We start from the raw sequence: 72,089 nt of genomic DNA, 5'->3' as shown, positions 1-72,089 counted from the left end.
GTAAGGAGCCTCAGCTGAAGTCTTTAAGAGCTCTTTATAAAATGGACAGAAAATAAGAACACAATATATTATTTCCTCTTTGTTTCCATCTTTAAGGCCTATCGTACCAAACAGAAAGCCTGGTTAACAAAGCATTAGCATCAATTTCTGAAAGTCTTCTCCCACTTTTTACCCCACCCAATCGGAGTTCATATTTTTGTTTTGGTAGAATCATTTGTTTTCAGTTTGTCTCGACTTCAGAAGCGTCTCCTTGTTTTGAGGATTAAATTATATCTAGTCTAGAACTAATCCTAAAGAGACCCTGACAGCTCAGGTACTAATTCAAGTTATCATCTTGTCACAACAGCAAATGTCCTGTATTTGAAACAGATTAAGAGATATTTCAGGTGTTCACTTATCCCTAATAATTTACTTCTTCATAGATTTAATGGACCAATATTTCAGCAGTATTTTCCCCTCAACATTGCAAGATACATGCATTTAAATTATACTGCTTGGTTCTCTCATCAGTGTAGTGCATGTCATTAACTTGGGTTTATCTTTCATAGCTTTGTGATGTGATAAAACTGTTCTGTTAAGTCATTTTATACACTGAAACCAGTCAGCTCACCTCTAATTTTCTTCCAGTCAAGCATTCTAATGACACTATGTCTGGTTTCTTTTCATTAGAAATCACAGGTTTAGCATCATTAAGCATTAATGTGATTTGACTACTACCACAGTACTAGTCTAATTAAGACAAATCATGTAATCTTGCCTCAGATTTACTGTTGAGGATCTCTGATATGCAGAACCAAAACCAATAGACCAAACTACATCTTTCAATATTTTGAGTGTACACTAATTTCAATAGCCTCTCAAACTACTACAGTTAAGAAAATGTACAATAGTACCACCCTATTTGCCTAAAACAGATAATAGCAGCATGGAGAAAGGAAGGTAGCTGAGCTTTGCTTTACCAGCCTTATCTCCACGCCAGTCAGGAGCTGCACTAAGTTCTCAAGAATTCAGTTCAACCTTCCCAGCTGGTGAGTAATTAAGAGAACATGAGGACTATATGTAGGGGTGTGTTACTATATCTTCCACTTAATCAGTGTATACTGCTTAATTTAATTCCATTTTATTTTTTCTGAGTGTGGGGAAATCCTATTTTTAAAAGTAATTTTTAATCCAATTTATCAATGGACAGCTCTATTACTGGCTAGAGAGAAAGAGGACACAGGAAGAACCAAAATCCTCAAAGAGCTAGAGAAGAAACTGCTACAACTAAAGGCTGAATTAAAAGGCCAACAACGAAGTCTAAATAACTACTACCATGTACTTAGACTGTTACCCTTAGTGTTCAGATCATCAACCAAGTAGAGCTGATCAAAGTGGGAAGAAAAAGGGTTTCCAGAAGGCACTGGAGTGAACCAGATATCAAGGTTAGGTAAGGCTCTTCAAGGCAGAGACCATCTTTAAGTTATGTATTTGCACAGTGCAAAGGAAACTGGGGTTAGGGCCCCATGGCACTACAACAGTACAAAGAAAAATGAAAAGTTTAGGGTGTTTGTTCCATAGGCCTAGTATCAGATAGCAGAATGAGGCTGGCACAGGTATATACCGCCGTTAACAATAAAATCACCTCCCTATGCCATTATCCTGAAAAGAATAAAGGCTTGACTTACCAGCTTGACTGCATCATCCGCTGCACTGGAGGCCACTGCCAAAATTTCTGTGGTGGGATTGAAGGTCAAAGATGTAGCAGCTGTAACCAAGTTCATTATGGCTTTAACTGGTTTAGGATTGGTTTCTCTGAGGCAAACATCGTGGGTATACACATTCACAACTCCCGAACAGGAGCTAGAGAGGAAAATAATTGAGAGTCTCTTCAAAAAGACCACGTGGAAAAGAAACGTTTTCTCAGTTTGTGACAATTTTAGAGATTATATCAGAAGCAGTTTCATATCTACATAAACCATTCAAGTAAACCTAAGCCATTTTTCCTCCTAACCGAATATTTACTAATATCCACAGTAATAGCTAAACAAAGCATTAACTCTCAGATGTGAGCCTGGGTCCTTAGTTCAAGCTGAAGAGACTAATGCTTTCAGCTCTGGAGGTCCCTAGTTCAATTCCAGGTTCTGAGGTCAGACTACATGATGATAATGGTCCCTTCTGGCCTGGTTATCTATGGAAGACGCTGCACACAGTGTGTAATATCTTTTATAAAAAGGCTAAGTATTGTAACCAAGAAGTAATACCAGTAAAGATGAAGTATTCTAAATTCAAGCCTATATTAAATAACTAAACATTCTGAACTACTAGTTTCCAAAGGGTTACTCACTTTACATGTCACAATTCTGGACACTTCTGTTTAGAAAGTCTCATCTGGAGCAGGCTACCAAAGGTGTGTCATACAACTGACAAATATTAAAAATTATTTTCTAGTTACTCATTTAAAGGATGTATGTTGAGATTTAGATCACATCTGGAGAAGTAAAATGTACCCTTAAATAAGAATGGCCATACTGAGTCAGACCAAAGGTCCATCTAGCTAAGTACTCTGTTTTCCAAAAGTGGCCAATACCAGGTGCTTCAAAGAGAATCAACAGAACAGGTAATCATCAAGTCATCCATCCTCCTGCCCATTCTCAGCTTCTGGTAAACAGAGGCTAGGGACACCATCCGTGCCCATCCTGGCTAATAGCCATTGATGGATCTATCCTCCATGAACTTATCTAGTTTTTTTTGAACCCTGCAATTCTAATGGTCCCTTTCTGTGAATACTGTATTCAGATCTAACCCACAATAGTTCCATACATAATACAAAACTGTTACCAGTATTCCAGCTACTGAAACCCATCTATAGATTTCCACCTCATGAAAAGTCACCTTGTTCAACCTACATTTACTGAAATAATCTTATCACTGAGCCAGTGAGTCTCTTCAAGATGAATCAAACCAAGGTCAAATAATATCAATTGGTAATTACTTCTACAGTATAAACTGGTTTAAAAAGGGTTTTAGGTAAAGAATCATATCCTGCTCCAGATGCTTTAGTAAGTGCCAAATATTATGTTTGCTCAAATGCAGCTGACGCTTCCCAATCCTGAGTCTTTAACACTGCAGCTGTATGTAACAAAGCCATAAACAGTCTGAAGGTTACATCAATTAAAAAAACAAAACAAATTCCGTTTTTGGATTCTGTCTGGTATTAGAATTAAGCCCTCTGAACAGTTATAAAAAGATGCAAGAAAAACTTATAGAAGTTGTGTTAAAGAGTGCACTCCACCTAAAATGGATATAGTAAGGAACAAATTATTAAAACCCAAATTACATCTATTAAAAAACTCAGTATTTCAAATGGTATATAAAGGAGACAAATTGAATCATTTGTAGTTTCAGAAACTTATGCACAGACAAGATGTAGAGTATTTTCACCTTACTAAATATAGGGAGCCAGAAACTTTCAATTTCTTTAAAAACCAACGAAAAGTAAGTTCTCAGCAACAAAGAAAGACCCTAGTTGCTGGGTTGGGGATTAAGAGAATACAGGAACGTTTTTATAAAAACAAAAAAACAAAAAACCACACCTTTAAACTTTGAAATCATTATTTCAATAAGATTCCAGTTTGATGTACCAGGCTTTAAATGTATGTCTTTTTCATATTCCTTTAAAAATATTTTATAATGTTTTTTTTGCTCCCCTGTTGAAATTTTACTTAAGGATCTTTTTAAAGCAAGGGTAGACTGATCAGGGAAGCAGTGAAACTGACTGCACAAGAAGTGCCAGCAAATGCACCAAGCAAGCAAACATTTTTCCATCAGCTTTTTTCAACTGAATTATCTTAAAAATTGAGTATTTGCTATTAGTGCATTTTCAAATTGTGTCTCCTTACAAATCAGTGCTATATTTTTAAAAAGAGTCCAAACAATGAACTAACTATTAGAGAAAGGGAAGAACTGGGAAGAGATTGAGGAGGAAAAAAAAAAAAAAAAAAAAAACCCTTGAGCTGACATTTATTAACGTGAAGTGGTCACAGAAATCCAGTTTGCATTTTAACAGTTCTGTAGTTAGACCACGTTAACAGTGGCTGCACTAGTAAACATATGCAGGAAAGAGTCAAATGTTCCTGGCATTTAGAAAAAATCCCTATACTAGAATCTTTGTTAACAGATCACAATTCACCTACAGCTACCTGACTTGAATGGAAGGAAAAATTGAGAGCTTTGGTAATATTACAGTACGATAGATACCTATGGAACACAATGGTTAGCTGTTCATGAGAAAGAACTGTAAGTCGATGCAGCTCTCCACCTAATAAACTCAGGCTATGTCTACCCTGGCCCTTTTGTCAGTAAAACTTTTGTTGGTCGGGGGTGTGAAAAAAAAACCAAAACACACACCCCTGACTGACAAAAAGTTTCACAGACAAAAACACCTATGTGGATAGTGCTATGTCGGCAAGAGATGCTCTCCCGCCGACATAGTTATCGCCACTCGTTGGGGTGGTTTAATTATGCTAGCAGGAGAGCTCTCTCCTGCAAGCGTAGAGTGGCTACACGGGAGACCTTACAGCGGGGTCTGCAGTGTACACAGTCTAAATCTAGTCTTACCTCCTTCTCTTTTACTTACCACATTGTGAACAGTTTACCCAAGAGTACCAAGATGACAGAGGGGAAAAAAATAGGACATTCAAAAACTTTAAAATGCTTAGTTTATTATCACTTACCCACATGCCACGTACTGGCCATTTTTTGATACAGCAAGACATGTTCCACGCAAACATCCTTCATCAGTGAACCTGTTTAGACAGCGCCTACTCTTCACATCCCAAATGAAAACTTCACCCTCATCTAATTATGAGCAAAAGAAAAGTAACTGTTAATGAATTCTAGTGTATAAAACCTAGTAGCAATTAAATAACTATGAAAAAATTGGGCAAGATCAAAATTTACTTTTAAGATCTACTTTAGGAGAAATCTGAACCATGCATGTCCAGATATATCTATGGTCTCCAAGTTTGTCAGAATAGTAGGAAAAGGCTTGGTAAAAAACAAACAAAAAACACACACAGACACACCCACCCACCCCCCTGGGAAAAAACAAACCAACTGGGGCTGACTTTCAAATTTCATACTTGCAAATCAATTGTTTGAACATTCTTAGGTTAAAGATAAAGGAGTTAACACATAAAACTAACTTAGCCTAATATGGCAATTCACTTCTATTGACACTACTTATGTGCCATAACTTCTACCTTCGGAATAGCAAAGAAGTTTCGTGGTGGTCAAAACTGTATTAGCAAGTGTGTCAATTTAGGCCAGTAAAGCATTTCCACCTATAATTTTTTAAAAAGCAACTTCAACAGGATATGAAAAATCTAGTTTCAATAAACTATAAGCAGTACACGACTGTCAAACATACTGGACATAATTCTTGTCATCCTTCTATTCTGCTCACCATCAAACAAACTTCCTTTCATTTCCCTTCTTGTTATTTTACCCTGTATTCAACAATCCCTTAATCTTGTCTGGACACCAGTGGCAGATGACAGTATATGCCCGAAAGTAAATTAGGGTTTATATACATACTTGGGAGGTACGTGGAGTCTGAAGTTTAAGGGTATCATTTCCAAATGCCATTCTTTAATAGCCTAATCAACGACAAATAAAATCCATAAATCTGAAATTAATGTTCTTTAAGAAAACTCAAATGACTTACTAGAATTTGTGTAAACTTTGCTGCTATCTGGAGAGAATGCTGATGCAACAGCCTTTCCATTTATTTTCATACTGCCAATCAGCTCCTTTGTCTAGGAGAACAAAGAGTAACATTTATTAAAACAATTATTCAGAAGACCAAGAAAAATCAGATCTTTGTCACTTGTGGAAGTCAGATACATCCCTGTTTTATTGCCTGAACTCCCACCTACCAAACCTAATATTTAATTATCAGAATAAGTATATCAAGGAATATCTGATTCCTGCTGCATCTAGCAGGACTTCAGTTTTACAAGCTAAGGCTCCAATCCCGCTCTTGCTCTTCACAGGCATAAGGGTCCCTCTGCACAGAAACAGTTGCACATCAGGGTCACGGGGAATGTTAATAAGAGTAGTTTATTTTATGCTATTGCATCTAACCAAGGATTCCAGATTTTCTTTTAGGCAAATCTCTATAAATCTTTTCCTTACAGGCGATATATGAATGATATTTAGGACCTTTTCTGAGTCCCATTATAATGCACTACATACAATTATAGAAGAATACAACAAAACTGTTTGTAAGTAGTCAACTGGGGAGTACAACTGGGTCTACTGCATATTGTGAATTAGAAGTAAGTTTATTTTAAAAGGTAGCTTCCAATCCATTAGAAAACATTCCCTCCTGAAATGGGTAACTTTAAATGCTTTTAGATAAGTTCAAGACAATTGTTCTCTGCTGCTCTCTCTCCCAAAACTTGCTCCCACAAAAGGGCAAAGTAATCACTCTTGAGAAAGGACTGTCTGATATTCAAGGGCAGGGAGGATACCTATAAAAAGGAAAAGGACAATCTCTTTTCTTCAGTTTTGTGATACCATAAAGAAAAAGTATTAATATTTCTTAAAACATTAATACATTAACTTATATTAAGTATTCAAACCAATGTACGGCCTACTCATTTTTTCACCCTCATTTTTGACAGGGTATTTCATCTCCTTTGTGTGTTTTTGGCTGGCTCCAAATACAGTATGAAGTCTGTAGTTTAATATATAGTATTCTATGCAAGATAGATTTTCACTTCACTAAGTAAAAATGTATCAGGACAATTATGAACACAACAGTAAGACATTAAAATCCATGAGCTACTGAAATAGCTCATCCACACTCCCATTTTTCTGACACCAACATATTGTTATTTACAAGCTTTTAGGTGGGTATTTTTTGTGCTTCTCTCCAAAAAGAGTGCATTGGTGTTTTTAATGTGAATGAAAGAGCTGGACTGAGAATGAAAACTTCTAAAAATCTACAGAGCGAAACAGCAGTGCAAGTTTATCCATAGCCCCACTAATGTGCCTCATATAGTACAGGTTACACTGCAATGGACAGTATAGTTCAGTCTTCATTACGTGCTCACTTTTAGGTACCTCTGCCAAAAGTAGTGCTAATTAGGGCCATTGGGGTAGCGATTTTTGGCATGAATACTGTTTTCCACTAAGAAATTGCAAATCAGTCTATCACTACCAGATGGATGGGACTTCAAACAGAGCTGAAAAATTCCATATCCATCACCAGTGTCATGTGTTATCCAGTTCCACTACCAACCATGCACAAAATTGTTTTAAGAAAAAAAAAAAAAAAAAAAAAAAACTCTGCCACATACAACCCTTTTTTTAAAGCAAAAGTTATATCATAAAAATGGTACACCTTATTTAGTGTGTGTCATGGTAAAGCCCCTTCATTTAAAGTACAGAAGTATTTTCAAATTCAGCAGATGCAAGAGTTAATGGTTCCGTGACAGCATACCCAGGGGGTTGAGAGCCACTATTAATGACAAACAAGACAGCTACCTTCATTGTCAACAAATGAAGATAACCTGAGGTCCCAGTAAGCAGCAGGAACGATCCATCTGGAGATACTTCAAACTTTCTGATAAATTTCTCTCGCATTCCTCGGAAGAAGGTAAAAAAAACTTTCAGAACTGTAATTTACACCAATGAGTTCACCACTTTGTGCATCATACATTTGATTTGGGGGGAGGAAAAGGAAATATAGACAGTTACTGTGACTGTTCAGACCTAGCTGTATCAAGCAGTAGACACTGTTAATTGTCCCCAATGAACATGCTTTACTCACCACCTGAGTGCAGAATTTAACATGAGGTAATGAAAACCAGAGTACAATAAACTGGTGTGGGACCACTCAGACCACTAATATTTATGTTTTGTGTCAGACTTAATGCTATAAAATACATGCAATGCAACATATATTTTGAGACATTTGCTAAATATAGATTTTGAAAGTTTTCCCTTCATGAGGGGACCCAGAAATTTCAACACAAGCGTAACAATCACATTACTAGAAGGAAAAGGATACAGATTCACTGTGAGAAGTCTGTATCTCATAAAGGCACCTGTTTAACACTCTTTTCTTATATGGATGAGCTGTCTCTTCAACTAACAACATCTGGCTGGCAGAGAAGCTTTAAGTATTTTGACAAGTTTCATATTGTATCTGGCCTAAGCATGACACAGCTGACAGCTAACCTTATAAGAGTTCAGACTGGGTTATTTTAGAGACTAGAGGGATTTGTGTTCAAGTTTTATTTTAACAGAATATTCTCTAAAAGAGTTCAGGCTTAAAAATAAGATTTTGGCAGAGAGCTTCCTTAGAATATTTACATATCAGAGTGTCAATTAGATTTTTAAGAGTATTGCAACATGTGTATATACTTACTATATACTACATTCAGAAGTGACCGAGATCTATAGTAAATCTGGATTGGTGCCATTAAGCATTTTACTTTTTCTTTCAAAAGGTTTATAATTGTAGACCGTAAAAAGCATTGAACATCGCAATAAAACCTCACCTCTTATTTGGTTTACAGGAATAATATTTCCACTCATCATGTCATACACATAGAACAGTTTACTGCGTGTACCAGTAGCTATAACTTGTTCTCCATCAGCACTGAAATGAGCCTTATAGACCGGAAAGCTTTCCAGATGTATGCTCTGTATCTTTGGATTAGTTTTACCATCCACCTTCAAGAAAACAGAAAAAAGTTGTTTTTGTTCCTCATACATTCATTTGTAATGTGCCTTTCAGATATATTTCTGTATGCAAGTACAAGAATCAAGAGTGTGTAGTCAATACCAGCTTAAAAAAAATAGATCGCTCCATTCAATCCCAAAGAAACCTTCAGATTAAGCAGCCTGATGAAAACCAATTTCACATATTTCAGATGTGGCCAAAGTACAATAGATCACAGGTGAGAACAGTTTCCAGATAGAGGCCCTCAATTAAGAATATTCCACCCCAGCTCCAGCCAAGCAACTCAGCCAACCATAATTCCTATGGTGACATATGGAGAGGTGATCCCAGCAACAATCCTATCTAAAGCTATTTTTGGCATAATAACTTATTTTATATTTAATATAGCCAACACTTTAGAAGCACATTAAAAGTGATCCACAACCTCATTGTTCATTTCACATTTTATAAATTGAACACAAGCTGCTCACCTGAAACAGTGATATAGACTGATCTAGTCCAGCAGTCATAACTACTTGTGCAGAAGGATGGAACTGCACTGTTCTCAGTTTAGCATCAGAAGGACGTTCATTATTAGCATCCAAGCAATTTTTCATCTAGAAAAAGACCAGACCAATGTGGTTGAAACACAGGCATCAGTTCCCTATCCAACTGCATGTCCCTCCCCCACTCTACTCATGGAAACAGGGCTTAATGGGATTTCAGCTTCACTGATCTTGTAGAGCACAGAAGTGCAGGAGGGACCTTGGGTTAACCTTGTAAACATTCTGCATAACTGTAGAATATCACCTAGTTCACACATTAGAATAAAGGTATTCTGAAGTTAGTTTTCAGATCTCTGTGCATTAAAGAGTGTCATCCACAGCACACTATGGAGTAGCTGTAAATAAGGTTTCAGCTGACCTTCCATTTTAAGTCTAATTTTGCGTTTCCTCCACCTCAACTTTTGAAAGAAACAAAGGAATGTCAATCTTAAATGTAGCACAGCAACAACAGTGAACAATAGCCTCAGTGGTAGAGGTGAGTTCTTATATTAATACAATAGCAAAATGCAGCACTTTTTTTTTTTTTTTTTTAAATAATCAAGAAATAGTTTACCCAATTTCTACAATTTAAAAATTGGCAGTCAGCTAATCTGGAACAATATAATAACCTGAAGCAGACTACTTGTTTCAGTAAGAGGGTGTTTCCCAACATGGAGTGGACCACACAGGGGGCCTCAGAGGACCAGCTGGGGGGTACAGAAATCTCTCTGAATTGTTCTGCGGCAGCTCAATTTCAATGAAAAAATAAGTTTCTAGTTATTACAATTATAAAGAAAACCTTCAAAGTGTGAAACAAGAGTACTGACTGAAGAGCTTGCAGAGAACCTGAAACAACATCTGAGGTGTGGACTGCCTCATTTAGTTCAATGTGTAAAAAAAAAAAAAAAAAAAAAAAAAGATGCCAGTAATAATTAACATTGATTTTAGGGTACTCCACTGCTCAAAGCATGTAAGAAATTATGAAGACCTATACCAGTGTCTCCCAAGGTAGTGGGAGGGAAGAGAAGAGTACAGCGACCGGGGGCTGCTAACAGGGAGTTTCGCAAGGGAGTTCTCCAGGTGAAGGAGGAGCTAATACAGCATCTGTGGGGTAAGTGACTGTCTGTAGTGTGTGTTTGTTTGTGTTTGGGGGTTACTTGCTGTGTGCTGAGCTTGTGTTTGTTTGTTTGGTTGTTTGAGGGACCGTGTGCTCTGGCTGGCAGTTGGAGGCAGGTTTGAAAGCTCGAAGCCTCTGGTAATTGGCTGAGCCTTACTCAGTGGGCGGGGCATTCACTCAGGCCAGGGCTTTATAAAGCCGCGCACAAGCGACCAGGGAGCTTTGCGACCAGGGGCTGCTAACAGGGAGTTTCGCAAGGGAGTTTAGAAGGGGAGTGGGAGTCCCTCGCCAGCCGTAACCCCATCCCCGTGGCCCCCCCCTAAAACCTATAAACCAAACCACATTCCAAAACTTCCTTCTGTAAACCACCCTTTCACTAACTAGGATACAATGCAGGCAGAAGCCCAGCAGCAGAGTGGGGGCTATCCGGTTTATTGCACCGACTGTTGCATGTATGATTACCTGCCCTGTGGGCGGGTGGCGTATGTGTGCAGTCGGTGCAAGGAGCTCCTGGCCCTCAGAGACCATGTACGGACTTTGGAGGCCAGGGTGGCGGAACTGGAGGAGCTGAGAGAGGCAGAGAGGTATGTTGATGAGGCTTTCCGGGACACTGTAGAATTGTCCCACCTCCGCTTAGACAGCACCTGTGCTGCTAAGGAGGAAGAAGGGCCCAGGGAAGTAGAGCAGTCAATGGGAGCAGAGGGAAACTTTCCCGTAGTTGGGACCCTCCTTCCAGATGGTTCTGGGGTTGCCTCTCGCACTGAGGTTGCCTCTCCGGGGGAGGGAACTCCAGTTTCTAGGAAAAGGCAGGTGTTAGTAATGGGAGATTCGATTATTAGAAATGTAGATAGCTGGGTCTGTGATGACCGGGAGAACCGTATGGTGACTTGCCTGCCTGGTGCGAAGGTTGCGGATCTCTCGAGGCATCTAGATAGACTTATGTGTAGTGCTGGGGAGGAGCCGGTGGTCGTGGTACATGTAGGTACCAATGACATAGGGAAGGGTAGGAGAGATGTCCTGGAAGCCAAATTTAGGCTGCTAGGGAAGAGACTGAAATCCAGGACCTCTATGGTGGCATTTTCAGAAATGCTCCCAGTTCCACGCGCAGGGCCAGGTAGGCAGGCAGAGCTTCAGAGTCTCAATGCGTGGATGAGACGATGGTGTAGAGAGGAGGGGTTCACGTTCATTAGGAACTGGGGAAACTTCTGGGATGGGAGGAGCCTATACAGGAGAGATGGGCTCCACCTAAACCAAAGTGGAACCAGACTGCTGGCACTAAACATTAAAAAGGTTGTAGAGCAGTTTTTAAACTAGGAGATGGGGGAAAGCCGACTGCTGCAGAGGAGCGTGTGGATCGGACACAGACTTCCCTTAGGGGAGAGTCTGATGATAGAGAATCTCCAGGTTATAGTCAGGAGCAGAGGACTGAAAAGTATAATGTAAGGGCCGGATCAGATGATAAACAGCCACATAAAAAAGAATCTGGCACATCAGAAAAAGACAGGCTAATAAACAGGGACAAGTTTTTAAAGTGCTTGTACACAAATGCCAGAAGTCTAAATAATAAGATGGGTGAACTAGAGTGCCTTGTGATAAAGGAGGATATAGATATAATAGGCATCACAGAAACCTGGTGGACTGAGAGCAATCAATGGGACACAATCATTCCGGGGTACAAAATATATCGGAAGGACAGAACAGGCCGTGCAGGGGGAGGAGTGGCACTATATGTTAAAGAAAGTGTAGATTCAAATGAAGTAAAAATCTTAAGCGAATCCACAGGTTCCATAGAGTCTCTATGGATAGAAATGTCATGCTCTAGTAAAAATATAACATTAGGGATCTATTATCGACCACCTGACCAGGACAGTAATAGTGATGATGAAATGCTAAGGGAAATTAGAGAGGCTATCAAAATTAAGAACCCAATAATAGTGGGGGATTTCAATTATCCCCATATTGACTGGGAACATTTCACTTCAGGACGAAATGCAGAGATAAAATTTCTCAATACTTTAAATGACTGCTTCATGGAGCAGCTGGTACGGGAACCCACAAGGGGAGAGGCGACTCTAGATTTAATCCTGAGTGGAGCGCAGGAGCTGGTCCAAGAGGTAACTATAGCGGGACCGCTTGGAAATAGTGACCATAATACAATAGCATTCAACATCCCTGTGGTGGGAAGAACACCTCAACTGCCCAACACTGTGGCCTTTAATTTCAAAAGGGGGAACTATACAAAAATGAGGGGGTTAGTTAGACAAAAGTTAAAAGGTTCAGTGACTAAAGTGAAATCCCTGCAAGTTGCGTGGGCCCTTTTTAAAGACACCATAATAGAGGCTCAACTTCAATGTATACCCCAAATTAAGAAAAACAGTAAAAGAACTAAAAAAGAGCCACCGTGGCTTAACAATCATGTAAAAGAAGCAGTGAGAGATAAAAAGACTTCCTTTAAAAAGTGGAAGTCAAATCCTAGTGAGGCAAATAGAAAGGAGCACAAACACTGCCAACTTAAGTGCAAGAGTGTAATAAGAAAAGCCAAAGAGGAGTTTGAAGAACGGCTAGCCAAAAACTCCAAAGGTAATAACAAAATGTTTTTTAAGTACATCAGAAGCAGGAAGCCTGCTAAACAACCAGTGGGGCCCCTTGACGATGAAAATACAAAAGGAGCGCTTAAAGATGATAAAGTCATTGCGGAGAAACTAAATGGATTCTTTGCTTCAGTCTTCACGGCTGAGGATGTTAGGGAGATTCCCAAACCTGAGCTGGCTTTTGTAGGTGACAAATCTGAGGAACTGTCACAGATTGAAGTATCACTAGAGGAGGTTTTGGAATTAATTGATAAACTCAACATTAACAAGTCACCGGGACCAGATGGCATTCACCCAAGAGTTCTGAAAGAACTCAAATGTGAAGTTGCGGAACTATTAACTAAGGTTTGTAACCTGTCCTTTAAATCGGCTTCGGTACCCAATGACTGGAAGTTAGCTAATGTAACGCCAATATTTAAAAAGGGCTCTAGGGGTGATCCCGGCAATTACAGACCGGTAAGTCTAACGTCGGTACCGGGCAAATTAGTTGAAACAATAGTAAAGAACAAAATTGTCAGACACATAGAAAAACATAAACTCTTGAGCAATAGTCAACATGGTTTCTGTAAAGGGAAATCGTGTCTTACTAATCTATTAGAGTTCTTTGAAGGGGTCAACAAACATGTGGACAAGGGGGATCCGGTGGATATAGTGTACTTAGATTTCCAGAAAGCCTTTGACAAGGTCCCTCACCAAAGGCTCTTACGTAAATTAAGCTGTCATGGGATAAAAGGGAAGGTCCTTTCATGGATTGAGAACTGGTTAAAGGACAGGGAACAAAGGGTAGGAATTAATGGTAAATTCTCAGAATGGAGAGGGGTAACTAGTGGTGTTCCCCAAGGGTCAGTCCTAGGACCTATCCTATTCAATTTATTCATAAATGATCTGGAGAAAGGGGTAAACAGTGAGGTGGCAAAGTTTGCAGATGATACTAAACTACTCAAGATAGTTAAGACCAAAGCAGATTGTGAAGAACTTCAAAAAGATCTCACAAAACTAAGTGATTGGGCAACAAAATGGCAAATGAAATTTAATGTGGATAAATGTAAAGTAATGCACATTGGAAAAAATAACCCCAACTATACATACAACATGATGGGGGCTAATTTAGCTACAACGAGTCAGGAAAAAGATCTTGGCGTCATCGTGGATAGTTCTCTAAAGATGTCCACGCAGTGTGCAGAGGCAGTCAAAAAAGCAAACAGGATGTTAGGAATCATTAAAAAGGGGATAGAGAATAAGACTGAGAATATATTATTGCCCTTATATAAATCCATGGTTCGCCCACATCTCGAATACTGTGTACAGATGTGGTCTCCTCACCTCAAAAAAGATATTCTAGCACTAGAAAAGGTTCAGAAAAGAGCAACTAAAATGATTAAGGGTTTAGAGAGGGTCCCATATGAGGAAAGATTAAAGAGGCTAGGACTCTTCAGTTTGGAAAAGAGAAGACTAAGGGGGGACATGATAGAGGTATATAAAATCATGAGTGATGTTGAGAAAGTGGATAAGGAAAAGTTATTTACTTATTCCCATAATACAAGAACTAGGGGTCACCAAAAGAAATTAATAGGCAGCAGGTTTAAAACAAATAAAAGGAAGTTCTTCTTCACGCAGCGCACAGTCAACTTGTGGAACTCCTTACCTGAGGAGGTTGTGAAGGCTAGGACTATAACAATGTTTAAAAGGGGACTGGATAAATTCATGGTGGCTAAGTCCATAAATGGCTATTAGCCAGGATGGGTAAGAATGGTGTCCCTAGCCTCTGTTCGTCAGAGGATGGAGATGGATGGCAGGAGAGAGATCACTTGATCATTGCCTGTTAGGTTCACTCCCTCTGGGGCACCTGGCATTGGCCACTGTCGGTAGACAGATACTGGGCTAGATGGACCTTTGGTCTGACCCAGTACGGCCTTTCTTATGTTCTTATGTTCTTATGTTCTTATGTTCTTATGTTCTTATGTTCTTATGTTCTTATGTTCTTATGTTAGGACTAGCCAGGGGATACAGATGTAAGAATTGAGATGAGTAGGCCTTGAACACCACAAGACAGACTTACAACCCTGACTAACTGGCTTCATTTTCTTGGAGAGGAAGGATTTCAGCTTTCAAGAGTTTGGGAAACCCTGCAGTAAGCCATCCACAGAACCACTGGCAAAAACTGCTGCCCAAGCAGCAGAATGGTACTTCTTGTGTTATAAAATATGTATACACAGATCAACAGTAACTATATTTAAACACTCTGAAGGAAATGAGAAGGCAGTTTTTACCTGTAAAATGCCTCTTGGTAAAGTCTCCGACGGAGACACAAAATTGCCCGTCTTGCGGAGCAACTCATCATCTTCGTCACTGTCATCTAATTAAAACAGATTTAGAACGGCTTATTGAATGTACAATTTGTTCCTGCATCCCCACATACATGTTCTTTAACATTATTTTATGTGTTCTCCGCAGCTGCAAGTCAAAACCATAAGCAAAAGCACAGAGAGCACAAAGCAGTAGGTATCCAGTATACAGTCAGTGTTTTCTAATTAGAATAGGAAAAATGCCAGGCAACGAATGAATCTCTAAGAGGCCACACAAAATAAGGGAACATGTTGGAAGAACTGAATACTTTTCTAAAATGTTTAAATATATTTACCATCATTTGCACTTTTTCTGGCTTTCTTCTTGTCTTTCTGGGCCCAGAAAGGCACTCCTCCCATAGCTCGCTGAAATCTAAAAGAAAAGAGAACTTTCATATGTCCATTCTTTCTTAATGACCATCATACTGCCAAAAAATTATTTTTCAGCAATTTTCCCCACAGTAATAGGGAGACATTAAAACACCCTCCCAACAATCACATCACCTCACTCAGATACAGCAGCCAGAATCTTCCTTTGCTGTTTTTAACAGATCTTTTTTACTCCAGCTTCCATTAACTGAATTCAGTACATAAAATCTGTAAACAACCTAAACCATATGACATATACATATATAAAATGTTCTCTCCCTCAAAAAGGGAGGGAAATCTAGTTTTGTTAATTGCATGAGAAGTTAGGTTTTCAAATGCTTGAGTAGTGCAGTGATGATTTTAAACCTGAGCAAAATACTTAGCCATTTATGTAAAATTCAATTTATACACAGACTTGCCTACATAGCTAAGTTCACAGGCATACAAAAGGGTCCTTAAATGTAAGGTAACACACAAATTTGCAATAATAAGGGCACAAATATTAAGCTATTTGCATAATACTTCTGTTCGGTTCACAATTCAAGTCTTTATTAAACAATGCAATTTTTCCTGCCTAAACTACAATGTGAATTGATTTATTAGTCTTTCTTTCTTATTCTCAATTGTTCTGTTGCACATAAAGACAGCTAACATGTTCCCCCTCTAGGGCTGGATGCATTTGATTGACAAAGCAACATATCTAGTTACATATGACAGATTTTATGAAGCCTAAATTTGTATATTATCTGCTCTACCATGTTGAATAATGGTAAGGAAACAGAAACAAGACTTTCTGCTCCAAGGACAAAAGCAACACAATTACAAGCTAAGAATGTAGTTTTTTCCCCCCATTATACTGGTTATTTGTTAAGACCTAACAACATGGTTGATGCTGTTGGGCACACTAGCTTTAAGGAATTTAAGTTATTTGCCTAAATTCCTTGGTCAAAAGGAGAAAAGAGCATCTTAAATGCTCCTAATAGGGGGAAAACTCACTTGACCACAACATATCTAATCTCACGTTACTAAAATTAGCAGCAAATTTATGTTAACATAATCAATTAACAATTGTTACTGTTCTTGAAGCCTCCTTTGAACTTTTTCTTTGGTAAGCTTCTTCTCTGCATCACTTTTCATCATGTCTTTCCGATAACGGTGGGTCATGTCAATTCTAGGAAACAAAATCATATTCTCAATGTTAAAGCATTGCAGAAAGCGTATTAACAGTCCTTATTTTCTTTAAGTCTTCAAGAAGCAGCCATTTAAAATAGCAGACTTGGTATTTCTTCCAAGTCTTAAAATCAATATCTCTATTTTCCCATTTCCATCATTACAACATTAGGAGCTTAACTCACATTTCCTCGGCTTTGTCTTCATCATCCACCCATGCTGGTTTTTTAGATGGAGGGAAATTATCTTTTGCTTCATTCTCCACTTCTGAGTCACTGGAGTCCTCTTTTAGAAGATTTCCCGTGACTACATCAAGCTTAAGAAAAATCCATATAATTGGGTCAAAACATTGGTCAAATATAACAATTTTACAACTTTGAACAGTGGAAGTTTTAAGACATTTCTCCGCATGGGGAGAAAAATCAAGAACAAAACAGTAAAACCACCACTCTCCCAGTGTTGGAAGGCTGGGTGGGCAGCCAAGGGGGATACGGAGAGTATAGTTCCTTCCTCCACCACAAACCAGCCCCCCTCTGCTCCTGATATTTATCTATCACCTCCCCCAAGTGCCCTCCCTGATGGGAACGGGAGGGACACCTACCTCCCCTCCCACAGTCCATTCCCCACTATTTCTCATAAAAGGTAAAAGTTTAGAGAACAGTTTATTTATACTAGAAAATACACATTAAAAGAATGCTTTTGCTACTGACAGACTAGCCTAAACCCACAGGTTCCAGAAGTAAAAGATGCACCTTTAAACAAGCTTTTCAGTAAGTTTCAGCTGTATTCCTATATTTCTTTTATTCTTAATGCCCTATGCACCATGGGAATAAAGGATAGATCTGGGAATTGTTTCTGCCTCTAAACCCATGTTCACTACACCTAAGTGCCTGTAACAATAGCCACTACAACAGGGGCAGTCAAACTAGGGATCAGGACCCCTCAGGGGGTCATGAGGTTATTATATGGGGGGTCGTGAGCTGTCAGCCTCCACCCAACCCCGCTTTGCCTCCAGCATTTATAATGGTGCTAAATATATAAAAAGGGATTTTTAATTTATTGGGGGGGGTCACACTCAGAGGCTTGCTATGTGAAAGGGGTCACCAGTACAAGTCTGAGAACCACTGCGCAACCTCAAGCAATTTTACATTATACTTAAAGCTACTCAGGAATAAAAATCATATACAAATTTAAAGAGCTTTAGACAGCTCCCTATCCCATTCTAGTCGCGCTGTGCTGTGCCAGCCTTGCAAGGCAAACAGCCGGCGAGAGGCGCTTCAGGCCCCATCGCAACAGCCGCAGCAGGGGCCGGGACGCGGGCGCCAGGTCTCGGAGGGCTGGGTAGGCAGGCAACGGGGATACGGCGAGTGTAGTTCCTTCCTCCGCCGCAAATCAGCCCCCGGCCAGTTTTCCATCGCCGCCTCCTCCCGCAAGCGCCCTCCCTGACGGGACGGGCACCTACCTCCCCTCCTCCTCCCCTCACCTGCTTGCCCGGGCCCCGCAACCGCTCTTCCTCCTCGGCGTCCTGGCTGCCGCCGAACACCAGCTCCTCCAGGCACCGCTCCACCACCGGCTTCCCGGCCAGCATCCCCAGGTGCCGGGCCCGTCGGGCCTCCTCGCCCCCATCGCCGGGGTCTCCCGTCCGCCGCCGCTTCTTCTGCGCCCGGACACGCTTCCGCGCGGGGCTCCGACTAGCGGCCGCAGAACCCGCCGGCTCCATCTCAGCGCCTAACGTACCGACGGCCGAAGCAGGCGGCGTCGCTCGCTAACCGGAAGCGGAAACAGAAAAGTCTGTTTCCCACGTGACCAAGTACTTACCTCACCAGCCCCCTCCCGCCTCTTTCACGTGATTCAGTCCGCTTCCCCTTCACTTGAAACAGTCTCACATGACCCCTTCTCTCCCCTCCCTTCCACGTGATAGGCTCCCAGGCCGGACTATTCTATTGCCCATACGGAAGGGTCCAATCCCACTTATAACGACTAATCTTCCGGACGGTAATATCGGGCTCAGAAGCAGCAAATCACGTGAGCCACACAATTGCCAGGCTGTTTTAGCATGCCGCTTCGCACCCCCTCCCGCCACCCCCTCGCCACAAAATGGTTCCGTCCAGAGGGATACGGCGAGCGAGGAGGCTCTGAAGACCTGGGGACCCAATGAGAGCGCGCGGTGGGCTGGGCACGGCGCGTGCGCGCTGCCGTTATGCTAATGTTGTTGATATTCTGGGCAGGGAGTTGAATTTCTTTCTCTGCCTAAGTGAGAGGCTGAACTTTCCAGGCCACCTCCTGTCCTAGCCGGGCCCTGCCCCTCGGAGGGGAGGGGGGAGAGAGGGAGGGGGCTGAGCAGAGGGGAGGGGGGGGGTGGAGAGCAGCAGGCATCCCCTGCCCATGAGGGCCTGATGGAAAACACAAAGGACCTGGTGAGTAGCACAGCCCCGGGGGGAGGCAGGGCAGCGGCCGCCGCTGTGGTGGGTTCGCCTGGCTTACCGGGTGTGTGTGTGTGCAGTGCTTGTGGGGAGCAGCCCTGGGGCTGCGGGGAGGGGGTGCAGGGGCAGTGCGGGGGCGGCGGGGGGGGGCTTGGAGTTTATTAGGTGGGGAGGGCAACTAGCAGCCGTGGGAACAGTGTGGGAGGGAGACTGAGCCCGCCTTGTGTCTGGGGGCGGGAGCAGAGCAGCTGTGCTGGCCGCAGCATTTGTGTGGGAGGGGAGCAGCCAGGAGCACCCTGGAGCTTCTGTTGTTGTTGTTGTTTCGTTTGTATGTATTTGCTGGAGGCAGGGGGCAAAGCGGAGGGGACCCGCGGCTGCAGCCTTTCCCCCGTGTGCATGTGGGAGGGGAGGGAGCCGCCGGCGCACGAGGGTTCTTGGGCGGGGGGGGGAGGAGTCCGGGGACAGCACTGGGGCTTTGTGTGAGAAGGAAAGAGAACAGCAGCAGTCACAAGCTCTGGTGCTTTAGGCTACTTTGCTCTCCTCTTTTCCGGATTCTCCGCCCCTCCCGGCCCCCTCGTGTGTGCCTGCGGGGAGGGAGGGCTGCAGCTCTGATCCCGGGGCTGCTTCGCTGCTTTCTTTTGTTGCGATTCCTCCTGCGGTAATTTTCAGGCTTTCCTTAGTTCCTGTGAGAGCTCTCGCTAGGAGTTTTATTCGTGCAACTTTAATCTGCATCGCAGCTCTGGAATACACTATGCAACCAGAGTAGGTTGCAGCAAATGCAGAGTCGGTTGCATACATTTGATATATAATTACCAGAAGGTATGAGCGTAGTGGAGGGGAGTGTTCCGCGGTGTTATGAGAGAGACTTTTAATATCTCGCTGAAATACATTGCAATATCTGTCATCACCAGGAGAGAAACTGGTAATGTGGGGGAGGACAGCACAACCCTGCTCAGACAGGTTACCTTTTGTTGTGATCCCTTCTCCCTAGAAGATTGTCCTAGGTTGCAGGTCTCTGCAGGCTCTCCTGACAACCAGAAACAATAGCAATGGGTTGGTTTTTTTTGTTTTTGTCGTTAATTGAACAATTCAGGCTTCTCCTGATTCCCATTCACTGGTGGGGGAGCCGGTTGGGGATAATATATATATATTTTTTAATTATAGTATTATCCCTTTTGGAATTAAGGCTTTTGCAATGAGGGTTTAATGAGACACTAGATTTTTCAAATGTTGCAGTCACTTTACCTATGTTACTAATGACAACTTTGGATTTTTAAAATGTTTTTACTTTTAAAAAATTCAGTATGTTAGTTTATAGTTTGGTTTACCTTTGGCATTTCTCTCAGCTTGAGCAATATGACTATGAAGCTAGTTTCACTTTCAGGTTTGTAGCAGTTGGATTTCCAGGAACTGCATGAAATTTCTTGGTTTTAAAGAGCTGCTGGTTATAGTAGACTTCTTTTAAAAAAAAAAAAAAATTTGACTAACCAGTTCTGTTTGTGATGGTGGTCTTTATAAAACCTTATTCTTACAAAATGTACATGTTGGGCCATATTTAAATTGATCGTGTCCCTTTAAAAGTTTGCATTCCTTTTATGGGGAAGAACAGGAGTACTTGTGGCACCTTAGGCCTGGTCTACACTAACCCCCAAATTCGAACTAAGGTACGCAACTTCAGCTACGTGAATAACGTAGCTGAAGTTGACATACCTTAGTTCGAACTTACCGCGGTTCAGACGCGGTCCACACGCGGCAGGCAGGCTCCCCGTCGACTCCGCGGTACTCCTCTCGCCGAGCTGGAGTACCGCAGTCGACGGCAAGCGCTTCCGGGATCGATTTATCGCGTCCAGACCAGACGCGATAAATCGAACCCAGAACTTCGATTGCCAGCCGTCAAACTACCGCGGTAGTGTAGACCTGGCCTTAGAGACTAACAAATTTATTAGAGCATAAGCTTTCGTGGGCTACAACCCATGCATCCGAAGAAGTGGGTTGTAGCCCATGAAAGCTTATGCTCTAATAAATTTGTTAGTCTCTAAGGTGCCACAAGTACTCCTGTTCTTTTTGCGGATACAGACTAACACGGCTGCTACTCTGAAACCTGTCTTTATGGGGAAGTTGTCATTTAAAGTTTGAGAGGCAGCCTAGTGATTTGATGTTTTTAGTGTCAGGGAGTCACACACAGGTCTCAAAGCTTCAAGATGAGGTAAACAACACAATTATACTTTAGATTTAATGTTGTTGTATTAAGTAACCAACCTAGAAGAAAATTAAATCTGTATGCTAAACTTGCCTTACAAGTGGGGGGGGGGGGGGGGAGGAGGTAACTTGGTCTATAAAATAGCAGCTTTGTAATTCAGTGGTATATAGTCAGTTTTAACTAGCTTTTTTGAGCAAGTGATAAGACACACTACTGGAAAACATAGGGAGGATAAATTTCCTAGCTGGGGAGTTATTTAACATACAAAGGAACAAATAATTTAGGCTTTGATCCTGAAAATACTTAGATATGGGGCATGGAGGCAAGATTTCCTTAGTTTTTACTTTATCAAAATAAATGGCTGGATGGGGGAACATAGGTTAAAGTGTTTAAGGGTTCGTGTTCCTGGTCCTACATTTTTTTCCTTAATCCATAAAATTCGGCCTGATTTTGCAAGGTGCTGAGCACTGTCAAATGGCAGCTAAGTTAGTTTCTTTCCCTGTTGCTCTGCAAAAGGCCCATAAAATGGAGGCAGCAAGCCAAACAGACAGGGGAAACAGGCTATAAAGAGTGATGTCAAATATACACACTGAAGAGAAAAGTGTATTTCTATAGCTCTTCAGCTAGTCATTCGACATGTTACTCTTATGGAGATATACCTATCTCATAGAACTGGAAGGGACCCTGAAAGGTTGTAAAACATTCAGATAGAAATAATATTTGTAAATGTCTCAAAATCCCCTGTCCAAAACTTGTAGGTCAGTTATGGGATTCCAGGGAATCCGAAATAGAGAGGTGTGGGTTTTTTCTGTTTGTTTGTTTGTTTAAAGCTGGTCACATGTTACCTTTAGATTGCTGCTTAATTGTTTGCATTTCCTACTGTTAATAAGTTGCTGTAGGGAAAGTTGTTTTGACCAGATTTGATTTAAAAACTGTTGTAATATAACCAGTTCAATTTTTTTTGTGGTTTAGAGCAGTGGCTCTCAACCTTTCCAGACTACTGTACCCCTTTCAGGAGTCTGATTTGTCTTGTGTACCCCCAAGTTTCACCTCACTTAAAAACTACTTGCTTACAAAATCAGACATAAAAATACAAAAATTACACAGCACATTACTGAAAAATTGCTTATTTTCTCATTTTTATCATATAGTTATAAAATAAATCAATTGGAATACAAATATTGTACTTACATTTCAGTGTATAGAGCAGTATAAACAAGTCATTGTCTGTATGAAATTTTAGTTTATACTGACTTCGCTAGTGCTTTTTATGTAACCTCTTGTAAAACTGGGCAAGTGTTTAGATGAGTTGACATACCCCCTGTACCGTACCCCTGGTTGAGAACCACTGGTTTAGAGTTTGATCAAGCCCAGAGCTAGGACTGAGATCATTGCTTATAATGTCAACGGTCTCATGAAGAGAAATGTTGCATAGAGATAGTGTCTGATAGTTGAGAATATTTGCTTAACTAGTCACTGCTTCTGGATACTGGGTAGCAGTGGTGGCCTTCTGTGCCCCGACCTAGAGTTTATGCCGATTCTTTAATACAAAAGTGTTGATCCATGCCACATTCACCTCCTCTCTGTGTAATGTACTTAGGGTTAGCTTTGAACATCACCTGCAGACTGAGCCTGAAGTAGGATGCAGCTGCCAACCTCTATGTTGGATAGGCCTTTTATTAGCTCATAAACTGTGTTCAAAGTTCTACGCAGGTTCCTTGTTTTCTTCTGTAAGCAGTTCTTGAACAGTCTGGATGGTCTTGAACCTGGATTCTCTAGACCCTTCCCCCACACCTCCACTTTCATCTTGTCCTGTCATGGCAGTTAAGCGCAGCCATGATGTTCTTGCTGTCAAGCTACCCAGGCTCAATAGTAGGACTTTCTCAGTTGAAGACCTTAACCTTTTGGAATTTGCTGCCCATGATGGTCTGCCACGGCTTGAGTTCAGTCTCCAAAATGACACAGTTTAGGAAGTTTTTTGATGAAGTATTTATGTATTGGATGTTGTGGTAATTTGTTTATTTTGCTTAGTTTTGTGTTCTGTTCTGGCTTGTGTAAGGTACTTTTCTCAATAGCATTGTAGATGGTCCCAATTTAAAAAGAAGCACACTACTGTGTACAAAGAACACATGCAGTCAATATGCTTAGTTTCTACACATAGGTATTTATTTCACCAGCAGCTGCATTCAGTCCCATTTCCCCATAAATTTTCAGTGTGCCAAAAGCCTTTTTCCTGCTGAGGAGACCATAATCCCTTTAAGGAAACAAGCCACAGCCTATGTGCCCAAAGTTCCAGATCCAGTACCTTCTTTCCAGCAGCTGTGACTTCCCAGTGCTAGCATACCGGTCTCTGGTGCTGTTTCCCCCAACACTACTTTAGTAAGACACCTTTCTGCAGTGCTACCACTCTTCCCGCTGACTGAGGTTAAAAAAAACTCTATACGGTCCCAGACTCTTCCCACTCTCAGCATGCGCCCTTCTGTTATGCTGTCAGTAGGGGAAGCTAGCTGGCCTTTATCCTATCCTAATTTTGACATTGATGCAAACTTTCTTGCTTCCTGCTAAATCCAGCATCGAAAAGTGCTTAGGTTTTTCCTTCCTTTTTGCATGTGTAGTTCAGACCATGTATATCTATGTACTAATGGTCAATTACTTAATGGGATACAATTCTATTTGAGAAAATTTAAACTGCTGTTAGTTTCAGGCAGACTTTTAAAAAGAGTAAGTTATCCAAACCTCAGTGCTTTCAGCCTGTCCTTTCCACTTTTTGATTATTACTAAGGTACTTGACTGCAAATCTGAAAGAAGGTCCCCTTCTGCTTATAGTTATTCCGCCTAGGTTTGTGATGTCAGGTCTTGTAATCTAAGCAAACCCAAGTCCTGGGGGAAGCAATATCAGTGGTTCTAGAACTAGTACTCTTCTCTTATGCTGCAGCAGATTCTGTCTTTCAACAAGATATTAAAAGGAGGCTTCTGTGGCACACCTTGCAAGAGTAGAGGTGCTAGATGTGATCTGGAAAAATTCCAGTTTCAATAAATTGCATTCTGTCTCCCTAAATTTCTCCTGAATATATATGCTTTCCCCTATTGCTATACTTATTGGACAAGATCCATAGATCACACTCTAATAAGTAAATATTAAGGCTATTCAGCATTAAATAGGGTGACCAGATGTTCCGATTTTATAGGGACAGTCCCGATTTCTGGGTCTTTTTCTTATATAGGCTCCTATTACCCCCCACTCCCTGTCCCGATTTTTCACACTTGCTGTCTGGTCACCCTAGCATTAAATGTCTGTTGTATGTAGCTCTTCAAAAGCCTGAACATTCTGAGAGCTTTTGAGATTTCTGGAAGTGAGCATACAAGATGACTTCTTAAGGAAAGGAAAATATTCTTGGACACTAAGACACCTTGTAGATTTGGGAGGGAATCCCCACAGCTGTATCCAGTCAGGTTTACTTTTAGTAGTGGTAACTGGCTTTGAAAAGGCAACAGAAGAAATATACTTGGGCTAGTTCATAGAATGGGGAAAAACAACAGAATTTATTAGGATTATGCTCCTGCATCTTAGCAGGTTCCCCCCCAGACAGTATGAAATAGACTAGTGATCATCATGAATGCCACGAGGGAATCGAAGTCACAGAAGTGGAATCATGATGCAAGTTCACTTCCTTATCTAGCTGCAGGCATCTTGGAGTGGTTCAAAATAAAGATTGAAACCTAAAAAGAAAGGGAGAGACTAGGAAAGAGAAGTGTGCCAACACTTCCTCCTGGGTCTGGTCGCTCGAGTTGTTGTTTTGTATTGTCGCTTCTCTCCCAACAGAAAGATGTGGGTAAGTTCCTTCTACCAAAAAATAAGTATGAAGCCAACATAAACAAATCTTTCTTTAATTAATCGTATTCCAGGCCAAATTAATCTCTCGTTTGAACCATTGAAATATGGATTTTGTTGTTTTATTAGCTATAGCCTTTTGTGTTTTCAGATTTCAGACCACATCGTCCAGAAATATCACCCTGCCTGTTCAGCAGGAGTAAGTTATAGATTCCTGTGGCATGACTTAACTCCTTTGTTGCCACATTTCTCATTATTTATAGGCTACATCTGTTATGTAGTTCAGCAGCTCTGCATAGATCAGATGCTTGTTTTACATTATAAATATTTGTTCATTGTATACTTTTTAATGCACCTCCCCACTCCAATGATATCCTGAAAATCTGGGTCTTGATGCATGGATAACTACATTGATTCTGGAGTCTTGACATGTAGTGCAGTTATTTGGCCAAGTGAGAATGGGTTTATGAAATATTTAGGGGCTATGCATGATATAAATATTTTCGCCTGTAAGACTCCTCATTAGAGTTGCTATTTTGAAAGTGTATATATTTTTCCTTTTGGAAAAACTATAGTTTTGTTAGTTTATAAAATGCATGCTGCACAAATCCTAGAATCATAGGGCTAGAAGGACTGGGTCATCTAGCAGTCTAACCCCCTGCCAAGATGCAGGATTTGTTAAGACAGATGGCTATCCATCCTCCTTTTGAAAACCTCCAGCGAAGAAGGTTCCACAACCTTCCGAGGCAGTCTGTGCCATTGTCCTACTGTTCTTACAGTTAGGAAGTTTTTTTCCTGAGATTTAATCTAAATCCCTGAGCATACACATCCAATGCAACTATTAATCAACACCAAGAGTGTTAGAAGCAAATTCTCCCCTAAACACAGATGTCATTCACCTTCTGGCAAAACTCTGAATACAAATATTTTATAGAGGCCACAGTCTTCTTTTTAAACGTACACAGTCAGCCCCCTCCCCTCCAAACCAACACTTCCATGTTTCAATGGGTTAAGATATAATGGGACAGCTTGACCAAGTACAAGATTTATGGAGGAGGAATGTTATGCCACCTTTAGCAAGTATGTACTGGTACTGGTAAGTACATTTGATATGTATGGTCATTTTGAAGATGGATAGATTGATAGCTCCATGTGTTCTTGAAACCTGTTAATTTAAAACATTTTTGCTTAGTGTGTTTCCTTTCATCTGTGACTGATGTGACAAAGAGGGGTTGGCCTAGACTGGATGCTATGGTCAATACAGTGTTAAACATTAACTGTAAGAAGTTACAAATCTAATGGAATGTTGAGGATGAAGACTTGCTTTCCTGTTGGTTAGTGTGCTGATCTGTAACTGACCAGGATTGTTACTAGAACACTGTATCCATGGCAACCTGTTGTTCAATTGCTAACTTAATTTTAACACACAGGAGGTAATAACTGAGCTTGCATCTCTTTGCTTATAATAGCAATAAATAACGGCCTGCAGGTGAGGCTTTTCCTGACAGTGAGGACCTGATCTGGTCTTGGTCTTTTGAAGTCAATTCAAGTTTTTCCATTGATTTCAGTTTGGGTCGAATTGGGGTCTAGTTCAAGAATGCTCCACTCCTCAGCCAGTTGCTGACTGTAAGAAAATTCCCTTGGTTTACCTGGTTGTCATTTTTTTAAATATAATTTTGAATTACTAACCGAGGAATCTCTGTGTAGTTTACAGTGCGTTGAAATTTTTGAAGTTTGAGAGCTGTTAGTGAGGTAAATGTGTATTCACTCCATTACATATTGGTTGGTTAGCTTTTAAGGGGGTGGGGAGGCTAGGACTGGGTGGTATGGAAACTATATTCCTCTCTGAATATTAGAAAAGTTCTCTCCATACCAGGATTTAGGCATATTGCCAGGCAAGGGTAGAGGATCTTCATTTAAAAAAAAAGAGAGGGGGGGGGGGGGAAACAAATGTCCTAAAACACGCAGAGTAGGGACGATCCAACCAGATTAGATGATTGGACCAGCAGGTGGCAAATGTAAAATAAGTATGTTCTCAGTGGAACAGGCACCTAGCATGCTGATCAGGAAAAAGATTCGGGGGATTATTGTAGAGAAGTCTTAAAACTAGCAGTACAGAGAGCATGTCCAGTGTAAAAAAGGAAAGTGAAATCCAGTCTTTTAATATCACTTCCAGTCTCTTAGTGAACACGTCAACTTTCAGGCAGGGTTGGCTCATCAAAAATATCAGGGACAAAACCTAGCTTTGAGTTTCTTTCAGCTATCTTGCAACACTCCCTTCCCCCACCCACACTTAAATAATTGAATTTCTTTCTTTACCCTATTCTGCTGATCTGTCTCCTTACCAATTCTTATTTAATTTATATCCAGTGGGTGGAGAGCAGTCAACTTGGTGAGGTGTTCCTGGTTTGGCCACAGACTTCCAGCCCAACTTCAGACAACTGAAGTAATCTCCTTGTGCTTCAATTTCCCCTTTATAAAATGGGGATATCTACTTCCCTGGGTGTTGTGAAGCATAATTAATGTTTGTAAATGCGTTGAGATCTTGTAGTGAAATAGTTTATGTAAATCCTACATCTTATTTCTACCTATTTTGTGTAACATGTCAGTTTTGTGGTCTGCAAGGGGTGTCCTCTTGTTATGACATTTTAACATGCACATTTACCATAAAATATTGTCTTCATGCACAACAAAGGCATGGACTTGTGACTGTGATTCTGTCTCTGGCAGGTGCAAGGGAAGGACCACTAGACAAATGGTTAGTGTTTGGGATTCTCCCACTTTGGTGATTGCAGGTATGTGGGAGGGAAATGAAGGCAGGTTAGTGGATGCACAGAAGTATCTGATCACATTCAGCAGTTAACACAAAGGGAAAGCAGTACAGAACAATAACTAAACAGACACTGGGCCTGAATCTTCTCACCATCATTGATTGGGACTAATGCAGCTCATTGGAGTTGTGTCAATTTAAAAATGGTGGTAAGTGAGAGGAGAATGAGGCCCACTGTCTTCTGTTGTGTGAACTTTAAGGGGGAATGGATATGAATAGGGCCTTGGTGTCTTTGGCCAAAATTCCATGTTTGGATTATTGTGCACTGTGCCCAACCAGTAATTTCTTGCCCTCCATTCTGGCAGTGGTTACATTTCAGTGTCTCTTAAAAGCATTTGGGGATCCTTTGAGGTGAAAGATGGCATGTAAAATATATACTCTAGATGCTCAGCAAAATAGGACATCAATACGTTTATTGTCATATACATTTTGAATGTCTTCATTGCACATTTCTGAAACCTCTCCCATTCTAGCGGTGAATTTCTCATGTGTATGTTTCCTCATAACGTGGTTAAAGGAAAGAGCTACCATCAGGCAGGATTTTCTTCTTGTATGTAAAAGTAACAAATTAGTCACCTTTCTATTGAAGCCGTTTATATGGCCCCCATTACCATAGTATCTGAGCATCTTACAATCTTAAGTACCACATTTTAAACAGAAGGAACTGAGCCACAGAGAGGCTAAGTGATTTGTCCAAGATCACACAAAAAGTCTGTGGTGGAGCTGGGATTTGGACACAGGTTTCCCAAATCCTAAACTAGTGTCCTACCCAATAGACTATCCTTTCTCTCTGATCAAACAAACCTTTTTAAGGTCTGTGACTAGCTCAACACAAGCATATTAAATTTTCAGTGAACTTGGCTGCAGCCATTTAGGATGCACTCATTTGCTTATGTGCTCTGACTGGCTATCAATACTCTAGGTACCTGGATTACTGAACTCGGAAGAGATGTCAACAAAAGAAGAGATTTGACTTGTCACATTACTCTTCAGCCTGTTATGAGACAGGATTTTTTTCTTGTATATAACTATCAGATACTGGCTAATTCTGCCTCTAGAAGTTTTCAGTCCTGAACAATTTTATTAGCAGGTACATGGCTGATATCTCTGTGTATATAGAGAAGATACTTTAATTCAGACTGCAATTTACTGCATCTCCAAAATCTTTAAATTAAGAGTATTCTAATTTGTCTTGTGTTTTTGTGTTTTGCTTTTTAGACTGAGCATTCTTCACGGTCAGAAAGGAAGAGACGCGACTCATTCGGGATGTTTGACGGTTATGATAGTTGTAGTGAGGACACTAGTAGCAGCTCAAGCTCTGATGAGAGTGAAGAAGAAGTTGCTCCCTTACCATCCAGTCTCCCCATTATCAAGAATAATGGCCAGGTCTATACTTATCCAGATGGTAAATCTGGCATGGGTGAGTACAAAGATTTTCTGGAATTGAGTTTGTGTGTTTTCAGCTGGATCCCAGGGCTCTCGTATCACCATATTCTGTGTTTTATTTCAACCTGAGGTGTCATTTGTGTGGGTCTGAGAACACATGTTGACTCCTCCTTTGTGAGAACAAAGCAGATCCGTTGAAGACTTTTACTCCTAACAACCAGAAACAAGAAATAATTTCTATTCACCTATCAAGAAAGACACTATGCAAATATATGTGATGTATATATTTTTATTTTTACATCAAGTAAATGTATTCAAATATGTTTTAGTTCTTAGGCTTCTGTTAAAGTGCTACGCCAGTCTTCCTTCTCAAAGTTTGGGTTAACCCTCTTTTAACAACAACATTTTTAGGAGGTGAATCCAGAGTTGCATTATACTGTATAACTTTGTAGAGCATTAATGCATTTATTATATATTGGTTTTCTTTATGTTCTAGTAAAATATCTTTACCACTATTAAGTCCACTCTTTCAGCACACAGTGTTCAGCCCCCACGTATTTGGAATCGCATTATTTTGAGAAAGAGGGAAGATAGCCTTCATCATTATAGAAAAACAATAGGACGTATATATTGCCCAGCAGTGGAATCTTTTGTGGTAAAACCCACTTTGGGCATCACAGTGGCACAAGTCACCTGCAACCTCTGTTTCTCTGGGTGTCCTAGAGCTGACTGGGTAGTGCAACACATAAAGTGTGTAATGCCAGCAGGATGAGGGTGTTGACTGGCCACAATACATGGGAGAGATTTATGTGTAATTCAAGGGAAAGTAGAAAGACGAGTCTTATTTTGGGTTGGGAGTAGTAAACATCAGATGAAGTCTGCATTCACAGACGCACACTTGAAGTCTCTTTAACCCTATAACTGGGTAGCATGAAGGATGAAGATCAGCTTTTGATGAGTCATTAGTTTCTGTTAGTGAAAACTGGGGGGACCATTACAGCCTTGAATCAGCAAAGACCTTGGCATTTGAGTAGTTCTACTGAAGTCAGTGGGACTAGTCATTTTGTGAAGTTAAGCACATGTAAGTCTTTGTAAGATCAAGGACTAAGAAATGGTTTCGTGTCTAAACAGTGCAAATGAAGCTAAGCAAGGCTGCAACCCATAAGACCTTCATGATGGAATCCTTATGTTTGGGTTTTACTTCTCATTTAATCTGAAATTTTTATCATGCTTTATAGTTGAGCCTTTTCTCTCCTCTGATTAGCTACCTGTGAGATGTGTGGGATGGTCGGTGTCCGAGATGCTTTTTACTCTAAGACAAAGCGTTTCTGTAGTGTTTCGTGCTCCAGAAGTTATTCATCAAACTCCAAGAAGGCCAGCATTCTGGCCAGACTTCAGGTAACGGTACAGAAACCATCTTGTTTATATACTTATCCTTGCATGTTTTACAAATAAACCAGACCGGACAGATAAATGCTTATCTGAGCTAATGCATGTTTTTTAAAAAATTAGGTTGTTTTTTAGTAAACTCATAGTAACGTAACTGTGTTAGTGAGTCAAAACTTATCATATTATTCATCTGCTGTTTACATTGAGTGCAGATTTCCTGTTGAGTAAATTCTAAACCTAAAACCTGGTCTTTTTAGCCCTTGCAGGAAAATAAAATTAAAAAGTTACATTAGCAATGTGTTCACCTAACAAAAATAGAGATCAACACTTCTATAAGGGTCAAGGAGCAAATCTTGACCTAATCCACCTAACCTGAGTGGATTGTGCAGATACGTTGAATGGGATTGTGGGAAACTAGTTTCTGCCCCTCCACCCAATGTGTTCACCTAACAAAAATAGAGATCAACACTTCTATAAGGGTCAAGGAGCAAATCTTGACCTAATCCACCTAACCTGAGTGGATTGTGCAGATACGTTGAATGGGATTGTGGGAAACTAGTTTCTGCCCCTCCACCAACTGAGTAGCCAAAATAGTTTCTGTGGTCCACAGGCAAGGTCAGGTGGAGGAAGGGAAGATCTGTGCAGTGGCTGATGCTCTGATCCACTTGTGCCTTGTCTGTTGCTGTTCAAGGAACTCTTCCTGTGGGTATTTAGTTTTCTTGTGCAGAGGAATTAAATAAACTGCTGCCATGGGCCCACTGCACTTGCAGTGGAAAGAGCTGGATAATCCTTTAAATGTAAGTGTGTGGCATCTGAATAATCCATAGATTTAGCCTCAAAGTACTTGTTGGCTTCACAGATCACAGTGGCGAAACCATTGCTGTCACTTTATTCACAAAAAGGTTTTTAAAAGACCTTGTATAGAGATTGACATATTGAGCTGTATTAACTTTGGCATGTTGTAAAGTGTTTTAATTCTCCTTCTTTTTTCCCCTTTGTTAAATTCGTTTATTTAAAAGGGTAATTAGCATAGATGTGTTATAAAAATAACATTAATAGAGACTGAAACCTCAGCTGCCAGGAGATCAAGGTTATATTCTACCATTTTCTCTCACATGAAACTCCAATGTCTGTGGGAGTATTGCCTAATGACTGCCATGATATGGCCCTCAGAATTAGATTTAAGATTCTGCCTTTGTCATATTTTTGATAGTTACAGATGTCTAGTCCCTTTGCCCATTGTCTGTAGAACAGCAGCTGATGCTGTGTGCTGTTCAAGTTTCCATACCTAGGCAAAAATTATGTTTCTGACATTCCCTTGAGTCTGCTTTTATGGGTTTAAACTATACTAATGCTAAGTGTAGCTCATGTGGTACTTGAATGGACAACTTCCGTATTCTGTTTTATTTGTTAAAATTTTTGCCTACCAGGATAGCCTCATGAGATGCATTTTGTTTACAAAATTAATTGTGTAATGTTCTTGGACCTTTTAGAACTGATTTTGTGTAGTAGTGTGAGGCACATTTTTGAAAATTTCCAGTTGGGAGTTTTGAAAGGCTTTATTTACTTAACTCTTATTGTCCTAGGGTAAACCTCCAACTAAAAAGGCTAAAGTTCTGCAGAAACAACCTTTAGTGGCTAAACTAGCAGCGTATGCTCAGTACCAAGCTACATTGCAGAACCAAGTGAAGACTAAAACAGGTAACTGTGTATAACAGAAATGAAACTAATTCTTGGAAACGTAAGATCTGCCGTTCACCCCTTGTGCAGCTTCCTAAACAAAATAACTTTCTTTTAGCAGCTGTCCCTGTGGAAGGTTTCAGTTGGGGTAACTACATTACTAGCAATAATTTAACAGCAGCTCCTGTTACCTGTTTTAAACATGTAAGTATCCTCCACTATTTTTTTTTTCTCTGAGACATTTTAAATTTATTTTATTCAAGAAACAGCAACCAAATCAGTTACTTAGTACTTTATCAATTAATTCATTTAGCACTACATTAATATTTAAACACTTTTTAAATGAAAATTATAGAAGAAAATACGCATGCCTTATTCTTCTACTTGAAACCATTCTGAATATCATCAGCCACTCTTGTTATATATGATTCAGGTTCAAAGTTACAAAATAGAAGGCTGGTATCTTAAGCCCTTGGGAACTTATTTTTCCCACATTCAAAGCACAATCATAGATTAGTCCAAATTTATAGAATTTAAACCAAACCAGTTGGAGACACAGTAATAGATAACGATGGAAACTACCTATTAGACCAAGTCATACCTCTTGCAGCACGTATAAAATTGGTCTTTTGGCTCTAAGTTTGTTTTTGTCTTTATTTCTTAATCAGATTCTTAGTGTCAGCTGTGTTACTTGAGGGGCAAAAAGAGAATTTCTGTAGTTGTGAAGATAAAGCACACTTTCTTTTTCTTTGTACAAAGCATTATGGAAGTACAAAAATTGCTTAGTTATGCGTTAAACAGCGTAGATATAAGCTTCTGTCAGCAGTATGTGGTTTTTTTGGCTACAACAGACAATATTAAATTCATATTTTAGATAGCACATCTGTATGTTTCAGAAACATTTTAGAAGATATTCTTTAAGAGCTCTATGTGCAAGTTACATCCATATTTTAAAAAATTCTTCATGTCTGCAAAATAAATTCATTAGGGCTGGTCACAAATTTTCAGTCAAAAAGGGGTTTTTAATGGAAATTGGGTTTTTGAGAGAGTGAAAATTTTCATGGAAAGCACCTGCTTTCCTAGATAGCTTCTGGTTTATTTTACTTGTATATTGGGAAAACTGAAACTTTTTAGCTGAAAGCTAAAACTTTTAGTTTCTTTCATGAAAAGTCAAATTTTTCTGTCAAAATTTTCAATGAAAATGGATTTATTTTGGTGGGCTCTGGGCTAAGGCGATAAAGGGGGAGGTTATTGTTAGTTTTCTCCCATGGAAAATTTCAACTAAAAACATTTTCCACCCAGATCTAAAATTTATGCTGGATGTTGCAAGGTGCAGTGCACTGTCAATTCCTAAGTGAATGGGAACTGAGGGCACTCACACTTTGCTGAATTGAGCCCTTCATGCTTAAGGGCCTTATTGTTGCACAGAACAAAGCCCTGGAGTAGTATAGCTTTGTGATTCAGTGCCAACATCCACATGCTTGAACAAGCATTTCTTCATTCTGGTTTCACAATATTGTACATGCTATAAAAAGTAATTTCATTAGTGCATAGTGAAAGGTAGTGTTAAGATGAGCCTGTGTGATTTTAGCAGCAAATGCTAAATGACAAGCAGTATAATTAATTGTGCTTTCAAATATAACTGAAGAACATTTCCATTGGAAAAATCTCGTGTGTGTGTGTGTGTGTGTGTAAGTAAAACGGTGTAAGCTGTGCACTGTTGTTTTTGACTGCTTCGTTCCATACTCTGGAACATCTCAAGGATAATGTAACTGACTTAGGAAAAATCTGAAATAATTGAATGAATGACCTGTTCACAGTATTATGCTACTTAATTTTTAAAGATTTAATTACATTTTGGTATCATACTGCTGAACAGATGAATTAGAATATAGTACATCAGTAACTTTAAATACACACTATATTCATACTTATACTTTATCCTGAATTTTACACAGCTATGTAGTGTGGTGGCAGTGCTGAAGAACAATCGGCATACTACTACATACGTACTTGTACCTGAAACCTATTTCTTCTTCCTGCCCTGTAGTGTTTCTTGTACTCTGTTCCTTAAGTCCAACAGCATTCCTGAAAGGTCTCTTGTAGGTTCTCACTTCCTTAGTGGAGTTCTTGGGCATTGTTCAGCATACTATAGGTCTGATTTGATATTCAGTTTTGCTCTATACCATTCTTCAAAGAACATAGTATAAACTATTCATCAAAGAATCTGTAGGCATATCGCTCCTCTTCCCTTTTTGGAACATAGTCCTCTTATGATTTGTGGGGGTTTTTTTATTTGCTTGGTTTTTGGTTTTGTTTGCTCTTAAAAATTATTATTTAACACCCCCAGACAGCATCATAGAATTTTTCTTTCCATAAACACAGAAACAAAATAATCATACGTCTTTCATAGGGCTGGTCTTCACTGCGGGGAGATCGATGCTGCTGCAAACGATGCAGCGGGGGTCGATTTAGCGGGTCTAGTGAAGACCCGCTAAATTGACCGCAGAGGGCTCTCCGGTCGACCCTGGTACTCCAGCTCCCCGAGGAGATTAAGGTAAATCGACGGGAGAGTGTCTCCCGTCGACGCAGCGCAGTGAAGACACTGGGGCAAGTCGACCTAACCTACGTCAACTCCAGCTACGTTATTCACATAGCTGGAATAATGTAATTTAGGTCTACACACCTTGGTAGTGAAGACAGGCCCTAGGTATAGGGGAAATTTTATATTAATTTTTCTGCAACAGCGCATTTCCACTTGTGCTTCCAGCCTTGGAAGCTGTGTGGATTTTTATCACTGAGTCACTTATGATATCTCAGAACCTGCACTCTGCATATGCTACAGCTTCCACCATTGGTAGCACCAGTGGAACTGTACTAGTGTGGAAAAATGCCTAATTTTCCCAGTGTTGTTGTACTGTAAGGGTAGTTGGACTTCAGATTAGTGATTTGACTTGTGGTTTGGTAAGGCATTAAGCTACCTTTCCACAGCTGCTGTATTCAACTGGCTCAGAAATAAAGAATTCAAAGTTATAAGAGCATTTGTTTTTCAATTAGAATAGAAAATGGTTTGTTGAGGGGAAACCAATAACCCAATACTTAGACACATCCAAGTCTTTATATAGATTCTTAATGGATGATTTATCCAGGGTGCTAAATTCAAAACCTTCATGGTTTTGGGGGACAATTGTACTGAAACATTTGAAGGCTATACCCTAAAAAAAAAATCTGATAGCTGTCCCCATGTTGCTTCAAAGGACATCTGCCTTTAAAAACAAAAAACAAAAAAAACAAAACACTATTCATATTATCCTGCTAATTGAGCACCAGTTATTTTTTACTGAGTCTAATATATATTCCCTGACATCAGGAAGTCTTTTAATCAGTAATAAGAATTTGTAACAAAAAACATAAAACTTTTGTTTTTGTCTATCTGAAAAGTTATTGAGCACTGTTTTCTTTGTATTTCATCTTTTATAGTAGGACTTCTGTATAAGTATGTATCTTAATACTTGACTAGGTTTGTTAACCCAAAAAATAAGAGCTTACATTTTCTTTTAGAATTAACAAGTGCTTAGTATCAGAGGGGTAGCCGTGTTAGCCTGGATCTGTAAAAAGCAACAGAGGACTCTCAAGTGCTTAGTGTTGCCCAAGACATAAGAGGCCTGATTCTTAGAGGTTTGAAACACCTGCCACTCTACTTAATGTGAGTTGAAATCTGAAAATCAGGCCTCTTTTATTTAGGTGACTGACTTTAGGCAATCAAGTTTGAACATTTTGACCTTTAGGTTCTAGTAGTCTCCTATGCCTAAAGTACATTAACACAGCTCCATAACCCTAATCTGCTGGTGTTTACTTACCACTTATGTGTTATGGATATGAATGCACATTCCTCATCCACAAGACCAAACTAAATACATCTAGGGCCCAATCCCATTCCAGTTAAGGTCAGTAGGACTAACCACATGAGTAAAGAGTACTCAGTAGAGTAAGATTTTGTGGTATCTGTCCTTAAATTTGCTATTGGGTGAAAATATCTGGCTACATGGGCTCTAGCTGGTTGGGTGGGGCAGGGTTAAACAACAGATAAGCAGTTATTAGATCCCATTTGTCTTGATAATTTTGAATGGAAGTGCTTTTGTCTAATGATTCAATAGTTTTCAGCAGTTCAAGTGTGCGTTTGCCTTTCTCAGTGCTCAATATTGAATGCCTAATGTAAGAGTCTATTTCCCTTCAGTGCTGTTTGCTTTAATGGAAGCTCTACCTGCACATGGAGAGGAAACTGTAATCTTTAGTGTATTTTGATGATGCTTGAAATTCTACTGTGTATTTCTGTATTGCTTTATAGCCAAGCTTTTCCGTGTTTCACTTATCTGCCTCAGACACATTGTATTATGCCCATTTTACAGGTGGATAAACTTAGATGTAAAGTTGTGAAAAGTAATGTATTTAATGTGATACAGTGAGTTGGTGGCAGAGCCATGAATAGAATTTGTGCATCTGGACTCTTTCCTCTAGTCACTGAATCACAATCTCTCACATTTCTGTTTTGTATCTGGTAGTCTGCAAAATCCAGTCCGATATTTAAATCCATCGGACCTCTACAGCAATAGTAATTTAATATAATCCATCATCACTAGATAGGCTTGGTATTTCTTTTCCCATTTGTGATTTTTGTAACTAACCTAAATTCTTGTTTCATTTTCCTTGATTTCTAAAAAGAGCTTACTTTTCTCCAATAGTCATTAAAAAATAGGGAGAGTACCTCAAATGTTCCTAGTGAGCAGAGCAAGGATAACGTTGAGTCTCTAGTCAATACTTGCTATTAGGCAACTTAATATACAAGATCAGTATTCATGTTTTTTCCACCCTGTTGCCAATCTAAAGCTCACAGGTTTATCTGGTGGTATATGTTTCAAAATCCCTTTCAGATGAATATTATTTTAGAATGAAATATTTTCATTTTCCCATTAAAAAGAAGTCCAATTGTTAGTTCTCTGATTAAAAAGTGGCATTCTCAGTTTGTACACTAGGTGGCACTGCTGTACTTCTAATCTTCCTTTCCCATCCTTTCTCTTGTTACCTTCTGTGTAGATACTATCTACACACATGGTATTAGGATACTGTCCTCATATATTTCAGGAATCCGCAGCATCTCTTTGCATTTAACCCTCTGAGTCCAAGTTTCATATCAGAATCCTAGAAGGGCAACCCTGAAGGCATCCTGGGCCTAGAGAAATCAGGTGTTCCCCAAAAGGTTTCTGTACAAATAGACAGCCAAGCTGAGATGCTTATCATGTAGGGAGTCACATCTTAGGAAACCCTGGAGGTTTGAATTTGGATGGTGTCCAACAGGACCTTCCTGATTGCAACTTACCTTGCAGGGAAGGCGACTGTCACTCTCAGATTAACCCTCACGAGTGGTCCCTGGATCAGGAAGTGGTGAACCAGATCTTCCTTGATTGGGGAGGAACCTGAGGTGGATCTATTCGTCATGAGTCTGAAAGGTAAATTTGTTCTTAGCTGTAAATTTATGGTTCTGCTAGTTCATACTATGCCAATCCAGACTTCAGAGTTACCCCCCATCCAGTAAGCAGATGAATAAGATTTAGAACTTACATAGTGCTTTAAGTTTCTTTTCAAAGCACTGTACAAACATTGATTAGTCAGATGAAGAGAGAGAAGACATGAAGGAAGATGGCTATCATAGCCCTGCGTTACCTAATCTTCCTCCCTTAAGAACATTCATTAGGTGAGAAAAAAAAAAAAGATATACAGTATATTAGATATATTGTATACTATCATTGAATACAATAATAATACCTAGCTCTTATAAAGTGATCATTACCCAGGATGGCTCTCTTCTAAAGGGTGAGCCATATGGATTGGTGTAGGAGAAACTAGCAGAACCACTGTTTTCACAGACAAGGACAAATTTAACTTTCTGCTATTTACCCCTATACCAATCCACAATCTAGAAATATAAAATCTTTGTGCCAACTCAGATATTGGTTGACTTGCGGAGAGGAGAAAAAAAAAGCCCTGACAGTTTCAGTTCTTGGGTTCTCTGGATCAACTAAAAATGTAAACTATTAGTAAAATATAACTTATTTTTAAACAAAAGGCTGTGTACCGTATCAGATCATTTCAGATATTAACACTCTTAGCTGTTTGGACCCATCTGTAGCGTTGTATACAAGGCTACAGACAGTCCCATAAATGTAAGTTTTAAAAAGCTTATTTTCCCCTTCCTTTTCTAAAAAGCCACAGGTGTAAATTTAGATCTAATAGAAGATGTGTAGTAGGACCACATTGAAAGCTAAATAGAGGAAGAGCTCCCTAAAATGTCAAAGTGAAAGAACAATATGTCAGAGCTGACTAAACAGTAGCTTGATTGGGTTATCCTCCTAGATGGAGAAATCCAACTGTAGAAAATTGCATTTGTTTATACATAAATAAACTATCTTCCTTCAAGTTATTTCTCTGTGTCAAATGGTCAAAGGGAGAGCCCTACAGTCTAGAATGGTGTAGGAGATATAGTAGAACATGAAAAGACCAGGCTTCAAGAAAAATAAATTTGTCATATTTGTAATGGATATGTCTTCCCTTACTGGGGAAAACAGTTCATGCAGTCTGTCCTCCAATACTCTGAGTAGTAAGGGTATCCTGTGTTTCCCCCGTAGTATAAATTTGACGTTCACTGTTGCTAGGTGGCCATAGCTGATCTCCAGCAGACTTCCAGATTCTAAGCATTCAGAACTAGGGCAACTCTTCTTCCCCTCTCCTTCACAGCTTGGCTTCTGAGAGGCTGGGGACTGAATACTGTGGTCTTTCCAGTGAATTGTGTTCAAGTCCTTTGTGTTTGCAAGGAGACTTGTAAAAAGGCATAGAGCCTTAAATGAAAGATGTTTGCTGCCTGATGTGGTACAAAACTAGTAAATTCCTTCATTTGCCCACACAAAATCTGCTTAGATACTGTCTGCACTGATCAGGGTCTGTTCCTCTCAGTACATCTTTTGGTGTGGATTTGGCTACTATTCTGAATTTTCAAAAATCTGAATACCTGTTTCTGGGTAGTCTCTATTTTAAAAAAGGACAGTGAGTCCATGTTAAAGAAGAAACTTAAGACAATTCTGTTTTCGTGTGATGTGATAACACTATTCTCAATAACTACATAGCTACTAGTTGCGTTATGTGATAGTTGCAAGCTGTAACTTTTTACATGGAAGATTCTAATTCTGCTGCTAATAACCTTGGCTTAGTGAACTATAAGTTCTAGTGACTGTTCAGCATCACACACTTTCACTGTTCCCACAACACCTCCTTTGACTAGTTAGTTATCGATCAAGTATCTTTTCCTCATGTCCAACCTAATGAAACTTCCCTTCACGAACTGAATGTAAAAGGACATTTGGCTTCTATCTACAATTTTCCAAAAACCCTTAAAGTACATTCAGCTTTTTGTTGTTGCTGCTGCTAACACATCAGTCTAAACTTTCAAAGCAGTGCAATTTCCATTGATATTCATGTGAATTGTGCAGCTGACTTAGACTGCATCTCTCATTGTTCTTAACTGATGAGATGATCGCTTGAAGGCCTTGCGAAAACCCATTCCTATAAAGGCATGTGAACTGCATTAACCAGTGGGAGATAAACCCCATCCCATTAAATCTGCAGAAAAGATTCAAGGAGAGTTCTGAAAAGAAATTACTGCTGTAGAGACTATGGGTCAGATTGTTATATCTGTGGCACATGTATAAATCCAAAGAAATTTTACTAAAGTCAGAGTTGCTGTGGATTTACAACAATGTCACTGAGATCAGATCCTAGCTTTGGATTGAAACATGTTGTGGAATGATGCTGGGTTGAGAGTATGTATAACTTACTAGTGCTTGTGTTTTGCAACTATTAAATTGAGAGTCACAGAACTGCTGAAATATTCTAGCAGTAGTAATTATATAACAAAATTCCTTATAAATTGTGAGAAGAAAACCAAACTTGATTTTTCAGAGTTCTCATTCTCTAAATATGTGTTTGTGTGTGTCATTTGTATTGAGTTTTTCCAGTTTTTGCAGGTCATTGATAAAGCTTTAATAAAACAAAAATGAATATTTCACTTTCAAATGGAATAAAGAGATGTGATTTTCCCCTCCCCTCTAACTTAAATGACAGGCACCCATGGGGACATGCTGGGGTGATATCTCGGAAGGAGTGCGAGTGGAAGTTCCGAACACAGACTGCAGCCTACCTACCAAAGTCTTCTGGATAGCTGGAATTGTGAAATTAGCAGGTTAACTTTTTTTTCAGATCATATGTATTAAAATGATTGCAATGATAATTGTATTGGGGAAGTCTCAATTCAGGGAACTGAGCAATTTCTTTTAAAAGCAAGAAGGATTTGTAGAGATAAATATAGGCTTTAAGAAGCTATCCTAGTAGTATCTGGAAAGTAATTCAGTGTTCTCTCTGAGTACTATAATCTGTAGTTGTGTTGGGGGGGGGGGGGGGGGGGAAGGGTTGTTTTAAAAGAGAAAAAGATTTAGCTGAAAATGTATTCATGAATATGAAGTAATAACTAAGGCCAGGTCTACACTACCGCGGTAGTTCGACAGCTGGCAATCGAACTTCCATGTTCGATTTATCGCGTCTGGTCTGGACGCGCTAAATCGATCCCGGAAGCGCTCGCCGTCGACTGCGGTACTCCAGCTCGGCGAGAGGAGTACCGCGGAGTCGACGGGGAGCCTGCCTGCCGCGTGTGGACTGCGTCTGAACCACGGTAAGTTCGAACTAAGGTATGTCGACTTCAGCTACGTTATTCACGTAGCTGAAGTTGCGTACCTTAGTTCGAATTTGGGGGTTAGTGTAGACCAGGCCTTATACAAAGCCTGCTACTCCTCCAGTTGAAGTCAATGAGAGCAGTAGTGGGCTGCCACTCAGAGCTATAAGACTAAGATAAATGTTGTAAGATGTTGCAACTGTCTCCTTTGATGTGCTGTGGGCCTTCAACTCCAGTTTGCTTCAGTGGGAGTTGAAGGTGCTTATTACTTCATTGCACTGAATCCTAAATTACCGTATATACTCAATCATAAGCTGGTTCATTTATAAGCTGACCCCCCCCCCCAAGATGGCTAAGTAAAAATGGAAAATTTTTATGAACCATTCATAAGCTGACCCTATAATTCAGGGGTCTGAAACTTTGGCTCCCGGCCCATCAGGATAAGCCGCTGGCAGGCTGAGACGGTTTGTTTACCTCGAGTGTCCACAGGCACGGAGGTAAACCTAAACAAAATGTCCCAGCCCACCAGCGACTTACCCTGATGGCCCAGGACAGCAACTGGTGGGGAAATTTTGGGGAGGGGGAGAAGCTGAGGGTCGGGGAGTAACCCCTGTGACCACCCCCCACATGACCCCACCCCTAATCTGGGACCTCCCCACATGATTCCTCCCTGCCCCACCCCTAGCCCGGGACCCCCACACTCTCCCCTTCCCGTCCCTTCCCACCTTACCTGGGGTGGGCCAGTGGAAGATGTCTCTGGCCTGGCCGGAGCTTCTCCAGCAGGCTGGGCAGTGCGGCCGCAGCCTGCCAGCCCTGGAGCTGCAGCTGCTTCAGAGGCTGGGGGGAGAGCAGCATGGCCAGAAGAGGAGAGACTCTGGCCCCGCCTCTTCCCTTCTGGGTCTGCTGGTTGTGCTGCCCCCTCTGTTGGGGTGGGGGGGAGAGGGCTTTGTCCCACCTCTCCCCCTCTCTATACTCGTTCATAAGCCGACCCCCTTTTCTGATGCTTTACTAAAAAATTCAGCTTATGAACGAGTATATATGGTAATCATTTAGCAAATGTCTACATAAAAGCTTCCACTCTCAACAGTTTTCTTTGAAGATGCTTTTCACCACACACAGATTATGTATGAATCTTTATCCTTGCAGAGGTAATAAGGGAGAGAAACTCCCACCTGCAGAGCTTCCAAACTTCTCAGTTTTTCTCCTGCTCAGGTGTTAAACTCTGCTGGTTGGGCCTGTTTTGCGTTGGCCCAGTTTTCAGGGAACAGCTTCCTCACATTATGGATGATTCAGGATCAGGAAATATGAAATCAAATAGCTCCAGATCAGTGAACTCGTAAACTCCACTACTGATCTTCTTTCTTACAAAGTTAAAGGTTACATAGTTAAACACTCAAAAGTCAAGGACTGCATACATTATAATTAAACACACTTCCTCTGTATATTCAATACAACAATCTTTAATTATAAGGTCATATACACATTTTCCTACTATATAAGATACACATGCATAGTACCTCAGAACGTTTTTTAATTTTTTTGCATTGTTACTAAATTACCTTCAAGTCAGGCAAGATGCCTTCTGAATCATATAGACTAAAAAATTCAGTGAACATGCATTATGCTGGGTGGAATAGTATTAACCTTTTATAACCTCACTCAGCTATAGCTTTTAAACATGGGATTGCTCTCTTTCAGGCTACAATGCTTTGCTGAGATATGAAGGGTTTGAAAACGATTCAAGTGTTGACTTCTGGTGCAACGTGTGTGGGTCTGACATCCACCCAGTTGGTTGGTGTGCAACTAGTGGGAAGCCTCTAGTCCCACCTAGAAGTATGTAAATATTAGCACTCCTGATTCAGTAGTAGAGATTGTAATCTTCTACATTTAACTGAATTCATTGTGATTCAGATGTCAAATTGATATGGCTCTCATTTACGAATCGTATGTAAAGTTGTGAATAAATCTGGTTGCCTATGGGTCAATGAGGACCTGATCCTGCGGATCTTCACAGGAAATACCCCTTACTCGTGTGAATAAGGATCATTAAGATCAGATCCTAAGTAATTAAATTCATCAGTTGCTAAAGCATACTCTGTTTTATTTAATGTATTCTTCATTAAAATCTTAGGTCAGCTTCTGCCCCAAAATATACACACATACAGTTGTGAAACTGGAGCAGAATTCAGCCTTTAAGGCTTTTGATACGTTTTAATTATTCTGATATTTTCATTCAGTATTTTAACAATCATTTTATATTGTTTTACAAATACTGTCTTTAACTTTGTATCTCTAATAGATTAACTTAATTAGTAATCATTGACTTCCCCCCCCCTTTATTTGCAACAGCAATCCAACACAAATACACAAACTGGAAAGCTTTTCTCGTGAAGCGACTTACTGGTGCCAAAACTCTTCCTCCTGACTTTTCTCAGAAGGTAAGTTGATGTGATATAAATAATGTAATATAAACACAACCTCATTACTGTGTGAGGAATTGAACTGTTTTGCAATGGCACTTTGGCCCCTCTTGTGGAGGAAGATAGAACTGCAGCTACTCCCTTTGCCTTACCTCTTCAGTGGCTACATCAGCGGTTCTCAACCCGTGGCCCATGGGCTCAGCTATGTGCTAAAGTCATGGGCTCTCTGCCGTCCAGCGGGGCTCTGGGCTCCCAGCCACCCGGTGGGGTTGGGGTCCTGGCTGCCTCCAAACCCTGCATGGCGGGAGTCAGGGTCCCCACACAGCAGGGTCCTGGGTCAGGGTCCCTGCCCCACTCCTGGCCCCACTCTGTGAAGGGGTCTCTGGGCAGAGGGCGATGAGCATAGGGGTTTGTGTGTGTGGGGGGGGGGGTTAAGAGGAGGGCACTGGTTCTCAACCTGTGGTCCAGATAACACTTTGTGGGCCGCATGTGGCCCACGATGATAAATAGGTTGAGAATCACTGTGTTAGATAGAGAACATCTGTGTCCATCTGTGATGTATAATTTTTAAATATCAGAGGGGTAGCCGTATTTAGTCTGTATCCACAAAAACAACGTGGAGTCCGGTGGCACCTTAAAGACTAACAGATTTATTTGGGCATAAGCTTTAGTGGGTAAAAAACCCACTTCATCAGATGCATGGAGTGAAAATTACAGAAGTAGGCATAAATATACTGACACATGAAGAGAAGGGAGTTACCTTACGTGCCAGTATATTTATGCCTGCATCTGTAATTTTCACTTGATGCATCTGAAGAAGTGGGTTTTTTACCCACTAAAGCTTATGCCCAAATAAATCTGTTAGCTTTTAAGGTGCCACCGGACTCCTCATAATTTTTAAAAAATCTTGCACTTTGTGTATGTAGGAAAATAAACAAAACTGGTTTGTCTTCATCTCACATTACAAATTAACTGTTGTTCTGCAAGGTATCATCTGATTATCAATCACTGATGACCTAGCCAACTCCCATTAAAGTCGATGGAAACACTCCATTAACTTCAGTGGGAGTTGGATCAGGGCCTTCCTTACATAATATAGCTGTACCATTCCAGGTTATTTTTTGTGAGAAGTTCACTTTATGGATCTTACCATTATTACATCATCCTGATATAGACAGGAGAAAATGTTCATGGTGGTTTTTGCAGCAAAGAAACTGGAGACTGAATTTAGTGGAAGGTGCTTTAATAGCAGATGACAGGTGACTAAACATTTTCCCTATTATTTTAAGGTGTCAGAAAGTATGCAGTATCCTTTCAAACCTTCCATGAGAGTAGAAGTTGTTGACAAAACGCATCTCTGTCGAACACGGGTAGCAGTTGTAGACAGTGTAATTGGAGGACGATTAAGATTGGTATATGAAGAAAGTGAAGACAAAACGGATGATTTCTGGTGCCATATGTACAGCCCACTCATTCATCACATTGGTTGGTCCCGAAGTATAGGACATCGCTTCAAAAGATCTGGTAAGCAAGTTGTGTTGCAAAGATACCTTGTCAGCAGTACAGGCTTATTTGAAAGATACTTCATGCAATGATTTGGCTAAAAGGAGCAAGCTGGCTGAAAAAGCTTCTAATTCAAGTAATTATATCTTCAAAAACGTATGCACTGGTGCTAATCAAGACTTTTTTTCAGCCACTAGGTCTCCGCTCTGTATGGCTTAGTTTAAAAACTATTATCAGTGTTTCCTTCAGGGTTTGGAAGAGCTCGGGTGAACTTCAATGAGAAGTTCCATCCATGAGACCGTATCTAGGAATGTTTACAATATAAGCTAGAGTAAACAATGGTTTCTGTAGACAAAGCCCAATGTTCTATGTATTTAGCATGTCTTGCTGCTGGCACCCTGGAATTACACAGCACTGCCCCACCTGCTGCCACCACCTAGGTGGTACGGTTAAGTCAGCACAAGTATTGCTTGTGTTATTGATTTAATTCAGTTTATTTTGTTCTGACCTCAACCTTTGGGCGTGCTTCCTATTTTTGTATGGCAACATGTAACTGCATTGCAGAAGTTGTCAGAAGAGGGACAGAAAAGTAGAGGCTGACAGATGTGTAGTGGAGTTTTGATCACCTAAAATCAAAACTTTTCTATTTTTTAAATATTTTATATCCTCTTCTTAATGATAAATTAACATTGTCTGTTGCTAAGATTCTCTTTGCACATAAGCCACTCCTCTGTAACATAGAACAGGAATAAAAAAGCTCCACGTTGCACCAGCTTTGGACACTAAAATATCAATATTTTTTATGGTTGGAAACCTTCATTGAAATCAATATAAAAATAAAAGGGAAACAGTTAAAAGAAATCATGCTCAGGACTGCTTCCTGGAAATGGACATAAGAGCTTTTCACAAAGCTGCTGGAATTCATTTCAGAGAAGAGGATCCAACCAGTAGCTGCAAACTCCTGCAAAGATCAGGCGGCTCCTCTGTTATAGGATCCTATCAGAGCTATGGATCCCACCACACTACAAAAATGTTTCACAAAAACAAGAATTTCTAGTACAAAAATGAGGTAACAAACAGCATGACTACAATACCAGGATGTTTTAAATCAAAATTTAATTATATTAAGCCTTGAAGTCACTTATGTGTATAAGTCCTCAATTTGTCAGTTCTCTGCTTTAACTCTACTGAGAATGCAAACTAGTTTGACTTGTCAAACTTCTGCAAAAGCTTATATGTATTTCACTGACACTTTTGTGCTATAATCAAGGCTTCTGGGTATCAGTGTTTTCTGAATGCTGTCATATCTCTTGTCCTCAAAATACATAAATTGCATGATTTGAGCTCCATTCCCAAATTGTCTAGGTGGCATACTGCTGTGGCCTCTTTATACACTTTGGGCCCACATGTTTGTAAAGTTATGACTGCCTTAAATGGTACAATGTCAGGAAAAGGTGCTTGTTTGTTTTTGGGGTGGGTATTAGTCTCTTCATAAATATTTACTGATTAATAATGTAACTGTCCCTTGTAGATATTACAAAGAAACAGGACGGACATTATGATGCACCCCCACATTTATTTGCAAAGGTAAGATTACTAACGAGATCTCTAAGTTTGTTTACTCAGAGTTGGAAGAGGAATTTTTCATTACTTGAAGACCAAGCATAACTGAGAAATTATACCAAATTACTGTACAAAGGTCTGTCACTATTTGAAATTACTCTTTTTTTTAAAAAAAAAAAAAATGCTGTTAGGCATTTTGATGTAAGCAAAATTGACAGGGAGTTTGAGAGGTATTTTGGTCTTTTTGCTGCAAACTTTGTTTCATGGGTGTGGTTATATTGTCTTATAAATCAGTTGTTCTTGTCACCTCAGCTAGCTGTGTAATGCCGTTGTATGAATCTTTAGGTAAAAGAAGTAGATCCAAGTGGAGAATGGTTCAAGGAGGGAATGAAATTGGAAGCTATCGATCCCTTAAACCTGTCTGCAATATGTGTTGCAACCATTAGGAAGGTAAGAGACTGAATTTATACTTTTGTGGAAGAATGGGACATGAATCCTGTTAATCTGATTTCCAGTCTTCTGTAATCAATACTGCTGCTAAAAACACTTTTTAATAAAGGCTGATATTTTATTTAAAACAAGATTTTTAAAAAAGCAATCAATGTGTTGGTCAACAGCATGTACTCTCGTCTGCTCCTTCCACATCCACCCCTTCCAATAAAAGGATAATGTGTGCAATTTGTGAATGCTTACCAATGGCTTCCATTTATGAGCTGCTTTCCTGTTACTGGAGTATTAAGAATGGTTGATTGTTATAGTGGCAGATGAAAAGTATCTGTATGTGGCATTCACGAACGTTCAAAATTCCAGCCAGAATTTTGATTGACAAACAGTATGCCTGTAAAATTAATGTGCAATGGAACCACCTGTTAATTCTCATCTGGCTATTTTGCAGACAGTCTAATCCCTCACAAAAGCTTTGGATAATACATCTGTCCAAAAATATTCCTGCCAATGTTTTTGGTTTTATAGGGGTTTTTTTTTTTTTTTAATATATAATTTTTTTTCCTGTGTGGAAGACCCTCACAAGCTACAAAGGAAACTAACTATACAAAGATAGAGTGAAACTGATACTACGCAAAGCGCCGTCAAATACTCAAAGGAAAAAACCTGAAAACTAAAATAGTCTCTAATCTCGCTCTTCTATTATTGTTGCCAGTTAATGATCGCAATAGCATATACAACAAAAAATATTGGAGAGAAGTGACTTTTCTTAAGTTGACAGTGTTCCTTATACATATTTGTTTCATTTCTTACTCTGCTTTGAAACATGACATACTAAATTTCTAGCCTGGCCTTCACAGAGTATAAAGGTGCTTAATGTACAATATTGTTTTTATTTCCAAAGGTGTTAGCAGATGGATATCTAATGATCGGGATTGATGGCTCAGAAGCAGCAGATGGGTCTGACTGGTTTTGTTACCATGCCACCTCCCCTTCTATTTTCCCTGTTGGTTTCTGTGAAATTAATGCGATTGAGCTAACTCCACCCAGAGGTATTTACACTATTCTGACCAACTTCAATTTTGATTATTTTTCAGTGGTATTCTGTATAATCACATTCTTTGTTTCTTAAATCATTTTACAGCATTCATTTCATTTTCAGAACCATCTTGATTTCAAACAGAAACTTCAGCACTACTTTAAAATGGTCTGAAACAGGGATGTCAAACTCAATGTATAGAAGAGCCCAAATTGAATGCTTGATTAATTCATGGGCAAATAAAATGAGATTTGTTTTGACTACACAAAGATTAAAGGTAGAATATGGCCACTACATAACCTAAACTCTTACTGAGTAAAATTAGTTATATTCAGCATCAATTAATGCTGGGGGGGATGGGGGAAGAGATGCAGAGCACTTCCAGAACCATCTCGAGAATATCAATGCTAGGGAGTCTTGGGCCAGCAGAGGATTGGAATTATGATAGAGCAATTGTCCATATTAAAAGCATTGTAAAGTGTTGCAGATTTATTAATCAGGCATGATGAATTATTTTCTCTTGCTAAAATGCACATAAATGTATCCTTCATATCAGTATCCATCGGAGTGGGAGGGGTTCATTTTTTTTGAACAAGGCCTAAGGAATGATTTTTGTGAGCAAAACTGTCTGAACACCATCATACGTGTCTGCAGATGGTTTTCTGTTGACTTCATCGCTAAACTTTATTACATTACTTTAGCAACATATAAAGGGAGAGAGAGGTAATTGCATCATAATAGATGATAGGTGCTCACTGTTTGTTTAGTTTTTTGTAAGAATTTTGTCTCTGTCCCTATTCATTCAAAATCTCTAAATTATTGGAAGGAGACGGGGGGAGCCTATATTACTGGTTAAATGCAAGCTTCTATTGGCACTGAGTGCAGAGATTTTCTGAATATTGAGTGTACTGACAGTTGTGCCTGCAACAAAAAGAAAAACATTTCATAGCATTCCCGTTAGCTGACACGAATCTGTTGGCTTTTAGCATTTGGCGAATCCGTAGGTGAGCAGATTTACCCTTGCTTACTGGAGCTGTAACATTCAGTGCAATTACTACAGTAAACAATCATGGGGATAATCTGACCTGCCAAAAACATATAGTCCATCCTGTGCCTTTTTTAAAAAAAAAATACTTTCTACCGCCTCCAAACAAATAAGATTTCGGAGTCATTTACAGAATGAACATTTAATAATGACAAAATGTGTGTCTATACACATTCTGGTAAAACCAGACTTTTAAATGGACGATACACTACAAATGATAGATGCCTGTCTTTGAATAATCCTGAGTAAATGTTTATTATTTAATCACTGAACCTACGACAGAAGGTGAACTTCTGTTAATATCATTTAATATACTGCCGTGTTTCTTACATCGGGGCAGCTCTCCTCCTTTTCTGCTTTTGTCTGCGTTTCTTCTCTTTCTCTCTCTAGAATTCTCGATAGCAATCCTGTATCATCCATTGCTAGACTATTCTTATAAATCATATTCAGTTTTTTGTAAAATTTAGTTTCATGTGTATGACTAACAAACAGCAGTAAGAATGTTCTAGAACTTTAACCTTCTTAGTAGGTTACATTATTTCTGAAGCAAATGCATTATTATAATGATCAGAGCCCCCTTAATACCTGTGAGAGGTGTGTTCTAGTGGCTAAATTATGGGAATTGGAAGTCCTGAGTTCTAATCTTAGCTCTGGGATGGGCTTCCTCTGCTCCCATCTTTCCCGTAGGCCTGTTGTGAGGATTAATTAGATAATGTTTGTAAAAAATTATTGAACATGTGTGTCAGAAGATCTCTCTAATGCTAACAAAAAAAAAATTCTTATGTGCACCTCTTGCCCTGCTATCTTGATGAATCTGCAGCCAATCAGACATGTCTGTTCATAAGGGTGGTGTGAACTTGGCTTGCTGCCACCCTTTCCATATTCACCTTGTTAGCTTGAAATTTTACACTGTGAAAAAAGGGGCCTTGAAACATAGGATTCAATCTTGTAAGGCGCGGAGCACTCTCGGCTCCCAGTGACGTCAGTGGAAGTCGAGGACACTTGGCACCTTTCAGGATTGGGACGGGAGTTTGTTGTTAAAGTTTAATTATATGTCTGAGGACTGTAGCCCTGTCGTATTGAGCTGTGACCCAAAGTGGCAGCTTGGACTAAAACAGTGGCTTTCTCACTCTCTCTCTTTAAATTATTCTGCACACCACTTTTAGTGAGATCCTATGGGGACTATCTTCCATCCCATCATTCCAAGCCCCCATCACCTCTTTGTTTTTCAAAATGTTTAATTCTACAGACCACCACAAAGAAATCTGCAAACTATTGTTGGTTCAAGGGCCAAAATTTGAGACTTTCTGGTCTAAGAAGCTGTCGGAAGGGAAAAGTCGCCCCAAAACAGTCCTCTCTATCCCATGCAAGTTCAATAGACTAACCAAAATTAAATACATTATTGAGAAACAGTTGTGTCTCCTCTAGTTTATAAGGTGGAGAGAAGCCCTTCATTACCTCCGTTGCTGCTTTTTCTAACCCTATGATCTCTGTTTTAAAAACACTATTTCACTGATTGTGTTTTGGCCAGTCTTCTCCAAACAAATCCAACTTTTCAAGGATAAAATTATTTTTCTCCCACAGGAAAGAATAGATGATTTTGCAGATTTGTCTTTAGTCACATCATTATGAAAAGGCTGTTATAACATTTAAAGAGGTTTTCTTCTCTGTTTGATTTGTGTGGAAGCCAATATGGAGCAAAAACTCAAATTGAGAAAAATATTTTGATATTTGTGTCTAGCTTCTTTGTGTTTTTAGTGACAATGTAGCACTAACAGTGTTGTTTTTAAATGAACAAAGTTTGCAGTTGATGTACGAAGGTACTATTTAAAATTCACAGGTTATGCAAAACTCCCTTTCAAATGGTTTGACTACCTCAGGGAAACTGACTCTATAGCAGCACCTGTAAAACTCTTCAATAAGGTAAGATAAATCATTGGTAAAGCCAACTGTACGGCATGTGTGCTATTTACAGTGGATTTTGTGCTGTAAATTCCTGCCTGCTTGGTCCCATGAGGTTAATCAGTCTCTTCAGCTGTCTTAAATATGTTTCTTCACTTATGTGCTAATTGTTCACAAAACCAGACAGTGATTTTTTTTCAAAGGCCATGTGAGTATGCTTTGAAAAATATCTAGTAGAAATGGAAATTGTTTATTAGAAATAGAAAAATTTGTGTGCATTCAGCTTGTATATTTCAGAGACTGAAAAAATCTTACTATGGAAGAAAATAGGAGCACATTAAATTACATAGATGATACCTTGGTATTCCACCATATTTACTTTCACCATCTGAATAATGCCACTTGAAATTAAACTTGACTGAAACAGCAGCCCCCATGAAGTATGTAAACTTCGTGTAGAGTAAGATGTTAGACTTGGTTTCCTGATATTTGGCTGTCTTACTTCATTATCCTTTTCAGGAAGTTCCAAACCATGGGTTTCACATTCGAATGAAACTGGAGGCTGTAGATCTTATGGAACCGCGCCTTGTATGTGTGGCCACAGTAACCCGCATCATCCATCGTCTATTGAGGATACATTTTGATGGCTGGGAAGAAGAATATGACCAGTGGGTGGATTGCGAGTCCCCTGACCTCTATCCTGTAGGGTGGTGCCAATTAACTGGATATCAATTACAGCCTCCTGCACCACAAAGTAAGTTGCTATGCATTTGTAAATGATTCCTCTTGCATCTTTTTAAATCTAAAATTTACCAGTTGCCTTCCAGTGTTTATACATGTGTGGTCATTCTCGTAAATTTACCCTTTTGGGGTTGGGTAGCCACCTGCAACAAAAAATGGACTAGACCCTTGCTGATTCTCAGATGCACACTATTCTAATCTGTTTCACTGTATAACTGATAAAGCACTTCAGAGTATTTGCATGGCTGTGCTCTGTTTATTTTTAATCCTGGGGCTAACAGATGTTTGTTGGGCCAGAGAAGAAGCAGACTGCCTAAGCATCAGGCCTAAATAACATTAGTCATCATTTATAGCACAATCAATTTGCATGGCACTTTACATTAAGAGGCTCTGATCCTGCAAACGTGTGTTAATAACTTTATGCATTAAATCAGTGGTACTATGCATATGCATAGTTATTCACATGCACAAGTGTTTGCAATATGGGATCTTGTAGTATGCACTGATTTAATTTAAAGAACCCAGACAGCCTGCTTGTGTGTCCATACCTGGCTTTTCAGTCCCATAAACCTGTCCAGAGCCTGGAGAGTGAATATGTAAACACCAGATGCTGTCTTTAGTGTAGCTGGCAGCTTATGATTTGAATACTTTAAATGTTGGCAGGCTTCCAGGAATACAGGAAATCAGTTCTGTCAACTGACATTCGTTATTGTTTTTTCTTCTTTGTTTAAACAGACATATTGGAGGAGTATAAACTAATTGTAATATAAAAATATATATTACAGGTTATGGCTGATTTGGAATGTTTTACTTTAGTTTGCTCTTCAAATGTTTTTCCTATTAGTCTGCCTTACCAGTGCTTATTTTTGTTTCATTCTTTGTTCTTGCCTCTTTCCATTCTTTTAATAATTTCTCTCTTTGTAGTCCGAATTTTTTGGTATCTTAATTTGTGTGTCTGTGTCCATTTTTCGTATGTAAATCTTTTTCGTGTGTCTGGTTTTCTAATCTTTTTCTGTTTCTATCTTTTTTTTTTTTTTTTTTTTCTTCCTCCCAACTTTCTTCTTGCCTTATGTGAAATCCGATTGGCAGCAAGACTCAGTTTTATGATGCATCAGCTGTACTTCTCCAGTCAGGAAAATAATTGCTATGAATAACTAGTTGCTCAAAGGAGCAGAGGTATGGCCCTGGCAGCAGATGTGTGTTGTCCCATAATGATGGATGAGATGACTATTTGTAGCCTGTTAGGTCAGGGAATATGATATGGGTAATTGTGTTCCAGGGGCTACTGGAATGGGTGCAGTTCAAGTAGAGGATTTTTCCTCTCTGAATGTGTTCTGTTTGACATAGGCTCTGTCTTCATTCATTCATTCATTCATTCATTCATTCATTGAGGAAAACATTTTTCTCGTGAATTTTCCTTAGCATGAAAGATTGTGCAGTATTTTCCCAAATCATTAATTGAAAATTTTAATTCTTAATATTTTTCAGCAGCAAGAGATAGCCAGTCAAGTTCGTCAAAGCAAAAGAAAAAGGCTAAGTCACAACAGTACAAAGGACACAAGAAAAGTGGGTGACAAAGTGGTGCTTATATGCCCTTTCCCAGCTGTTAGAAAGTTGTGCAATTTGTCTCAAATTATTCTGGTTGGAAATGTTGCTTGTGCATGAAATAAGTGTTATGCTTAAAGGTGCAGTATGCCATAAAAGGAGGCCTTTATTAATTGAGAAATGTTATTTTTTTTTATAACTTGCAGCAAAATAACCAAATGGAAAGTAAGTGGTTTTGAAAGAAATGATACTGTTTGTAACTTCTGTGTATATTGTACACGGACAAATAAGTTAAATTATTTTTGATACTCCTAGAACCAATTTTAGGTAAGCAATTCTGCATAAGCATGAAGATATAGTAAGGTGGTCTTGAGCAAAATGCTCATATATGCATGGCTCTTCGCTTTTTAACTCTTTGTAGCAAAGCTGGAGAAATAAGAATCAGGTTGTTTTGAAGCAGAAGGTAAATGAGATGTAGAAAACCGAGGGCAATCTATCATCCTCAGTTACTTTATAAAACTAAAATTTGTCTCCTCTTGCAAAACAGTACTAATTTTTAAATTGACAAGTTTATCAATTGTTAGGATGTGGGGCAATTGTAGGAAGCGCTTAATAATAATGTTACTTACGAAGGTACTTAGTAGTATTGCTATAGTTGACTACTCTTGTCAATTGAGTATTACTGTATATCCTCGATCATAAGCCAGTTCGTTTATAAGCCGACCCCTCCAAGATGGATAAGTAAAAATGGAAAATTTGTATAACCCATTCATAAGCCGACCCTATAATTCAGGGGTCAGCAAACTTTGGCTCCCGGGCCATCAGGATAAGCCGCTGGTGGGCTGAGATGATTTGTTTACCTCGAGCGTCCGCAGGCAGGAGGTAAACCTAAGTAAACAAAGTGTCCCGGCGCACCAGCTGCTTATCCTGACGGGCTGGGACAGCAACTGGTGGGGAAATTTTTTTGGAGGGGAGAAGCTAGGAGTCAGGGGAGTAACCCCTGTGACACCCCCCCCCCCACACGACCATACCCCTAGCCTGGGACCCCCACACTCTCCCCATCCCATCCCTTCCCACCTTATCTGGAGAGGATGTCTCCGGCCTGGCTGGAGCTGCTCCAGCAGACCGGGCGGCGCAGCCGCAGCATGTTCCAGCAGGCTGGGCCGGGTGGCAAGGCTGCAGCGTGCTCCGGCGGGCCAGGCGGCGCGGCCACAGCCTTTGCTGGGCGGCGGGGCCGAGTGGCAGGGCTGCAGCCTGCCAGCCCCAGAGCTGCAGCTGCTTCGGAGGCTGGTGGAGAGCAGCATGGCCAGAAGTGGAGAGACTCTGGCCCCGCCTCTTCCCTTCTGTCTCTGCTGGCTGTGCTGCCTCTCCTTGCTCCCTCTGTTGCGGGGAGGGGCTGTGTCCCACCTCCCCCTCTCTATCCCCGTTCATAAGCCAACAACCTTCTCTGGTGCTTCTCTTTTTTACTAAAAAAATTCGGCTTATGAACGAGTATATACAATACTTCTTTAAAAAATACTAGGGATTTAACAACTGTCCAAATTCTTTCCACATTAGTAGTGTTTCCCTGGGAGCAAATTGTTCTCTTCAAAAATTCAAACAAATCTGTTTAATTTTTAAGTTACAATGATGCACCTCCCCTTCCCCATCTAGTCCTGTTTCCATGACACTGTTTCAAACCAAAGCTATTTTCTGTCTGTAACAAAGGGAGTAGAGACAGCCAGTCTCTACTCCCTTTGTGCCTTCTCCTACCCTTTCTTGTTGGAGATCAGATCCATCTATATTTATCTTAAATTCATATTGCACCTTTTATTCCAAAGGATGCCAAGGCCTTTTTAAAAGATTGGATGCTTCTGAAAGAGAGCCGTGGAGGATAGCACCGACCCATGGTGCATGGCAAATTTTTATGCGGACGATAAATTTTAGACAAGAACTCAGGGCAAGCTCCTTATTTAAAAAAATAAATTAAAATAAAAAGTGCCACAACATCTTGAATATCCAGTCAGAGCAAGTGTTTGAGAAGAACCCACATACAGTGAGAGGAGTTCATTTATCTGCCTAATAAAAATGAAGGGTTGATTCTATAGTGTCGTAATAAGAGGCACTAGTTAGAAGGCAGCTTAGCTATGCTTGGAACACTAAGCCATTGCCTCTGTTCACGTTCTTGGTATTTCCTTGGCAAGAGGTGGTATTTCCTTGGTGCAGGAGAGACCTGTTTTGTAACAGCAGCTGGTACTTTGTGCTGAAGATACAGTGGACAAAATTAACTGCAAGAGAAGGCAGAATGCAAATATATCAGTTTTAATCCTTGTGGATTGCACACCATCTCTTTTGCAGTCCAGTTGCCTTCATGTTGGCTGCCAGCGAGGCCTTTGTATTAGGAAGTGGGCAATTCTGCTAACACAGGACATGACTTCCCCACAAGTCGGCAGACTTAGGTGGTTAAGAGCTGCATGACAGCCCTTAACATAGTGCTGGAAGAGATCCAGGGTGTCGAGCCCTGATTCTAGGCTTTATCATCAGGCTTAAATTCCAAGTTTGATCATCAAGCTCCATCTTGTCTGACTTTGGTCTATTCAAAACTCTTCCTGAGGAGTTACCAGTTCATTGTTTTGTAATCTTGAGTTCATTTAAGTGTGAAGCATTGAATACTTCTAGAGTTAAGAAAACTCTAGCCTTTGGCACCTCCATTTTGGAGGAAAAAGAGGTGTTTGGGTTTTTTGGTTTTTAGGTTTTTTTACTCTTTTCTATATGCTTTAAAGGCCCTTATTACTACTTGAAAGTTCCTAATAAGCTTGAACATTTTTTTCTTTAAATTAATCAAATTAACTGCTGTTATTGCAGCCACAACCTGTATCTTAAACACACATGACATTTCTAATTCACAGTTCTACCAGTTCAGGTTGTCGGGTTCTACGTTTTCACTCTGTAGTGAAATTGTTAGGATTTTACGGGGGAAAACCTGGATTTCAAAATATTTCTACGCAAGAGCATGTACAAAAATAAATTTCTTGCTGATAGGGTGTGCCATCTTTAGCAAATTTTACAAACATTAATCCTCATACCTTTTGTGAGGTAGGCGTGATCTGCAAGCTCACCACAGAAAGTTTTGAAAACTTTACTGAACGCTTCCTAACCAGGATTGTAACCTCATACTTTAAACTTCTCTGCTAGTCTTTTTGAGGCTCTGATATTCCTTTAAAATTCATTGGGCAGAAAAATCAAGTCTGCGGGGATGGGAGAAGGGACAGAGTTAGGAAGCCCTACCTACTGAATTTGACCCTTTTCATAGCTAACATTTGCAGAGCAGCTCTTGAGTTTATCAGAAATCCTCTTCAATAAATAACTAGAAAACAGTGTTGATTGTATTTGATTACAAATGAGATGATTTTAGATCCATGTTCGTCAAACACCAAACCTTCTATTTCACTATTGTAGATTCTTGATATAAAAAATACTGAGTCATGGAAGAGGAATCTCCCACAAGAAAAAGTTGGTGAGGCTGCAATAGGCAATCATAACAAGGTCAATGCCAAGTATTTTTTAATATATAAAGAGGACAAAGATATCTCTTAAACATTGAAGTGGACCACGAAGTTCAAGTATGCACAAGGAGATGAATAACCAACACTTAATGCAGTGATTAATTAACTTTAAAATGAGGAGCACCCTGAAATAAACGTCTTTCAAAGATGGGAGAATTTGGCTTCCCTCTGTCTTGAAAACAAGCTTTGTAGCATGGCGAGTTCTCAAATGTAAGCAATACTGTTTTGTAAATGTGTGGTGAGAAGGCCGTCCAGCTGCATTGTAGGTATCTGCAGTGGAAATACACCGCCAACCAAGTGAGCCTTGACATGGCCTCCCTAGTTTCAGGCCAGCCACGTTACAACAGTGTGAAATACAATCAGACATCCATTTAGATGCAGTTCTCTTGGCAACAGCTCTGCTCAATTAATTGGAGTCTGTAGCAATGCTGCCTACTTCACCTATCTTCAGACTAGCCACTGCCTCAGTTTCCCCCTCTTGGGCTCCCCAGTAACTTCAACATAAGCTTGCATGTGTAAAGTAACACCCCTTCTTGGTGTCTGGGTTTATTAACTAAGTTCTTAAGAACTCCCATCCAGCCTTCCTAGCAGGCTCACAACCTTAGTGCAGGGTTCATAGTCCTGTTTGAGCTGAGGATTTCCCCTAGAAGACTTGCTCTCCACACTCCAGCCTTCCCAGCTGGTACCTGTTCTCTGCGCTCCTGAGGCCCTGTGCCTGGGAGTTAAGGAGAGTCTCTGTGAAGAGAGCTCATGCAGCTCTCTTGCTTGTTTTGAGTCTCTCCTTGCTCTCTATCAAGCAGCAACTCCCAGGGCTTCCTATCTGGATTCTTTCCTTCTCTCCACAGGCTTCTGTTTTATTTCCACCCCAAAGACCTGGTTTAGCCACATGTCCTCCTTGTCATGTGACATTGTTCCTTTTCTCCACCTGGAGAGATGAGCTGAGTGGGTCACAGGTGGGGCTGAACCCATCTCCCTTTAAAGGGCCAGTCATCCTGTGAGAGTGTCAAAAACAAAAAGTTAGGTGGGCTTTCCAAGGGCTAGGTAAAACCCAAATGACTCTGCCATTGAGCATATGGAGAAGAATGCTCCCTTGAAAATGGTATGGGAAGAATGTTAGCAAGCTTTGGCATCGTTGTGGAGAAGAATCTTTTACCTTGTGAAATCTGATGTAAGGTACTTCAGTTGCTAGGACCAGAACTTAACTTGCGGTACAAGCTGAAGTCACTGCCACCAGGAACATTTTCACTCAAAATTGACAACAAGGATCTATAGAGAGACACTAGTCTATCTTTGATTAGTTCATGATAGGCCATAGTATTTGCTAAATGTTTCCGCATAGTTAATCTAAGACTTAGGAGGACGAAGAAGGTTGTTAAGCAAGAGGTCACATGGGCATAACTACACCTCACCACAGACCTCTTCAGCTTTGAACTGTATCTCGTTGTGCTCATAGACATCATGCTTGCTGATTACTATGCTGTCACAAACTAAGCTGTTGGGGCTCATAGGTGGAGATAGAGCAAGATAGATTATCACTCAGAATCAGGCTGAGACTTGGCTCTCAAATAGTGGTACTTTGTTTTAGTCTTCTGCAGCAGGATTGACAGCCATATTTGGCTGGGCCTAATGGGTTTATTAGCTTTTCTGAGCTTTGCCAATAGCAGAGGCATTAATAGGAAGACATAACAGATCTTCTTCTACCAATGAATGGAGAAGGCAACCCTTGTGAACTTGGTCTTATCATGGACACAGAATTAACCTGACTAGAGCATACATGCAGGATGTACCCCTATTCTTTGATAAATGACTCAAGTCTTTTATAGTTTCTCCTTTCTAACACACCAGGAAGCGAAAGAAAAAAATCTGTACCCCAGATGGGAGTCTGCATGAGTGGGGGAGCATTTTCGAAATTAACAGCCTAAGATCCAGGAAGTTTCTGAAAGAAGTTTTGCTTTTCTAACTGAGCACAGGAATTCATTGATTACATTAGAGCATTGCGTGTGTTTGTCTAGCTCAGTAATAGTGCAGTTTGGTTCACTCTAAGGAATCCGCACACATCTGGTACAAAAGGATCCTAAAGAGGCTATCTCTTTGGTCTCTTTTTAAGCTGTAAGGTCATTTTACAGGTAAGTGTCTTTGCCTCCCAAAGCAACCTTGGAAGTACAGTGATTCCGCATCAGATATGTGAACGGGGATACAACATCAACCAAATGCCTTTTCCATCAGGTGGAATGATCCTCTACATATACTCTTCCTTCAACTACCTTCTTATGGAATTGTCAGGTGAAGTTTCTCTCTGAAGAATCTAAACAAGTTTTCAAGGCCTTGAAGGAGATATAACAATGATCTTTTTATTCATATTAATGCCCTCTTAAATTCCTGTTGGGGGCAACTTGTTATGTGCACATATAAATCACCATGCATACAAAGGGCACTAAATAGAGGAGTATTCATCTTCTCACCCAGTAAGGCCTGCTGAACTCCCAGTAGTTGGTGATCAGAGATCAGTTTCAGTGCCAGATCTGTTGCAACAATATCTGAGCCTCTGATGCCAAGAATTTTCTCAAATGCACGGCCTGGCTTGTGACAGACAGGTGCTGAGATTGCAGGAAGACTTGGCCAAATTTCTTTACAATTTAGGACATGCAAAGCCTTCTAAAAGACCTGGATGATCTTGTACAATTAGTGCAAGAACAAAAAAGTTATTCATAGGAAATGTGCATCATTGCAATCCACTATCTCCTCATTCCTGGGATGAACAGAAGACTGATCCCACTCCCAGTTTCCTCAATGTGTGTACTTAGCCACAGAGGGAAATTCTTAAAGGATTTCATAACCTTCTTAATTTCACGTGCGTGTTTCATAAATCTGCATTGTTTTTCTCCCTGAGGCCTTAACCTGGTGGTGCTGACACCTGTGACAGGGTGCACAACACTTTGGTTGCTCCTTACTGGAGGCCCTGCTGCCTTGGTGCACCCTGCCCTTTTTGGAAGGGAAGAGCAACAAGTTCAGACCTTGACGACTTCCCTAGAGAAGTTTCCCAGGATTCGCTGCTGGCAGTCCACTGAGCTTCTTGTTCAGTCTGGGCCTGCTGTTGTACTGAAAGCCTCAGTAAGTCTTCCATCATCCCCTTTGTGATGAAAGGGGATTTGGACATCTCATGGCTGATACCAATTATCACTGGCTCGCCTGAGCCAGAATGTCCCTCAGAGAGGACTCCTCTTAATTTTACAGAAAATAAATTGACACTTAATGCTAAATGTCCATGTCAGCGTTAAAGTTCATAACATAAGACAATAGTCCTTCACTGATCCACCAATGTATTGTCAGTTAGGCCCTTAACCCAAGAAACCTGGCCTGGTCAAGACAGAGAGAGCCTTCCTTTCCTGTCACAGCCTCATCCAGAACTGGCCTTTGAAAGAGGTAGCCACTCCTCTTTATCTGGGCTGCTGGGCCCTGATGGACCTCTGCTTGCTCCTGGCCCTTCCAATGGAGGACCAAGTCTTGCTGGTTTCTATCAGCAGCTGATTCTGGCAGGCCTCTCTAGGCAACCCCTGAAGGTCTAAGCTCGCTGCTCTTGTCTTCCAAAAAGACAGCGTGCAGCAAGGGAGCGGGGCCTTCAAGAAGGAATAGCAAACAACTGGTACAGCCCCAATGCTATTTTGTCATCTCCTTCCTCTGTCCACTTGCTAAGACTTGCTACTCTCAAGTAGTCTTGGTGGTGATTATTACTTATACCCTCCCCTCCCATTTTGTGGTACCTGGTGACATAACTGTTCTGAAGATCTGCTTCAGTACGGTGGGGGTTTTTTTGTTTTGTTTTTAAGATTAACTTAGATAATAAATTGTACTTCAACCGTAAGATCTTTGCATAGCATTGTTTTTAAATGCCCAGCCCGGGAACAGGAGGATGTAATACACTCCAAGGGGCTTTCAAAGACTCTTATTGTCTGGAAAAAGCTCTAGGTCAGGGGTCGGCAACCTTTCAGAAGTGGTGTGCCGAGTCTTCATTTATTCACTCTAATTTAAGGTTTTGCGTGCCAGTAATACATTTTAACATTTTTAGAAGGTCTCTTTCTGTAAGTTTATAATATATAACTAAACTATTGTTGTATGTAAAGTAAATAAGGTTTTTAAAATGTTTAAGAAGATTCGTTTAAAATTAAATTAAAATGCAGAGCGCCCCCCGGACTGGTGGCCAGGACCCGGGCAGTGTGAGTGCCACTGAAAATCAGCTCACGTGCTGCCTTCGGCACGCGTGCCATAGGTTGCCTACCCCTGCTCTAGGTGGTTGTCGATGTGGAGACTTAGTGCACAGCTTGCCAGCGTGTGTATCTACAGCGCACTAGCTTGCTGTGCCGTAACTGGCTGTGTGGACCCTGCTACTGCGCACTAAAAGTTCTGTGCTGCATTTTGATGCACTTCTGTTTGGAGAACTTCAGAATTGGCTGAAGGGAGCTTGGTAGGCAGAGTCTGCTCAATCTTTCTCCTTTTTGCTTTGTCCTTCTCTCCACCATAAGTCTCCCTAAAGCTATTTGGAAACCATTGCTTCACACAACACTGATGACAGACTGAGTTGCAGAAAAGGAAACTTCCTTCACCTAATGCCACCAGGGCAGACGCTTGCCCTAAGGGGATTGAGATTCTTCTGTTCTTACTAACCTGGAGTGGATTTGTGATGTGGGGTGGGGAGAAGAGTCTGGTGGGCTGTTTTAGGGTGGGTTATTGATCTTAATAATGCAAACAGTATACAGGTACTAGTGAATCTCTGATTTAGTGTTGAATGGTGGGAGCAATTTAACTGGAAATTGGTCCCATAGTGTAATGCTTCTCCCCTTCCCCTCCCCGGAAGAATATTACATAAAGTCTGATTTTTATTATTATTTTTTTTTATAGCTCCTAAAAGCAAGTACATTGGTGCTGAGATTACATCCTTGCTTTTATTCCAAAACATTTAAATGTTAGTTTGGGGGAAATAAATGCTAAAATGCTTTTATTTTTGTAATGTGATTTACAAGGAGTTAATAAGCACAAATTTAGTACTAAAAATATAAAAAAAAATTGCTATGTTTGTTGACCATTTCATATAAAGGAGACACATAGGAAAAATTATAACTTCTAATATTTATTCTTTAACATCTGCGTTGACATTGGATTTCGGAGTCCGATTGAAAAATCCAAGTTTGACTTCAGTTGTTGTAATCTAAGCTTTTTATAGGGTTTTTTTTTTTTTAAACTGATGTGTAAAGTAATACAGCCTGAGTTAGTCCTGTAAGTGGCTTTAAAAATATATCCGAAAAAGGCTCCATGTTGAAAAAGGAGATAATCAAAAGGGGAACAGAAATCAGCCAGCATCCTGCTTGGCCTTACCTTCAATAAACCTAATCTTCTTTTCTTAATTGTATGTTGCTATGCAACCCGCTTATAATGGAGAACAGTGGATCTTTCACTAACATCTGGATTGTAAAGAAATGACTCTTATCCTTTCTAGGATTGGTATGGCTCATTGAAAGATCCAGTTATCAGGTCATATGGTTCTAACTCCTCAGAACTTTCTGCTTCTACTGTAGGCTCACATCCAGCATTCATATTTTGTGGTGACACCACTTTACAGTGATAACATCCAATGTGCTTTATGTGTAATTGTGTGCATGTGGAATAACGTGACAGTTATATTGTGTTTTTGCATCTTCAGATCAGTCACTAGATTCTCATCCATCAGTATATCCATCACTGATGCTTGCTTTTTATTCACAGTAGGGAAGATCAGGTTGGATTTGTTGTGCACATACCTTGAGTAGACGGTTATTCTGTTCTAAAATGGAACTATAGCACATCGGAATTTCTCAGGATTTTTGACGGGACAGGACCCTGTAATTATGAGATGATGGATTGCTCCTAATTGTGTCTGATCTTGCCAGTGCGTTTTGATGTAGGTTGCAGTAATTCCCAAATAAGGAAAATGCTGCAAACTTAAAAACATTGTGCATGCTCCTGTAATGTTTTGGAGACAGTTCTGATTTCAGTGTCATCTTGAAATGGATGGAATATTGTACTGGTTTCTTGTGACCAAATTTTGTGCCGCTAAAGACTGTGGTGATGACAAGTTATCGATTTCCTTTGACAGTTAATGAATAGTATGGTAGCTTACAGTGTGCACCAGTACTGACTGCTTCCTAGTAATTGGTTTTGTTCTAAGGCCACTTAATAGATGATGTGACCTATCTGTTTTTTAAAGCTCTGGTTATATAGACAACTTGCTGCTTGATTGCATCACTTCCTTCCTAGAAGAACAAACTGAGGCCCCAGACCTGCCAACCCTTAGTCGCCTATGCCCTGATTAGACAAGAAACTTAATCATATGTTTAACTCTTACCATGAATAGTCCCATTGACTTCAGAGCTTTCTTGAGGGCCATTCTCTTGTGTTAGCCCAAAGTACATTTACTTGATTAGAATGGCAATATCTTAGCATTCATCAGTGTAGCTTTGAGAACAAGTGTAAGCAATGGTGATGCTGAAATGCTGTCATAGCGTTTAAGGTCCTGATTCTGCAGTGAGGTTCCCCCAGGCACAGGGGCTTGCCCCCAAAAGTTAATTTCAGGACCAGGGCCTCTGTTTGGAGGTTAAAACAAAGTAAGGTTTTCTTATATGATGAGGCAGGAATAAATTCAGCGTTTGGAGGGAAAATCAACTTATGGAATGAAAGTGTGTTATCCGATAACTTGAAGATTTTTTTTTTTTTTTTTTTTTTTTAAAGAAAAAACAGGTTTGTTTGTTTTTCCAAATTAGAATACTCATTAACATTTGTAAGGCACTACAGAAGTCCTAAGTAAGTTGTGGTGGTCTACATAATTAAGATTTTATATGTAGTGAATTAGCAAAAAAACAAACTCCTTTTTAAGTGGGATTGGTTCACAAACAAACATTCCTGTCACACTCTATAAATCTAATAACCGCACTTCTGAACTAGAGCCAAAAGTTGTTTCAGTATGTGATCAGGTGTTGGCTGTGAAATGCAGCTGCTGCAGTAACACTTTGAAGTGCTCCTGTTTTATTGGTAGATTACAAAAGGGATTAGGGCTGGGACACTTTCTTTAATGATTGCTTCATGGCCCGTCTAAGTAATCACTAGAATTCATAGATTAAAAGGAAAGAAAAAAAGTTGTTGAGAGTTGGGATTTTTAACAACCCCCCCCAAAATGAGTGAACTTTGCAATTTCACATCAAGACCCTTATTTTCCAGACTCCAAAGCTGAATACGAGGCAGACATTTCTCAGTGACCAGTCTGAGTTACCTAATTCACTTTGACCCAAGCGTTTACTTTAGTTTGACTTGATGTTTAGAGAGGAAGATGCCAGTTGGGAAGAAGCCTGTCAGTTTGTCGAGCCTACCCATGACGGGTGGGGTGCGGAGGAGCTTCTCTGGTGATGAAGAGTTGACTCCTCCTCCATATCGAACCCTTCCAGCACAGACAGCCCCGGAGGCCTCCCAGCCTCCCAGGACTAGCCAAGAGTTCAGTCCCAGCCTCAAAACAGGTAATGAGCACCATCAAAGTCTCTCGGTTACTGCAGAGGGAAATGCTGAACAGGGTGGGGGACAAAGCATGGTCTGGCATGAAATATGCTGCCTTGTTTACTTGTTTCTGTCTGTAAAGTAAGAGGAATAGTCACTTCCACTGGTCCATATCAGTCCACTTCACTGAATTCATCATAAGGGAGCAATGGTTCCCAGGGCAAATATATGGATTCTAGGTCACTGAGGCTTATGGACACTGTGATTTAACTACCATACTGCACTTCGGCAGATTTTTTTTAAAGTGTGCAGATTCTTTCATTTAACTTATTGAATTGTAATATGTAACACAACATCATTGTTAGAACACTGTGCATTATTCCTTAAAGCCTTGGGCACCGTATGTAAGTAGAAAGAGATTTGTGATTGCATACAGCCCGTGCATAAGAGAACAGCTGTTTGGAAAAAGAGGTCTTTTGAATTTAAGCATAATTGAGTCTCTTGTATTCAGTGTTCTACAGACCACAGTTGGGTATGATAAGAAATCAATTTGAAAGGATTTACCCTTTGAAAACAAACCTGTTTTTTGTTTTTTTTCCCCCTCCCCATGCTTGCTCCAAAACCAAAAGACTGGTTTTATTTGAATATTGACAAAATGAAGTTTATCCATCTTAATCAGTGAATAGGGAAAACCCTTTAAGAATTCATTTATTAATAATATTGGTCTGGCAGATTAAAACATCTGTGTCTTATGTAAGTCTTGTGGTTTGTATAAGGTAATCCTTGATTAAAGAAGTTAGAAATGAAAAAAGCTCTATGAGATCCTCATGACTGTCTCCCTTCAAATGTAGGATAATCAGATGTATCAGATACTCAAAATATCCTTCACACCTGTTAGAGTATAGTTATGCTATCTATCAACAGTTAGTGGTAATGTTCTTCAAGCACCCTAGATGAGATGCTGTGGATACCATAATGTGGCTTTGGATGCTGATCTAAGATCATGTTCTGACTGGCAGCTTTCTCCCTGGATTGTTGTGGCCACTGCTACGTTCGGGGTTTGATTGTACAAGGAACTGAACCCCCTCAGCTCCCGGTGACTTTAATTAGCAGCTCTCAAGATTAGGCCCTCGTTTTCCAAACAGTGTATTGCTGACTGATATCCAGTCTGCTCTGAATATTCATTTTCTATCAGAAAAGCTACATCGGGTTCATTAAATAACCTCATTGCCCTCTCATCCAACATCTGTATTGCTATAGAATTCAATAGTACTTCATCTTGCTTCTTTAAGAATTGCTTTTGCTCTCTGGCACAGTCATGCTGCTTTTCTTTTACTTTCATCTGTATTTTGAAACTTTAAGAATTGTATGTGAAATGACTTCTCAGCATTGAAATGTAGCTTTCAGACAGCTCTGTGTTGAGAAAGACATGATCTCTGGGCAGTCAAGGAAAGAAGTCGCTTTCCAAAACCAGTCCCATTTTCTTTATTGACATGTATTATCCCCTAAAGTCAGGGTCTTGTTTCTTCTGATGTTTCCTGGCGGGGCAGGTTACTGACATCACATCCCTGGTACAAGGGAGATCAGTGTGGGGCTTCCTGGGGTAGCAAGGTACTGAGAGCACTGCGCAGATAGTTCACTGAGCTCATGAGGAGAGGGAGCACCTTGTGTGTCTTTCCTTCTGCTCAGAACCTTCCATCAGCTGGATGTTCAGCCAAGTGGCTTCATGATTTAAAGCACTATAGCTAAGTATTTATCTCTTTGCTTATCATTCAAGTGCTGTACTATATAGGTATTGCTTGAACCCATGGTGTTGATAAACTTTTCTTCGGGAGATTTGTTAGCAGGGAAAAATAGTGTTGTTTTAAATATTTAACTTTTGGGATCTTAGTGCTAATTGAACAGGTCTAGGACAAAATGTGAAGCCTGCTAACTCACCAGGTATACTTGAAATATTGGGCAAACCCACAAGCATTATTTAAATACTGGGGAGGATGGGAACTTGACCAAAGCATTTCAAATTGTAGGAAAGCAATTTGAACCTCTGTATATTAGCGTTTTCCTAGAGTAAATAGCACAGCATATCTCTGTTAGTTGTTGTTGTTTGTTGTTGCTTATTATGTAAAGATACCATGCCTTAGGTGTGCGTGGTCCCCTACAGACTAATAAAAGAAAAGGTCCCTGCTGTACATTAGATGTGACATAGGGACAGGCAAAAATAATCAAGGTTTTGGGGGCAGGGTAGGGAGGGAAGAGGTTTCCATGATGCAAGGTAGTGAGGTTGCTTGATTTTGTAAGTTTACATCATGCTCTGCTGCTTTTTTAGCGATTTTAAAATATTTTAATGTTTTAAATTTTATTTTTGTTTAGCACAGGAGTGTGTATCAACATGGAAGATGATATAGGACCATAATAAAAGAATAATCAAATGTCTTGTAAGTTTGTAGCAGGATTACAAATAGCAACAGGTTTTGGGATTTATTTTCAGATTTCACCGCATCAAATTTTTGCATTTGAAAAGACATTGGTGGTGTTAACTTGGTATTCAGTAACTGAAACTTTTTAATGCTTCTCTCATTCATTTGGTCATCAGATAGCCATCAGTTTTTGTATATTAATCAACCTTTTAATGTGGGTACTGCACCTTTAATGAAAACTTTGCCATATTTTCTTTTCAGTGTTCCTGCTTTTCATATATGCTCATATATTGATACGTATCACTTTTCTTACTCAATCAGATTGGGAGGTTAATTGCAACCTATTTGGTACTGCTATCCATAATATCATTCTTCTTTGTGTTTCAGATCACCTTTTTTTTTTTTTTTTTTTTAAATAGGAAGATAGAAGATTAAAAAAGTATCCTGGGTCTTAAAAATTAATTGCAAATATGCTGCAAACCCTCTATTGTAAACAATTTTTCCTGCCTGTCACTTACATGAAAGAAAATGAATTATGAGGCATCTGTGATCTGAAGATAGTGCATGTTTTTTAATCATGCTTAATTCTGCTTAGCAAAAATTAAAGCATGAAATTAAACAGTGAAATTATAGGTTTGTGTTTTGCAGTTAGTAACGAAAATAATGTAACTTGGTTCCGAATGCTGTACATACACATCTGTAGTAAAAGAAGCTTTTAAATTCAACCATCTGTTGTTTTGGAAGATGAAGGAGAAACCATACCCATCTTAATGTTCACAAGATAAGCTGTTCTCCTTGGATGCAAACTGTGAATGATAACTTAAAATGCTGGTTTTAATTGAAGTCTGCATTTCTCAGCCTGTTCCTGAAGGCAACCATCTTGCTAAAGAGTGACAGAATTGATTATGTTAGTATCATAGGAGCTGAGCATGAGAGAAAGTGGATTACTGTTCTTCTTCTAAACTGCTTTAACAGCCAAAACTCTCTTGCTATACATACATACATTAAGGAACAAATTCTGTTTTTGGAGATGTCCGTTCCATTAAAGTCCATTGGAGACTTATGCGTGTATCCCAGGGCAGAATTTGACTCTTCACAATTTATTTAAAAAATAAGACCCCCAATCTTGCGATCGGACCCACTAATATCCAAGGGTCTGTGCTAGTGGATCTAATTGTAGGACCAAAGCCTTAATGTTTATACAACCGGTTTGTGTAGGATGCCTTATCAGCCTTTCATCCTGAGTAAGCAGAATTTTCCAGACTGCAAGCTCTTTGGGATAGGGTCTGTCACTTACTATATATTTGTATAGCACCTCGGATGATGGAGCTCCAATCTGGTTGGCTTCTGATTGCTACTACAGTAGTAAATGTTAAATAACAATAATAAACACAAATATTCACTTTGTACCTGTACTTGTCCTTCAGATTGCTTTACTTCATTGCCATGAAATGTGCTGGTCCGCTGAAAAGTTAAAGGGAAAATGCTCAGTGACATTTTCCCCTCTTCTAAAATGAGCTGAACTAGAGAAATCCATAGCCACCCAGTTTCTGAGAACCTTTGTAATATTACCAGCCAGAAGAGATTTTAGCTTTGAGTGATGTTTAAAAACAGTTCTTTTTATAAGCAGAAGATTTATAGGGGGAAATAAAGCACATCAGCCTGAACATCAAAAACCCAGAGAGCCCTATGTAAGTATTACTTACTCATCTGCACTTTCCCAGTTAAGCTGAATTACTGTCCCAAATAAGCAGTGTATAACTGACTGATACAGTCTATTCTCTAAACCAGTCAAAGTGCACCAGTTTTATAAACGCCCAGCAGGCCACTCTCACTCTTGAAGCCCAGCACCCATCTGAGAAAATAGTGAGATTTCAATCTGAAGAAGAGCTCTGTGAAAGCTTGTCCCTCTCATCAGCATAAGTTGGTCCAATAAAAAATATCACATCACCCTCCTTGTCTCTCTAATATCCCGGGACCGACACAGCTACACCGACATTGCATACAGATTTCAATCTGTCACTTTGCCAGAAATAATGATAGTAGTGACATGCTTGAAATAGCATCTGTTTTTCTTGGTTGGACAAAACTTGCCACATTTGCTCCTCAAAATACAATGTGGAATTCCAGTGACATGAGCTTCTTAATTCAATTACTAGTCTTATATGTGGAAGCAGCATTGCAACAAGATGAAGCTTAATTTACCATTTCTTAAAATGACCCTCCTTATTGTATCAGCTGTTCTTTATGCGACGATGGTTGCTGTAGGCAGATGGCTCAGAAGGGCAGACTCTAAAGAAAAATTTAAAAAAAAAAAAAAATCTTCTCTTGGAACTTAGATTATTTTGCTATGCAATGTGGATATTTGTATTTTAAGAAATCACTTTAATTTTTGCACATCTTACTGGTTGACCCTTTTGTGTCTACACTGCAGAAAAGGAAAGGGGGGGGTGGGGTGGGGAACACCCACAGCATCAAGTCTCAGAGCCCGGATCTACAGACTTAGACTAATGGGGTTTGCTCTATGACACGATAAATAATAGTGTAGAAGTTCCTGCTTGGGCTCTAAGACTCATCCCCTTCACCAGGTGTCAGAGCCCGAGTGGGAAAATCTGCACTGCTATTTTTAGTGCTGTAGCACAAGACTGAGTCTGTCGACCCAGGCTCTGAGACTTGCTACAATGGGTTTGTTTGTTTTTTGCAGTGTAGACCTATCCATAGATGGATTTTTACCATAATTTCCAAGTTACTTTGTTTTCAATCATTGTCCAGCATTTGTTCTTCTAAACAGTGGGTAATCGGTTTTCAGTTTGTCATTTAGCTTAACCAGAAGTATTAATGTGGGGTCACTGAGGCTAAAATTAAGCCTCAGGGGCATTTGTTAAAGCTAAGTTATTCTATCATTTGAAGTGATTTTAAGGGTGTAACTTAAAGTGCAGTTATTGTCAGAAAAATCAAAGTATCTGCTTCCTGTGAGGGTGTCTGAGTCCCAAGAGAAGAAGGCTGGTCAAAGAACTAGACCTGAAATCTGGGTTCTACTCTAGATCTACCACATGCTTCCAATGTGATCTTGGGCATACTTGCCCTCTCTCTCTGTCTGTCTGTCTTCCCATCTGTGAAATGGGTTTAATATCTGCCTGCCTCACCAGGGAGCTCATGATTCATTGATGAGAAAGGTGCCTTTAGGGTTTTGACTGGAAGGGGCTATAGTAATGTGTATTAGTGATTAATATATCTGCCCACTTCACTATTAGAACTGTGGAGACAACCCAGCTGTAGAGGTGTGAATAGAATTTATTCTGCCTCACGTAGCTTGTCAGCTAAGTTCTGACTATGCAGCCTGGAGATAATGTGAAAGGTACATCTTGGGTTAGGTTGGTGGTTCTTTCCCCCGACCGTGATCTCAAGTTAAATTTATAGGGCTGGGAGTAAATGAAAATCATCTTTTGATACAAGCTGGATCTAGACTTACTGAGAAGCAATCAGTGTGGAGCACCCGCCCAGTTTTTACATTTTACAGTCCTTTTTTCTATTATAACTGCACTTTAAATCCACAAGTCTAAAGCTTTTTTATTTACTGTATATATTGTTTATTGAAAATAATTTCTCTAAACTTTAGCCTTTTTAATGCCCGGTTTAAAATTATTAATGGGAAGAAAAATAACATTAGGTTTTAGTTAAATTGAAGGGAAATCTTAACAATTATTTTGAATTATTGATGGGTCTTTAACTTTATCTTTTATTTTTAGTGACTTCACTGCAGCTGAAAGAGGAGTTGCTAGATGGAGAGGAGTATAACTTTCTTCAAGGAGCATCTGATCAGGAAAGCAATGGGTCTGCCAGCTACTACATCAAACAAGAACCATAAGGCAGCTCAAAAATGTGAGGGGCAGGGTGGTGATAGTAGAGAAAAGAGCCTTTCTCCAAGACTGACTGACTGATTGTGTTCCCATTTCGATGGTACAGTTGCAGAGCTGTACTTGGGGCACTTTGCTAACTGTAGATGAAACTTCAGTTGAAAAATTTTTGGAGGGGCGGGGAAACTATTTTAGTGAAAAGAATTTTACAATTTATTAAACAAAAAATGACATTTTTGTGTTGTATTTGAAGCTTTTGAAAGAATTTTGTAATATTTTCAAATTCAGATTTATTGTGCATTCTTAAACTGAAATTCTAATTTTTTGGTAAAATTAAAGTTTAATTAGCAGGATTGCAGGAAACTGTTTGAGGAGGATATAGTTGCAAATACAAATGAACTGTCATTACAAATGAACCTTGTTGGTACAAGTTGGGAGATTTTGGATTTTTGTGAGCTGTATGAGTCACACCTCTGGTTTTGCATTGTGAAAATACTGAACTGAAGTCCTGACTTTGGGGCATAAAAACATATACATGATTTAAGGGGACCAGCCCTGCCAAGCCTTACTTGTGTGAGTAGCCCAATTTCAATGGGGGTGCTTTCATGAGGTGTGGTATTAACTTTTCAAGATGGTTACTCATTTAGGGCCTGATTCAACGCTCATTGACTTCAGTGGGTCTTGGATTGGGCTCTTAATCTTGGGATGCTCAAGTAAATGTTTACAGAGCCCTGTGTTAAACTGGAACTTCAGCAGATTCTCTCGTGGAAAATTACATGAAACTAAATGTTTAAACTAGAAATTCAGGACCTTTTCCTGTTTTATGTTTGGATGGAAAACATGTTTGGGGGAGGAGGGAATCTGAGGACCTTTTTCTCTGGTTTTATTCCCCAGAAAAATCTAGACTCCTGCTTTCCATCTCTTCAAATACTTGTGTATGTTGGTATCCTCAAGAGATGTACCAGATGAACTAGAAAAATACTTACTATGAAGGCAAAAATTTACTCTCAGTTCTGCAGAGGTTTTAATATTCTGCTCTCCAAGAATATAACAATGGAGTTGGGATCTGAAAAAAATATTTTTCTTTTTGGTAAATTGGACTCATTTGGTTCTAGAAGACTGGAATCCTTCCAGTCTCACTTTAATCATCCCATTATTTTTGACTCTTTAACTGAACAGATATT

The 72,089-nt window shown here is 39.9% G+C and overlaps 2 protein-coding genes across 2 annotated transcripts in view; one reads left to right on the top strand and one right to left on the bottom strand.

The window, feature by feature from the left end:
* UTP18 (UTP18 small subunit processome component) overlaps nt 1-18,573 on the bottom strand; it is a 22,212-nt gene extending 3,639 nt beyond the window's left edge. The window contains exons 1-11 of the mRNA XM_065415733.1: nt 18,337-18,573; nt 17,039-17,169; nt 16,759-16,854; nt 15,611-15,687; nt 15,240-15,325; nt 9,208-9,333; nt 8,553-8,727; nt 7,534-7,634; nt 5,708-5,798; nt 4,716-4,839; nt 1,668-1,842 (exon numbers count right to left, since the gene is read on the bottom strand). Coding sequence (XP_065271805.1) covers nt 1,668-1,842; nt 4,716-4,839; nt 5,708-5,798; nt 7,534-7,634; nt 8,553-8,727; nt 9,208-9,333; nt 15,240-15,325; nt 15,611-15,687; nt 16,759-16,854; nt 17,039-17,169; nt 18,337-18,573 — 1,419 coding nt within the window. The remainder of the gene's footprint in view (nt 1-1,667; nt 1,843-4,715; nt 4,840-5,707; nt 5,799-7,533; nt 7,635-8,552; nt 8,728-9,207; nt 9,334-15,239; nt 15,326-15,610; nt 15,688-16,758; nt 16,855-17,038; nt 17,170-18,336) is intronic.
* Nucleotides 18,574-29,187: 10,614 nt separating this feature from the next.
* Nucleotides 29,188-70,916, top strand: MBTD1 (mbt domain containing 1). The gene is made up of 16 exons (XM_065415768.1): nt 29,188-29,228; nt 29,357-29,558; nt 30,789-30,922; nt 32,500-32,614; nt 32,715-32,797; nt 40,766-40,883; nt 43,068-43,202; nt 43,719-43,807; nt 45,079-45,313; nt 46,824-46,879; nt 47,201-47,305; nt 48,204-48,351; nt 51,224-51,306; nt 51,805-52,039; nt 53,515-53,592; nt 70,798-70,916. The coding sequence occupies exons 2-16, from the start codon at nt 29,405-29,407 to the stop codon at nt 70,914-70,916; spliced, it is 1,887 nt and encodes a 628-aa protein (XP_065271840.1). The 5' UTR covers nt 29,188-29,228; nt 29,357-29,404.
* The last annotated feature ends 1,173 nt before the right edge of the window (nt 70,917-72,089 follow it).

Source organism: Emys orbicularis, chromosome 13, assembly GCF_028017835.1.
Source record: "Emys orbicularis isolate rEmyOrb1 chromosome 13, rEmyOrb1.hap1, whole genome shotgun sequence".
Taxonomy (NCBI): Eukaryota; Metazoa; Chordata; order Testudines; family Emydidae; genus Emys; species Emys orbicularis.
This window is presented reverse-complemented; position numbering and strand designations above follow the sequence as displayed.

Bases quoted from the DNA above. Each gene is read 5' to 3' on its own strand.
- MBTD1 (XM_065415768.1), top strand. From the start codon at position 29,405: ATGTTTGACGGTTATGATAGTTGTAGTGAGGACACTAGTAGCAGCTCA. The intron at 30,923-32,499 runs GTAACGGTACAG...TTATTGTCCTAG, and splicing joins GCATTCTGGCCAGACTTCAG to GGTAAACCTCCAACTAAAAA. The intron at 40,884-43,067 runs GTTAACTTTTTT...GCTCTCTTTCAG, and splicing joins TGGAATTGTGAAATTAGCAG to GCTACAATGCTTTGCTGAGA.